This window comes from Phragmites australis, chromosome 11 (genome assembly GCF_958298935.1).
Source record: "Phragmites australis chromosome 11, lpPhrAust1.1, whole genome shotgun sequence".
NCBI classification, from domain to species: Eukaryota; Viridiplantae; Streptophyta; class Magnoliopsida; order Poales; family Poaceae; genus Phragmites; species Phragmites australis.
In genome coordinates this window covers 16,377,120-16,449,208 of record NC_084931.1, presented here as the reverse complement: position 1 = coordinate 16,449,208, position 72,089 = coordinate 16,377,120, and the positions used below count along the sequence as shown (strand labels likewise).

At 44.2% G+C, this 72,089-nt stretch overlaps 1 protein-coding gene and 1 pseudogene across 1 annotated transcript; one reads left to right on the top strand and one right to left on the bottom strand.

Annotated features, from left to right (window-relative positions):
- The first annotated feature begins 797 nt into the window (after positions 1 to 797).
- LOC133885413 (adenine/guanine permease AZG1) lies at positions 798 to 2,747 on the top strand. The gene has a single exon (XM_062325124.1). The coding sequence runs from the start codon at positions 846 to 848 to the stop codon at positions 2,547 to 2,549; it is 1,704 nt and encodes a 567-aa protein (XP_062181108.1). The 5' UTR covers positions 798 to 845; the 3' UTR covers positions 2,550 to 2,747.
- A 34,173-nt stretch (positions 2,748 to 36,920) lies between these two features.
- Positions 36,921 to 61,449, bottom strand: LOC133885721 (CBL-interacting protein kinase 18-like; annotated as a pseudogene).
- Between the last annotated feature and the right edge of the window lie 10,640 nt (positions 61,450 to 72,089).

Here is a 72,089-nt window from a genome sequence, read left to right as displayed (position 1 = left end):
TCTTATCGTACTTTTTTAGTTACTAACACACAGGATCATAGTAGCAGGAAGAAAATCTTATTATAATTATAGCTATGAACCAAACAAATGACTAAGCTAATCAAACTTAACTAACTTTAAACGTAGCAAACCGTGACAAGTTTTGGCTATCAACTTAACATACCTGGAACTAAGTATGAATGGCCTGTTTGATAGAGTGATTGCTCCTGGAACTTTCATGATTCAGTTCACAGGTGCAATTAAATCCTTAGAATTTTGAGCAAAACCCTGTCCGCTTGAATCTATGAACTGACAACATCCACAAAACAACTTGCTAGCAATCAACCACTTCACCAAACCCCACAAAAAAGGTCTCCCAAAATCCCTGCAGAAAACCCAAAAGGCCAAAAGTTCCCTCATGTCCTTATCGCAAAAAGCATTCCCCAATTCATGGTGATCCAAACTTCTTTGTTCTTTCTAAGTCTTCTTCTTGTATATAAGAAAGCAACTCTTGCAAAAACTCAGATTTGAGTGGTAAGTGACATCCACCTTGAGTTGCGAGTAAACGGAACCATTCCGTTTTTAACCGGTAGAAATTTGCCTATGATTTAGCAAGCAAAATAATCTTGCATGAAGTTTGAACTTTTGATCACCACCACATTCATTCACATATGAAAAGAAGAAAACAGTTAAATTAATAAAAATCCAAAACTCTATAGAGATAAATAAAAGCGTTTGATTGGAAAATTGCAATCTTTTCTCTCTCCACTGATTTTCTCAGCCTTTGACTCTCCCCTCCCCATCGCCTGTTTAAAAAGATCCAAACACACGCACTCGCATACAGCCACACACCACCACGCGTTGCCATGGCCGGCTCCATCATCCCGAGCACAAGCAACGGGGAAGATGCGTCGGCGGCGGCCACGACGAAGCTGGGCCGGCTCAACGCGGCGGTGGAGCGGTCGTGGGTCGGGTGGCGATTCCGACTCGCGGCGCGCGGGACCACGTTCACCACGGAGCTGCGCGCCGGCACGGCCACGTTCCTCACCATGGCCTACATCCTCGCCGTCAACGCCTCCATCCTCTCCGACTCCGGCGCGACCTGCACCGTGGACGACTGCGACGCGCCCTCGCCCGGATGCAAGTTCCCGCCCGTCGACCCCGGGTACGCCGCCTGCGTGGCGCGCGTCCGCCGGGACCTAATCGTGGCCACCGCGGCGTCGTCCGTGATCGGATCCTTCATTATGGGCGCGTTCGCTAACCTCCCGATCGCGCTCGCGCCCGGGATGGGCACCAACGCGTACTTCGCCTACACCGTCGTCGGGTTCCACGGCTCCGGCACGCTCTCCTACCGCACCGCGCTCGCTGCGGTATTCCTTGAGGGCCTCATCTTTCTCTTGATCTCCATCGTGGGCCTGCGGTCCAAAATCGCGCAATTCATCCCCAAGCCAGTCCGTATCTCGTCGTCCGCGGGGATCGGGCTGTTCTTGGCGTTCATCGGGCTGCAGAGCAACGAAGGCGTGGGGCTCGTGGGGTTTAGCTCGTCGACGCTGGTCACCCTTGGTGCGTGCCCGGCGTCGCAGCGCGCGTCCGTGGCGCCAGTGGTGACGTTCCCCAATGGTACGGTGGCGCTGATGCCGGGCGGCGTGGTCTCCGGTGGCATACTCTGTCTCTCCGGCCGTATGACCTCCCCAACATTCTGGCTCGCCGCCGTCGGCTTCCTCATCATCGCCTTCTGCCTGATCAAGAACGTCAAGGGCGCTTTGATCTACGGCATCCTGTTCGTGACCTTCGTGTCCTGGCCGCGCCACACCGCCGTCACCGCGTTCCCGGACACGCCCGCCGGCGACGACAGCTTCAACTACTTCAAGAAGGTGTTCGACGTGCACCGCATCCGGTCCACGGCCGGCGCGCTCGACTTCCGCGGCATCGGGCACGGCTACTTCTGGGAGGCGCTCTTCACCTTCCTCTACGTCGACATTCTCGACACCACCGGTGGACTCTACTCCATGGCGCGGTTCGCCGGGTTCGTAGACGACGCGACAGGGGAGTTCGAGGGGCAGTACTTCGCCTTCATGTCGGACGCGACGGCCATCGTGTTCGGGTCGCTACTGGGCACGTCCCCTGTGACGGCGTTCATCGAGTCGTCGACGGGGATCCGGGAGGGCGGGCGCACGGGACTGACGGCGCTGACTGCAGCGGCCTACTTTGTGGCGGCGCTGTTCATAACGCCACTGCTGGCATCGATCCCGTCCTCGGCGGTCGGCCCGCCGCTGGTGCTGGTGGGCGTCATGATGATGCGCGCGGTGGCGGAGGTGGACTGGAACGACATGCGGCAGGCCGTGCCGGCGTTCATGACGCTCGCGCTGATGCCTCTCACTTACTCCATCGCCTACGGCCTCATCGGCGGCATCGGCACCTACATGCTGCTGCACTCGTGGGACTGGGCGTGCGAGGCCGCCGCGAGACTCGGCTGCCCACGCAAGGTCGGAGGCGGCGGCGAGGGGGCGCGCGCGGAGAGGAGCGACGGCGGCGAGGCAGAGCAGGGGAAGGAGATAGAATCGGCATAGCATCTCCTTCCCCTTTTGTCTTGTCTCCATCTCCTTTTGGGTATAAATCATTTCTCTTTTTCTTAGGATTTTGTTGTAGGTGGCCAGGACTCAGGATTTTACTGTACCAGGTAAACATGGATCAGTTTCAATAGTAGAATGTTCATCTGTAATCTTAATTCGAAATGTATTACAACATCCGGTACAGAGCTCGCATTATCCTAGTTCCGAAGGCAGGTGAACAAATATATGCACACTATCGAATTCATACTCGGAAAATAATATATGCTAAAAGAAAAAAAAAACTCGACTTAAGAGGGAGACATCTTAAAGATATTGCATTAAGATCGAGAAAAAACCCTAAAAATCAGTTATAACTCTCACATTATTGCTGACCGACAGCATCACGACCATAGAAAACACACAACGATGAGTCTTTTTTTGCGAGAACCAAGGTTCGAACTAAGCCTTGGTTGTTAGCCTCATACCTTAATGTTTTACCACCATACTATTCGTACATTCTCAATATACGCTAAAGGAAATATTTGGGCCTACTCAAAACTGTTTTCAATTTTCACCTTTTTTATCGGAAAAGTTTGGACCAAATGGTTGCTGAGTAGGTAGGGGAAGGATTCTTTAGCGCCTGAAATGGGAAACCACAGCACCCTTTTTTATTTTGTTTATTTTTTATGTTTGAAGTGATTGTTCATTGGTTTAGAAAAATGTTTTTTTGAGACTTCTATTATATGGGAAAAGTGCATGTACAACAAATGGAAACCTCCAATGCTAATAATCAACCGGAAAGAGAATTTTTTGACAAGACAATGTCTAAACAGAAAAGAAACAGCTGAACCTAGGGAAGAAGATGTCCTGCTACCTGGTTGTCAGACTTTCTATGCTCTCAAAATTTTGAAAGCTGCAGCATCAGTAGGAATTGTACACTTAACCTGCTTGATCACTACTTCATGTGGTGTCCTGCTACCTGGTTGTCAGACTTTCTATGCTCTCAAAATTTTGAAAGCTGCAGCATCAGTAGGAATTGTACACTTAACCTGCTTGATCACTACTTCATGTGGGACTAGACTAGTGTTATAAACCTTCTGCTTCTCACCAGGAGTTTGCTTTGGTCTTTGTTCCCTTGACCTCTGGTTCACTGAAAATCATACTTATTATTATTTATCAGTTGTTATAGATTTATGTTCTGTCGAAATCTTGATCAACAATGCTGTCGGAATCTTCGTCAATGTTAGTCATATTCTTGCGCGTCTGTTTTCCTGCAGCCAGGTGGTCCTTATTCCAACAAGTTCCTGTTCTCACAATCTGTTATTGGCTCGAGATAATGAGATGCGCATCAAGTGCGTCTCAGTTTGATGTCAGTATCAGGTTCATTGTGATGTCAGTATCAATTTGATGCTATAAGTCAGGCATATGCTCATATATGTGATAATGTGAAGTAAGAACAGCACATATTGACATAGTTTACAATATGATTTTGTACTACATCGCAAATTTGTATCATTCCACGGCACACACTTGGATACAACTGATTAAGTGGATCATACCGCTCCACAATTCCATTCTGTTCCATAATGTTTTTTCTGTAAATGAAATACTGCTTCTAAAAAAAGTCTGCGGCATCTGAGGCTACACTGCTTCGTCAACTAGGCAGCACCGCACGAGGGATGGTCCATTGTTGAAAGACCATTTATCGTAAAATGTTAAGAAACTTATGAAATGGAACTCATTAGACAAATAGCATCCACTTTCGTGTATGGTAATAGAGGTATAAGCTTTTCTTAGTCATGAATTAATTCATATAAAAACTGGTAGATACCGATGTTGAAAGTAAAGTATTATGGATCAGGTCAAAGGTTATGACATAAGTAGGACAGATGATATCTGCTATGAAACATTGCGTGTTCATGCCGGCTTTTAGTCACTATCGATCATGACATTTTGACTTACTGAGTAATTACGTCCTTCTTTTTGTTCATATTTGTTTATGCATTTGGAATATACTTCTGTAAATATACCCAAGGGTTATATCGACTGTGGCTATCACTCTCTGAAACTTCATAAATTTTGTTCTCTGATTCTGCCATTGTGTTCACGAGCTCCATTGATCATTTCGAGGATTGTTAAAAAAGAAGCATCCACCATTCCTATCTGAATGAGTTCTTTCTATTCCCAAATAGAGTAACTTTATGCTCAGCTAAACTTATTTATGCAAAATAGTAGAAATTAACATGATACCTTTACTATGCATGTTGACTGTATGTTCTGATAGGCTCAGAATATAAGGGAGTGTCTAATTTTATGAGATTGAAAATATAGAAGTTCTCAGTCACTTTTTTTAACCACAGCTCATATAGTATTGCAATTCTAAGCTGTATAGTTGTAGTTTTAGGTGATTGAGAGGTAAAAAGGTTCCAGGCAATTGAAAATTAGCAAAACTGATAATATAATCCTTTTTAGTTATTTATCTCTTGTCAATTGTTGGTTGGCGTATTGATTAAGGGCAAGATTTCGCCCTCACTGGACCAATATCCAGTGTGTTATTAGTAGTTGATTTATCCGTGACCCCATCCCTTCAAATGACCTATTTCTCTCAATCTCAACAAAGTTTAAATACTCCTAATTTCCTTTTTCTTTCGGCGTACTTATTTGCTAAATTTCTTGACAGTATACACGTTGGACAAAAGTTGCAATAACAACTAGTCTCTGTCGTCAAACAGAAGTTTTCTGTCCCTCAAAAGATCTTAATAAAGTGCACGTTAGATAAAAATAAAATTGCATGTCCCCCAATATCCATATCCATAACAGAAAAGTATGAATATATGCTTTTTGTGCGATGTTTTGGAAGTGGCGTACCATCTTTGCACAACTAATCGATTATGAGCCCTGAGGTCCATCCATACCACTGCACCAGGATGTTGGACTTTTTGCCAGAAGTTGACCTGCCAGAAGGTGACTTATAAAGGACCTTTGATCTTCTTTCTCTTCACTCCGAGTAGTGTGCGCTTTCTGCTCTCTCCAAGTGCATATAGGGGTTACATTCTGGTGGCAATAATTGGTTATAGAATTGCATAGATTCGGAATGACTTGCACTACGATTACCAAATTTATAAAAAGAAGATTGTTCTCATTAAATAGATACGAGTAACTAGCTTCATTACACCCCTGTTTTAGTACTTAAGCTTGGGCAGACACACACTATATGCATCTTTCTTTCTTTCTTTTCATTTTTTTTTTTTTTTGCGGGGACACTATCTACATCTAGTAACACCAAAAGACCAAAAGGAACACGTCCGAGCTCAGGTCTCCTATGGCTAACCAACCAACCGCAGTGGTGAATCCACCACCAGTATATACGGCTTATTTTTGCGATGGATCATTTCGATGAACAGGCAAATCGTGAATGAGTAAAAAAATTAACATATTCCGAATCTCCCTAATTTCTTTCTTTCTACACTATCTGATTGTTGAACTGACAATTGCTACTTTTCTGTGCTCTCTTTTCACTACTTTATTCAGATATGGTATAATTTTGAAGGGATAATGGGACTCTCTCCAGTTGATCCAAAAATATAGTGCTTTTCAGTTAGAAATATGAATAGTTAGAATATTCTAACTTGATCCTCATGTATTTGCCTGGAGATGGCCTTTAGATATTTTGTTCTGCAAGGACCGCACTTTTGTACAACATAACTGATAAAATCCATCACATAAAACGGCGAAATAAAAAACCAGAGAAAAAAATGGCGAAAAGAACCATGAATCCAAGAATCTCAAAAGCTGTAGACAAAAAAAGCAGGAATGATCTGGGGTGGCTTAAAGGGTATGTAAGATTTGTATCTTTGAAGACCTTTTCCCCCCTTTGAGAACATGCATCTTTGATGTTATCAGCCTCTGATTTAACTATTCAATCGTGATAACTCCACTAGCTAGGTAGTGTGAGCAATACAATACACTCTTCAGGGTTAGTGCAAGCTCAAAGTCAAAAGTAACAGTGCATAATGTTGCTGCTCAAACAATGGGGGTAAAAGAATCATCAAAAGCATGAAATTTTTAGCCTTGTATTTCTAACTTTAACTATGCCGATTATTATGGAGAGTATCTTCGGTTAGAGATAGAGTTTGTTAGTTTAGTTAGATCGGTTAGATTCATTAGTTGGAGATAAGATTGCTAGTTGGTTTAATTGGAGATAAGATTTGTTAGTCGGTTTAGATTAGATTATTTGTTAGCTTGGGGTCTATTTAATGGAGGAGGATGTACCGAACAAATCAAACAATGAATTAATAAGTTTACTCTATGTAAATTAGCTACTTAGAGCCTCTTTGAGAGGGCGAGTACGCTTCGCCAGTTATCCCTACCGATCCAATCAACCAGTCAATATCATCTTTGGTATCAAAGCCCTCCTCTGGCATCTCCTTCGTAACAAATCCGACAGCGTCCGCCTTAGCCTAACACAGCCGTCTGGCTTCTCACCGTCGCTCAACTCCTTCGCGTTGTTGTTCTGTGCCGGCCTACGCTCCTCTCGCGGCTGTCGTGCCTGCGCATCGTTGAAGCTCCTTAGTCTATGCGGTTGCCTATCTACACGGCCCGCTCCTCGCCGGATCTGCGTCACCCGGCACTCGGCTTCCATCACTGATACAGCCGCTGCATCCTTCCGCTTTGTCTAGCTGCCGCTGGGTTCCACCCAAACCGGTCATCGTGTGCCCTCACAGTTAGCATTCTCCACCGCCCACCACAAGACGTTGCGCACTCGACCGCCCGTGTTGTGCCACTCGAGAGGTAGGACGACGACTTGGGGTGGAGCAGGAAGCCGATGACCATGGCCGACCTCTCCTCCAAGCTAGATCGGATCTAGCTCGCTGTTGATCACAACACAGGGACATCGCACGCCTCCAAAAGTAGTTTTGCTCCCGTAGTGTGGTCGTCAACCAGTTGTTGAGCAAGCAGCTCGTGGTAGAGACCAATACAAGAGGCTTCGCTCCAGCACCATCGAAGACTGATGAGGTGCTGCGACAGTCTACTATGGCGAAGGCATTGATGACCTTTGCCAAAGGAGCGAGCAGTGAGATTGAGACGACTGAAGTTCACGCCAAGGAGGAGCAATGAATCCATCTCTTGCACACGGATATTAGCATCTGCGACAACCACTAGAAGATCCCATTCATTATCATCAACCAGGTTGTGCTTCCCCATGTTGGCGCCAACATCCACATCAATAGCTCACCACCGAGGACATGTGCACATTCGTTAGGACAATTTTGGTGTTCACCTCACCGTCAGCCGACGCCATGCCTTCAACAGTCACTCAATCTCCTAATGACAGCTGCAGCCAACACCACCACCATCATGGTTGTGACACTCCAATGCTTGCTTGCCAACATCGCATCCATTCGAATTCAACACGGTCTTCAGGCTTCGCCTTCGCCAATCATCTTGAGGACGAGCTACCTAGTAGCTCGAGGACGAGCTGCAAGTCAGGGGATGCTTTGTTATGGAGAGTATCTTCAGTTAGAGATAGAGTTTGTTAGTTTAGTTAGATCGGTTAGATTCATTAGTTGGAGATAAGATTGCTAGTTGGTTTAATAGGAGATAAGATTTGTTAGTCTGTTTAGATTAGATTATTTATTAGCTTGGGATCTATTTAAAGGAGGGTGATGTACCGAACAAATCTATCAATGAATTAATAAGTTTAGTCCATATAAATTTAGCTACTCAGAGCCTCCTTGAGAGGGCAAGTATGCTTCACAAGTTATCCCTACTAATCCAATCAACCAATCCATATCATCTTCGGTAGAAGGAGAACCAACTAGATAGAAATAGAGTTTGTTAGTTCAGTTGGATTAATTAGTTGGAGATAGGATTTGACAGTTTGTTAGTAGTTTAGCTTAGAGATAAGATCAAGTGTTATCTTGGGTTCTATTTAACGGGGTGATGTTGTACCAATCAGATCAAGCAATGAATTAATAAGTTTAGTCCACGCAAATTAGCTGCTCAGGGCCTCCTTGAGAGGGTGAGTACGCTTCACTAGTTATCCCTACCGATCCAATCAACCAGTCCATATCACGACAAATCTAACCTTTAAACAGAATGAACTAAACATTAAAACAGATTCTTAACCTTGTTTTCATTTGCATATAGTCTAAAGCAGATGGATTTTTTTTCTTTTTTAAATGATAGGTAGGAGGATGTTTGCCTTTTTTCTATTCTCAATTGTACTTTTTGAGGTCAATTCAAGGAAGATATGTTTTTGGGAGCACCTTAACGTTAAGTGTTGGAATAGTCCTATATTGATTGTGAGAGAGCAATATACCCAACTTAAAAGTGAGGAGGCCCTCAACTAATAGGCTAGATTTTGGGTTGTCGAAAGGCCCTTTTGATCATACAATTGGTATTAGAGCCCAGTTCACAAGATATGGGCCAAAACCTTTGGCCCGATGGATACAAGTGCATGTGAAGGCCTGATGCACCGTGTGTGTGCCAGTGGGGTATGACTTGAGGGACCGTCCATGTATGGTAAAGAGGTGGTGAAGGGCTGAGGAAAACCAATGTGTGGAGGGAGGAGATTGTTGGAATAGTCCTACATTGGTTGTAGAAGGGTAATGCACCCAACTTAAAAGTGAGCAGCCACTCACCTCATAGACTAGATTTCGGGGTGTAGAATGGCCCTTTCGATTCTACATCAAGCTTGATTTTTAGTAAGATGATCAACATTAGAGAAAGTATGGTGAATGCTGTCGAGTATTTGCAATGTGATAAAGATGGTTAATCAAGTTGATCTGATGTTCTTTGGGGGAAATATACACGAAAAGTCTTTACCTTTAAAATTGTTTGTCAGGGAAGAATTTATTCTAGTTGTTGATGTAAAGAATAGGGGGGTCCCCTGTTCTTTAAGCCCACACCAGCAAAGGTCCACTGGCAGTAATATTATCAAAAACTAACTCTGGCACGCATATCTCACAAGGCTTGCACGACTAGTCCCCTGATCGCTGAAGGAAACCTCACGACTAGCCCTTACTGGTCGTGGAGTAGGTATTCACCTAACTAGTCTAATTTCATTTAATGCTACCAACTCAAATATTTTCCTTCCCTAGGTACATCCTTTTGGCAAACGAAGTCGTGGCCAGCGTAGTGGTGCAGTGGCCCGTCCCGTAGCAATTAATGCTATGGGACAACCTTGTAGGCGGTGCGATGGTCTCACAAGTGGGTGTGATGACATGTGGTTGTTGAGACAGGACGCACAAGACGACTAGGCAGACCGAGCATGCCCACTCTTCTTGGTCAGCAGTCTTGGACCTACAAAGCCCCTTGGCCAGCAGCAGTCTGGTCGCCCCCATCTTGGTCGGGGCGACTCTGGTCAGGGAAGACTGGGTTGGTACGAGCCTGGTCAGAGAAACTCTGGTCGGGGCAGGTCTGGTCGGTGCGGACCTGGTTAGTACAGACCTGGTCAAAGAAAGTCTAGTCGAGGCAAGGTTGGTCAACCCTTTGCTGGTCGGTATCGCACGCAGGACCTCCACCCGTGGTCGATATCTGGCTCCGGGCAGCTTGATCATCATCGTGACCAGGTTGATTGTTGACCAAAGTGGTACTAGGCAACAGAGGAGTCAGGTGGGCATCGGAGTTGATTTCCCGGAGGACCCCCATGACGTCGTCAATCACTGGACGTAGGACATTGACCTCAGGGAGACCTTGCAGCAATGCGGACCATGAAACCCTCACCCATGAGAAAGCATGGAGGTAAAAATTTCAAGAAAATGCTAAATGTACCAGTCTGATCTGAACCCTCTCTAACGAAGGGAGATCACACAGCAGAGGAACATCATGCGGAGGGCCACCCTTCCTCGGGGTAACCACCATTAGTAATTTAACCCGTGAATCGATGGCCTCATCAGGGAGATCTGGGTAAGAGAGGGATACTTAAGATTCTGCACAGCTAAAACAAAAAATGCTCAGGATGCGGCTACAGTATTACCTGCGAAGCTCTCTAGGGTGGCATCATCGCTTCCGATGTGTTTGTATGCTGGTTGTGCTCTCCTCTGCAAAGGGCACAACTGGCGTTTGATGTAGTCGTAGACAACATTCGACCCTAACAGCCCGACATCCACAAGTCTCTTAACCCGTGCCGCGAGAACCAGCAACTTTGAAGTTTTTGCGGGAGCGCTCCCCTAGTGATCGGTGATTTACATCGATCAGCTCGGAATGCGAATGTTATCCAAGGAATCTTCTATTGCAAGATAAAACCATTCCTCTCTCCAGGCCAACCACGATGACTTAAGGCCCATCTTGAGGTAGGATCCCATGACGCCGTCGTGGAGGCAAAATCCATAGCTCTCGGTGTTCGGCCCGATCTATAACCAGACCATATAGAAGAACCTGAAGGGTCAAGGCACGGCTCGACCCCAATAAAATTCTCGCACATATGAGCAAAGACGCTCAACATGATGATGGAATTTGGGTTAAGATAGAGGTGGTAGATATCGTAGAAGAAAATCATCGTGGTAAAGAACTCAAAAAAGGAAGGAATGAGGCTGGCAAAGAAGAAGGAGATGAACATCACGATTTCCCCCTCACAGGGAGCAGAGACATCCTCCCCAGGGTGGTACCCCGAAGACAGGCGATGAGGGAGCTGATGGTTGTCACATATCTGCTTCATCCTCACTGTGTTACACTTGGACTTAGGAAAGTTTGGCTCTTTGCCTGTGCGAGGCGCCATTAGAATATGGTGGAGGAGGCAACAAAAGCACGAACGGCGACGAAAACAAGGGGCTCTGGGTGCGAAGGCGTGGAGACTGGGAGAGCTTGGAGAAAGGACATGGGAAACTTTTGGCTTTCCAATTTGTAGGGCCAGCGTGATATCCCAACTATCGCGGAATCCACCCGTTTCAAAATTCGAAGGGTCACGCATGGGGAACCAAAATTCTCTCGGGTCTGGTGGCAGTTAATGTTTCTCTCCTCCACGTACATCTTTTCTCTCTCTCTGGACGTTTAACCTCCCCTCAGTAAGCGATTTCTTAAGCTAACCGCGTGAGGGGACAGCATCTATGGCCACCCCCTGGGCTAAAACTTATGTTCACCTAGGGCCCAAGTGGTATGATCAGACCATGACGATGTGGCAAAAGTACTTAGTCTCCTGTATCCCCAGGGGAGTTTAGGGGCTACGATTGATGTAAAGAATAGGGGTCCCCTGTTCTTTGAGCTCACACCAGCAAAGGTCCGCTAGTAGGAGATATTATTAAAAGCTGACTCCGACATGCATGTCTAGTAGGGCTTGCATGATCAGTCCTTTGATAACAGAAGGAAACCCCACGACCAATCTAGGCTGGTCATGAAGCAGGTATTCACCTAACTAGTCTAATCTCATTTAATGCTATTTATTTAAGTGTTTTCCTTCCCTATGTACCTCCTTTCGACGAGTGAAGTCATGGCCGGCGTAGTGGTGCAGTGGCCCGTCTAGTAGCAATTAATGCTACGGGATGGCCCTATAGGTGAGTGCGATGATCTCGCAAGTGGGCATGACGACGTGTAACTAATGTGATAGGACGCACAAGACGACAAGGCAGACCAAGCATGCATACTCTCCGTAATGATGGTCTCGTAGTAGGGTTTTCAACAGGTATGGGATTGTCATAGTTCTGGCATGTATTGCTTGTATATACACCTCTCCTTTTACTATATAAAGGAGGGAGGACTACGTTTCTAAAGTAGGGAACTCTTTTTGTGCCCAGTGGATCCCCATCATAAGAAAATACACAGGACATACGGTTGTTCCTAATCAATACTCCCTCTGATTGCAAATGTAGGTCGTTTTAGACTTGTGCATAAGGATTAAGAAAGTAGATCAAATGACCTTGTTACCCTTTATTTATTCTGCATTGAAAAACATAACTCATTCATTTGTGAGAGTGATAGTATTTATTAAACAAGGGCAAGACGGGAACAAAAGAGAAAAAATGCATAGAAGTTCGAGAATAACTTATATTTAGAGAATAGTTGAGGAGGCTAAAACGACCTACATTTGCAACCAGATAGAGTATTCAATTAAATCCTAAAATCAGTTCAAGATAGACTATTATCACGTCACTAAAAATGATGTCCAGAAAGATCTAACTATTGTATTGCCTTCAAATTTTTACTATAGAAACTAGACAATTATGCAAAACTATTTCAATAAAAATCACATCAATTGGATCTCTAGATCTAAAGATATGACATTTATCAGCAAACCGTGACAAAATGTAAAAAAAGAGATCAAGCCTAAATATTGCAAGAATTACAATAATTTGATCAACCAAAATTTTCAGAAAATTACCTTGATGCACTAAGATGATTTTTGATGGATCAAAACAACACAAATCGTAATGATCAAACGATCCACCAAAAATCATCGCAAAACATCGAACATGGAAAGAACGGAGAAAAACTTACGAAATGTACTCTTCGTTGTATGAATGGGATAAAAGATACATCTCCAAAACATCCTAAAAAGTTCTCCATAAAACTCAAACTAGATCTATTTTTCTCTCTAATAGATATCATCTTTTCTCTCTCTGTTTTTTTACTCGGTTCAAATCGCTACAGTGGCTCACCAGACACATATTGATGGCATAGTTGCAGTCCAAATCGAACACACCAGCGCTCGGTCTCCTGTGCCACTAGGTCTCGCATGGGCCAAGATGCCAGCACACTGGTCCAACAGCTGCAACCGCCGCCTGGTCCAACAAACTGGGCCGAACTAACACTCGCCCACCTGGCCGCCACCCAGTGCGCCTTGGGCCGTCCGCCCATGCCTGGGCCCATGCTCGCGCCTCGGCCTGCTGCTGTACTAAGCCTTGCCCAACTGTTCCAATATGCTGCCACGTAGCCCATAGGCCACTAACGCGTGCACGACAGCTGCTGAGCCTTACGGTCGCTAGCTGCCCTGCACTGCTGAACCGTGCCACGACGCAGTGATAACCACCACCAGGCCAACAAAAAACAAGACGCACACATTGTCATCTGCACAGTACAAACGCCACAATACCATACTAACTTTTCCATAGCACGCACACACACAGGCATACCTATAGAATAATCTTTTCAGGCCAAACTTCATGTAACGCTCTGATATATCCATCGTGTACGTTTTCTAAAGCAACTCATCACCATAAAACACCATAACACATACATCTCTTGTGTATGTCTCTCGGTTTGATCAACTTTACATGCACCACTTCCTAGCCCGAACATCCCGTGTGATTTCTTGATCACCTTTACCTCAGTTCGTCTTTGAACCTAATTCTAGTCCTATCACCAATCACGTCCGTCCTTAAGATAACAAATGCATATGAGCAAAACCAACAACCGATTTCGAGCACAAGTTTCACAAACTTAACTCATGTCAATCCGCGTAACACCACTCATACAAGTGTATCGCCCAAAATAAAACTACAAATACTATTATGCTACCATTAGCATCATCATCACATGCATATTATCATATCATCACCTTGATCATCACACATACATTGTCGGCGTAAAGAATAAGGAGGTGCCCTATCAAGGGGTCCACACCGGCAAATGTCAGTTGACAGTTGATATTACCAAGACCGTGGCCTCATCATGCAGTCAGGCGGGGCTCACACGACCAATCCCCTAATCGCAGAAGGAAACCCCGCAACCAACCCTTATTGGTCGCGGGACATGTACTCACCTAACATGTCTAATCTCATTTAATGCATCCACTCAAGTATTTTTTTTTTCTCTAGGCATCTCCTCTCGGTGAGAAAAATTGTGGCCGGTGTAGAGGTGTAGTGCCCCGTCCCGTAGCATTAAATACTATGGGATGACCTTGCAGATAGATGTGGCATCGTTGGACGGATGGCGCAGGGCCTGCAGGATGGCCAGGCAAGTAGGATCATCTCCCAAGCAAGCGTGCAGTGCATGGTGACGAGACAAGGTGTACTGGTCGACTAGAGTAGGGTGAACCTGCCTACCCTTCGTCATCATAGGCTAGGAGTAGTTGACTCCGTCAGTGTTTGGCCGATCATAGGTTTTGGCACAGTCTGTTTGTATATACCCCTCTTCTCCTACTATATAAAAGGAGGAGGATCAAGCTTGTAAGGGACAGAACTCATTATGTAACAAATTCATCTAAGCCATAAGAAAATGCACAGGACATAGGGTTGTTATTCTATGAGAGGCCAAAACCTGGTTAATTCTTTGTGCTCTTGATTTTCCTTTGACAAACACACATCCACCAGAAACATTGATCAAGCGCCCATCGTCCAGTATACCATGGAACATTGTTAGGGATTAACCCACGACAGTTGGTGCGCCAGGTAGAAAGCATATTTTCGTGTTTTGGTAAGTATTGATAACTTAATTAGGCTACCCATGGACGAATCCACAGCAATTATTGAGTCCCGTTCCAAAGACCCCGATCGTCATGAGGTGTTCGTCATAGGGCATGACCCAGATGAGTCTGGTGTGCTCCAGGTGTGGGCTACCAAATCGAAGTCCGAGGGCTCTAAGACTCAACATAAAGTCTGCATAGCAGACCATGCAATAGGGAGCAGTGGAGGCCCTCGTATCCTGAGCACCATCGGTGAGCCCTAGGCCTTGCGCCCTGAGGGAAACTGGCCTGGCACCGAACTGGAAGGTGCTCTGATACAGCCTCATCAACTACAACACAACCTAGAGGAGCTCCTGCATAGGCATAGTCCTTAGCAGCATCGTCATCTAGGCTGTCACACCGCACAAACGTCATGGGCTCCCCCCTCGAGATATGTCGCCGCTCTACACCTAGTAGCTTGACTATGAGGCCATGACGCCAGCACAGAATCTGTAGACCGTGCGAATGCTTTTTAGCCACCAACTGTTAGTAGTACTGAAGGGTTTGCCAGTAGCGCCATGGCTGTGCGACCTCTAGAAGGCAAACCGTGGTGGCAAAAATTGAGGCCGTCACTAGGTTTGGTGAAGGTCACGATCGCCAAGAATCGCAGTGGTGCAGACCGCTGGAAGCCACATGAAAGTGATGGCCAACTATTTCCCGGCCGCCTTGGCCAGTTCAGTCTAGTCCTGGCTTATGAACCTCCACCGTGGGTCGATTCATTCTTGGGAGGACTTGTGAGACCAGTTTGTCGCCAACTTCTAGGGGACGTACGTCGAACTAGGGGTCGAGGACGAATGTACTATGTCAGGCAGCGACAGCACGAGTCAATGCAAGACTACATCTGGCGTTTCACCAAACGTTGAAATACCATCCCAAGGATCACAGGTGTTTCTGTGGTCATAGCGTTTCGGAGGGGGGGTTATAGACCAGAAGATGGTAAAAAAGCTAACCATCAAGGAAGTTCGGAGTACTACCGAGCTCTTCGAGCTCGCGGACAAGTGTGCACAAGCCGCAAAGGCTTGGGAGTGCCAGAGTAGCCCAAAGTCGTAGCCAACCTCTGACCAGCCCACTTCTTTCAAAGGGGTTGCCCGAAAGGAGAAAAATAACAAACACAAGGCACAACTGCTCGATGTCATGACGGTCGAGTAGATTGGCAAACCGTGCCGGCGCTTCAAGAAAAAGGACGAAAAGAAGGACTGAGGCTACTATTCGATCCATTGTACAGATGCCTACGACCTGATCGAGTGCAAGGTCATGCGGGGCATCATCGATAAGGAGCTTGGGGAGTGTAAATCAGGGGCGACGATGATAGGGGAGAACGGGGCTGACCTTGACCAGTCAGTGCTAGATTTCTAGCATGCCGATCACATGGTCCACCATATCTTTAGAGGCACTGCAACAAATTCCTTGAACAAGTAATACAAGTTGGTGGTCTGTGAGGTATGGGCGACCACGCTGGGCCCGAGCTTGCGTCTAAAGTGGTCGAAAGTACCCCTCACCTTTAGCTAGGCAGACCACCTCACGTGTGTCAGACGCCTTGGTCGCTACCCTATAGTGGTCGAACCCACGGTACAGAACATCCAATTGGGTCGTGTACTAGTCGATGTAGGGAGCTCCACCAACTTCCTCTTTGCTGACGTATTGGACGCCTTGCAGATTCTGAGGAATGCGTTGAAACCATCTCATTCCATCTTTGGAATTACCCCTAGCTCCTGTAACACCCTGATTTTTAGATTTCTCAAATTTCTTAAATTTTCCAAGATTATTGAATAGCTTCACCAGTAGTATAGGTTTAAAACCTATTTTCTTAATCAATCAATCAATATAGGTTATTATTTTGTGTGCATTGCATGCTGAGTTTTGTTAGGAGCCAGGTAAATGCATTAGAGTTCTTTTTTTTTCTTTCTCTTTGGTGTTTTGAGTGAAAAAGATTTTGAAAAGGTTTTTACAAAACTCAGTAGTGAATAAGTTAATGATCTTAATGATTGGAATGCAAAGTCTTGAATTCATCATCTATTCAATCCTTGATCATACCTGATCCTTCTCCACTTCAATTCAAATCTTATCCAAATCCTTGTTTAAAGTCAATCTCTCCTCTTTCTCAATTTCTACCCAAATCCAAATTCAAATTCCTTTTCTACTCCTATTCTTGTTCAACCTCATCTTTTGCGTTTCTCTTAAATTCACTCCAAGCTCAGTTTAAATTCAAACCCTATTCAAATTTCTCTGCAACTTTTCTAAACCCTAGATATACCTAAAGTGTCTTTGGGCTCAATCTTGCTCAAGTCCAAACCCTTAGCCAAGTCTTCTAGATAGCCCAACAAAGGATCCACGAAATCTGCAAATTTTCGCAGAGTCCTGGACAACCTCATTTTCTCATGAAGTTTCAGAGTTCAAAATAGCCACAAATGCAAATCTTGACAATACCAAAGTTGTATGTCTCATCGATAGCTTCGATTTGAACCTATGTAAGTCCTCTTTTAGATAATAAAGCTAGGAGTTATGGCCCCCAAAATTAGTGCTACACAGATAAGTTCGATTTCAAATAGTTTATCTTGTGGTGCATTTTGGGAAATCAAGATGGAATTTTAAGAAGTTCCAATGACTACCAAAGTTGTAGACTTTTCGAGTACTACAATTTAGAATCAAGAAATGTCCAATTTGGAGTCTGGACGATGGAGATATCATCCTCGGAATAGAGAGCTGCGAAAAAGGAAAACGTAACCGACTCGAACTCGAATCCGATCCGTGTTCGGTTTGGACTCTACCTCAACCAGCCGCCCCTAGCCCTATAAATATGAGTTGCACACCCTCTCCTACCCATATTCCACACTCCCAAGCCCTAGAAGTCGCTGCTTCCATGTCCGTACGTCGTCGGAGCGCCGCCGTTCGCCGGAACCGCCACCCCGCCTCCCGTGATGCGCTACGTCGTCTTCTCCGCGAATTCTCCTTTCTCGACCATCAAAGTAAGGTGAGGACCCCTTCTTCTCCTCCCTTAATACTGTTTTATCATCATACTAAGTCCCTAGCCAAGCTCTAGCCCCAGCCAAAGCCCGATCTACGCCGCCACGATCGTCGCTGTCGCGGACAGCCGCGTTGTAGCCGATTGGCATTGACGTTCCCAACCGACCAGAGGTCAAATCACCAAGCCTTTTCGCCGGTGCATGTCACACGATGTTACACATGCCCTCACCAACCAGGTCGGCCAGTAGAGCAGCCAAACCACCGCAATCAAGGTCGACATACCCGCTGTCCGGTTTCTAGACGCGTTCTACGCGCGCACCGGATTTGCATTTGCGTTCCCCGTCAATACGAAAGCCGTATGGATGCACCAACCACGTCACGTCATATCCCATCAAGTCTTCTACGTGACCCTAGGAGCCCATCCCTGTTTGTGCAGCGACACGACCAGGACGGCATTGCCAACCACAGCACATCGCAGCCATCACCCGTCTGATCTCTACTGATTGTTCTTTCTCTCAGTGGATGATCTACCAAAACCCATGTCATAGCATCGTGTTCCTGGGATATATGAACATCTTTGTTCAAATGGTTTCTCAAACTTCCTAGCCAATCTCCTGGAACGCGAGTATCTTCGTTCCTGAATCTGTTCGTGGTCACCACCAAACCTAGCAGTAGTTATCGCTGTTTTGCCACTACCTCGGATGACCGCTTCCAAAACCAACCATACCGCTGAGTTAGTCTTTCCGCGTTCTATGGCATGCTTCCCTCGTTTCACTGAAACACCACCGAAGCCGATATCGATGTTTGTGGCTACGTGCCTGATCGCCATCTCCAATGAAACCTGAACCACCACCGCTACATAGAGTCACCACTAGTATTCTTAACCTAGAAGCGCAACCTTCAGCCTTTTTGATCCATCATAGGTGGTCGATACTAGATCTCAGCGTATCCCTTCTTTAATCCAAGATGGTACTTGCATAGCATGTCAAGTTAGCGCCACATCATTCTCCTTAGCCTAGTCAGCGAAATCTAGTCAGCCCTACACTTCTTGAATCTTGCACAATAATGCTATCAAGTTTGACACAGTGATTGTGCAATAAAGCCTTTTCCATAGGGAGATAGTTTCCTTTTCAGTCTAATCCATCTCTCGAAAGCTGTTCTCTTTTCATCTTAACTTCGATTTAGGCGATTCTTGCGTCTAAATGTTTCTAAAATCATCCCTATCCAACCATAGTATTTTTAAAGTGTTTTGATGATATTTGGTATGTTGTTCTTAGTGTTTTCCTTTGTGTTGTTTGTCGGTAATTCTCACGATTAGTCGATAACTTTCCGAAGCAGTTCGAGGGACTTCAAGACCAAGATTTCGACAACACTAAGCAACATTGGGTAAAAGGCAAGTGTCCTTGATCATCTTGAACCTATGTTTTTAAATGTTTTCTTTTACAAAATTGCATGCAATGTCAATATGATGGGTAGTCACCTATGTTAGGGTTTTCCCTAGATTTTCCCTTATCATCCCTTGGAACCTAGATGGTTTATGGTTAGGTGTCTTTTATGGGTAGATTGCTTAGCCATGCTTTTGGAATGTTGAGAAGTGTCATAATCTTGACTAATGATCATATGCAACAATGGTCGTTAATGTTTTAATGGTCTAGCAACATGGAACCTTAGGCCTTGAGTAAAGTGGTTTTGATGGTTATGATATTGGTTTAGTGTTTGCTCAAGTAACCTAAGTAAGGACCGGTTCGTGAAGCGACAACCAAAGAAGTAACGTATCAACCATGAGGTTGATATGGGTAAGGCGTGACATACTGATTAGAGTCTATCCAGTGTGTGTTGTGTCAGTGCAAAAGGGGGCTTCTGGGTAGGAGTTGAACTCGCGTAAAGCCTGGTGGTGAAACCTAGTGGGCAGACACATATTGAATTAGTCTCTGGTTTGTGGCAAATGTCATGCAGTGATTCTTGGCGGCACACCACTGACGTTTGTTAAGTGTTTGTGCAACACGGTAACATAGAATTCACTGACTCGTGGGGAAAGCTGGACAACATCTGCAGAGTGTAAAACTGTTATAACAGTCGTGCTCGCGGTTATGAGAGACTTGGATCCCTACATGATTAGTGGGTTGTGGTTATGGGTTGTGGTTATGGTTATGGTTCTGGTACAGGGAGTACTAGATGGTTGTGGTTATGGTTCTGGTACAATAAGTACTAGATAGTTGTGATTTTGGTTATAGTACAGGGAGTACTAGACGGTTATGGGGAGCCTTGTATGCTGGGTGTTAGACTGTATGGGTTACATTCACTTAATAATTGTTTAATTATTTTTGAGTCCAAATATGTTTTCTTTACTCGTATTTACGCAAATATACCATGTGTTAGACTATTCTTGGTATAAGGCTGCATATCATTATTTTTCCCACACTTGCTGATCGTATCATGTGTTCACACTTGCTATTTTCACTATACCATGCGACATGTGTGCTGCTGCTCAGTGAGTGAAGATGTTGAAGACTATCAAGACAAGGTTATGACGTTCTAGACGCGTGTTTCCCGGTCGGTTGCCTGGGGTGTTGTTGGGCACTAGTGCTTCTGTTCCGCTGCAGATATCTTCATAGAAGACAATATATGTCAATTGCTGTAAAATTTTAACATTTATTCTATAAAAGTATTACTTTTGTTACTTCATCTGTGACGTCCTTATGTGTGTTGAACATCCTGGGCACACATAAGTCGCATCTGGTTTTGGCCGTTAAAACCGGGTGTGACAGCTCATTAGCAGAACCATTGGGGCAAATCGAGTCGCATGTCACCTTTGGCTCGTCGTGAAACTTCAGGAATAAATGGGTCATGTTTGATGTGGAGGGCTTCAGGACCACTTATAATGTGATCCTAGGGCAGCCAGTGATGGACCAATTCATGGTCGTCGCCCATTACGCATACCAGGATATCAAGATCCCTAGTCCGATGGGGGCCATCATTGTCTTTGGCAATGCAAAGATGGCCCTGCACTGCGATAGGAGAAGCCTAGACAAGGTTGAACTGACTCCCAAGTCGCAACCCGAGAACACCAGGCTCAGTGATCACCTGGTTAGGGTCTACGTCGTCACCAGTCCAGATGATCGGCTCAAGGCAGTTTGCCTAGATGACTCTGGCCCATCTAGGACAGTCCTGATAGAGGCCAGCCTGGACCCTAAATAGGAACTCACGCTCATCACTTTCCTCTGAGATCCCTAGGGACATGATCGAGCACAAGTGGTTGGTACGACCTGATGTGTGACCAGTAAAGCAAAAGGCGTGTTGGTTCACACTCGACCGAAAAGAAGCACTTCGAGAAGAGATCAACAAGCTCTTAAAAGCAGGATTCATCTGAAAGGTGCAGTATCTGGAGTGGCTGGCTAACTCAATCATGGTCCGAAAAATCCAATGGTAAGTGGAGGATGTGCGTCAACTTCACCGACCTCAACAAAGCATGTCCGAAAGATCTCTTCCCTCTACCGCAATCGACCAGCTTATTGACTCAACCGCCGGCAGTGGTCTGTTAAGCTTTTTAGATGCCCATTCAGGGTACAATAAGATTAGCATGTATACGAAAGAGGAGGAGAAGACAACTTTTATGACACTCTTCGGGGTCTTTTGCTATGTGAAAATGCCTTTTAGCTTGAAAAGCGTCGGTGCCACTTACCTATGTTGTATTCAGCTCGTTCTACGACCATAACTCGGTAGAAATGTCGAGGCATATGTTAATGATGTGGTCATGAAAAGTAGGATCAAGGATGACCTGGTTGCGGATCTCAAGGAAACATTCGACAACCTTCAGAAATACCGCATGAAGATGAACCCGGAGAAATGCACATTTAGAGTCTCATTAGGGAAGTTGCTCAGTTTTGTCATATCTAACTAAGGAATAGAGGCAAACCCTGACAAGATTAGAGCCATTAACTAGATCAAATCCCTAACTAGGTTAAAGGAAATCCAAAAACTAACAGGGTGTGTGGTGGCTTTGAGCAGGTTCATCTCAAGGTTGGGAGGGAAGGGGCTAGCGCTCTTCAAGCTCCTGAAGTAAAGGAACAACTTGTTATGGATGGCAGAAGAAGAAAAGACATTCCAGGATCTCAAAATATATCTCTCTTCCCCTCCTGTACTGATCACTTCTCTACTAGACGAGGAGCTCTTGCTCTATGTTGCACCTACCCCACAGGTCATGAGCGCAGTCCTAGTCGTCGAATGAGAAGGTCTTCAGTGACCAGTGTACTATGTTAGTGAGATTTTAAACGACGCAAAGGCTTAGTATCCATAGGCTCAAAAGCTACTATACGCCATGTTGATGGTCTCTCGCAAGCTCAAACACTACTTCCAGGCCCACAAAATCAAGGTAATCTCTCCCCCCCCCCCCTAGAGAAATCCTCCATAATAGGGATGTGGCAGGAAGAATAGCAAAGTGAGCAGTAGAGCTCAGGGAGTTCGATATTCTTTTTGTCCCCATAACGGCTATCGAGTCCTAGGTGCTGGTCGATTTTGTGGTCGAATGGTCGTCCTTTGAGCCCGAGCAGTAACAATGACCAGAGGCGGACGAGCACTAGACCATGCACTTTGATGGGTCATTCACGCTAAAGGGAGCGGAGGATGGAGTGGTCCTGACCACACCAACTAGCGACATCCTCAGGTACGTAGTTCAATTATGTTTTCCAACCACTACCAATATCACGGGATATGAGGGTCTCTTGTCCGGAATGCGAGCTGCCTCCACGCTTGGGATAAAATGCCTGCTAGCGATAGGGGACTCGATACTGATCGTAAACCAACTGCAAAAAAAGTTTCAGTGCTCTGATCCGGTAATGGCGGCATACCTCACTGAAGTGACATAAACATGATCGAAGAATTCCACAATCCTGCTCTAATTCAAGCAGCCCGATATCAGCAAAGCTTCAGACGCTACATGACTGCAAGGTGCGAGAGCGGACACTGGTCGTAGGCAACCTCGCCCTTAAACAAATCCAAAATAAGGCATGATGGAATAAGCTCTCTCCTAAGTGGGAGGGGCAAGTTGTCAATGTTACCTGATCTGGTGTGGTCAAGCTAGCCATGGAGGATGGTTGTGAATTGCATAACTCCTGCAACATAGCTCAGTTGTGCAGCTTCTATGTGTAGGGTTGCTCAAAGATGAGCCTGTTTCTCTATTTTGCAGGATCTTCCAAATGAGCGTGGAACATAGCTTGTAAGTTTTTTTGATTCAAAAACCAGAACTCTATTTTGCAGGATTTCCCAGATAAGAATAGTCTCCTGACGGATTGTAAGTTTTTCCGATTCAAAAACCAAACTCTCTATTTTGCAAGATTTCCCAGATAATAACGGCCTCCCAACGGATTGTTAGGTTTTCTGATTCAAAAGCTTGACCACCTGGTCAGTAGCTTTTCTCCCGATCCAAAAGCTTTTCTACCGCATGGGCTAGTACAACTTAGGATTCCTTTTTACAAAAGCTTTCAGTATTTGCGACCTGTTCGCTCATATGGTAAGCAATAAATCATTTGGGGGATTTAGGCAGCCACTCGTGCAATTTCAAGGATATGGGTGGCTGAGGGAAAATGACCGCGAAGCTACAAGTCCTAGCTCGGGTTGAGGCTGGTCACCACCGAAGGGATCGTCATGCTAAGGGTTATCCTAGTCACCATGAACCTAACTAGCGTGCTGCACGGAAAGTCATGGTACCCCCTAAATGTAGTGAGGACTCAGAACCCACTTGGCACATGAACATAGGCAAGATTTACTTAAAGGTAGTTCCTTTTATTACAAAATAACCACCCGAGTTATTCCCGGGGGATGATTCTTACTATTTTGATCCAAGTGTCTCTAGGATCCAAAAAATACCCCTCAGCGGGTCAAACCAGGCGGACCAAAGCAGAGACTAAGCTGGAAAATGAAAGGAGCATGCAAGGTCATGAAGCTCCTCTATGGTCTTCCAAATGTCGAAAAAGCCTTTGGAGATCGTTGAAGCGAGGTCAGGTTGGGGAAGTGCTCGCTGACACAAGCAAAGGCAAGACAGGCGCCATGGGCTATGGCCGCATGAAGGTGGTCACCGATGTTACCACAAAGCTTCTGCTCGAGCACACCCACCTCCAAGGAAGCCGCCAAGAGCCATTCAACATGATCAGTCACGGTGTCTCCAAGAGTATGGTAGATCTGAACGCCTGCAGCCTAGAGCAGTGGATCGAATGAGGTAAACGTCTAGCTTAGGCGATGGTAGAAATACAATCCCACCGCTGATCATCCTCCCTTATCATTTGCTCTAGGCCTCTTTGCGCCATGAGCAGCTCCTCCCAACAAGCTGGTCAAAGAATCAGGTCGCAAACCACGCAAGGGTGAGATGGTCGAATCTCACTTGGCTAGGCTAAGACCACACATGACTAAGTTGTGGTAGGGCCAGCGCACCTCAAAGGTTAATCTACAGAATCTCTCGCTCGACCGCGAACCTAATTTCACACTCGACCACCGCTTCCTAAATGTGCTGGTCAGTGAATCATCGATAGGCATGGTCGGAGGCTCGAAGCGAGAAGGAGGGGTGATCATTTCAAGGATGTAGGGATCGATGACGTCCTATGAGGGGGTGAATTAGGACACTTAAAAATATAAATGGCTCCAAAAACTTCACAAGATAAACCTATATCAATTTCTATCTTAATGTGCTCTAGGTTTATCTAGTGTGTCTACTCTACCATTTAAAAGGCTTACAACATACTCTAGGAAGGTAAATTGCAAGTATGTAACTGTAGAAACGTAAATAAGGAAGAGAGAGCAAATTTGACACAAGGGATTTTTATCTCGTGGTATTGATGCCATTAATGCCACCCTAGTCCACATTGGAGCTCCACCAAGAATATGCTCCTAGTCATCAAGACTCTTCCGGTCATGGCTCTTGAGCCACCAAGCCACAAAAGCAAGGATCACACCAAAACTCTCTTCTGGCCACTTGTCTCTATTTTTACTTCAAAACTTGAGCCACCAAGGAAAGGGTCTGCGCATCCCTGTACAAGCGTCTTGCCACCACTCCACACCAAATCGAAGGGTCAACAAGCTTGAGCCACCAAGGCCCAAGGCACCGACGAGTCACCAAGACTCAAAGGTGGCGATATACTACTTGGTACAATGTAGGATCACTCCTTGATCCTCTCTCTAGGTAGCAACACCTAGCAACAACACTCTCTAGGCCTACTAGCACTAATCACTTCCTAATCATGTGCTTAAATACCTTGGATGATCACTTTTAGCACTTTAGTGGCTTGGATGTCTTCACTATTGTATATGAGATTGTTTTTGACTCCAGCACCTTCAAATAACTAAGTGGGTTAATATTTATAGCCTTAAATCCACCAACTAGCCTTTGCCCCAATGACTCGCAGAAACTATGAACACCAGATGATCCGACGTCAACAGAGGTACAAGCATTGGACCATTCGGTGTGTACATTCTAAGAAACTAGCTGTTGGAACTCCACTCAGAACCATCTGGCCTATTGTCTTGAGCCTGACCGAACCACTGAAGTCTTCTCTGCAAGAATTGCTCCAGCGTGTTGAACTTCTGAGCGCTGGACCATCCAGTGCGTTGACCTTCAATCTTCAACACTTGGAACCTTCTCTGCAACAAATACTCCGGCATGTACCATCCGATGAGTACAACTCAGTGCGTCAGATCTTTCAATGAGTTCATCTCCTTCTGCTCTGATGCAAAATGCTCTGGTGTTGCTCAGTGACGAGCACCGAACCATCTGGTGAGGTATTTCTCACCCTCTGTTAGAAATACTCCGGTGTGTACATCCTGAGCATCACCGGACCTTCCGATGAGTGTAATCTTCTCTGATCCCTTTTCATAGAAATACTCTGGCGTGTATAAATGACCCAGTGCCAAACATTCCGGTATAGTCAATTTTCCTAGGACTCCTCCAATTCACCTAATCTTTGTCCCGACTACGGTGGCTTCTTCATGTATTTCATCTATGAGACCTACTAGAGCATATACTTGACAAATATGTTAGTCACATAGACTATCTTGTCATTAATCACCAAAATCATATGGCATGCCCTCAGAGGGCCATGTTCGCTATAAGAGAATCTACGACCACAGTGGCGACACAAGCTCTCAGAGAAATCAAAAACTTCATTCAGGTATAATACAAGCCTAATTTACAATTCAGGGTTTACTCTTCTTCGATGGTCTCCACCTGGAAGAGAGACCCTACGTAATCCACTGACCCTTAGCACTCCACCTCCAGCCTCTCTATGGCTACAGGACCGTCAGTCACAACCCCCTCTCGGACGAGTTTGAGGTTGAAGTTGAGGTCACGACAGTGGTAGCACTGGAGAATGTACACCACTGCGGTTTTCGCCACCTTCACCACGTCCTCTGATGCCTTTGAGGACAGGATGCTCTGGAGCTGGGAAACTTCTCTGTCAAGAAGAGGATGGCATAGGCCTAGCCTAGTGCAGTTATTTCATCCTTCGGGTCGGTGGCGTCCAGCCCGACGCTCCTCAGGGGCCTCCAAATTGCCTTAAAGGCTTCCACAAGAGTATCACGGGTCCTTCGCTCATTCTTCTGGAGCTTGAACATTGAACGATGAGCGCCAGTCTCTCCAATTTGGCGCACCTACTGTCTGATGCCTCCTTCTTGGTGATCAGTTTACGGATCGGGGAGGGGAGGCTGGCGACCAGGGAAAGTAGGTCGGCAACCAGAATGGGCTCCACGACCATCTCTGTAGGCCTGGGAGTCACAACCAGGGCTCCCGGCGTCATAGCTACTATTGGTTGGGGGCTAAAGCACTTTGTTGAGGTGTCAAGGGAGTTACGACCAGGGCTGTTGGTGGGGTTGAGGACCTGCAGTAGTAACAAATTGAGGAGTAAAGAAAGAGCTCAAAGTACCAGCACCTAGCCAGAGAGCTTACCACATTGGTGGAGGGGTGAGCATAAGTCTTATCCTCGTAAAGCCACTAGGTTGGCTGGGTGGGGAGGTTAGGGCTGTCGTAACGCTGCCAGTGGTCGATGTCCCACTAGCGTGTTTTGGACATTTTCGTGGAAGCAGAGTCCTCTGCCAGTCTCTTCCCCCTTGCGTGGACGCTTGGCCAATAGTTGCCTGATCACCACTGATCTGATCAGGACGAGGCTGGTCGGGTAAGGTTGGTTGACCCTCTGCTGACCAGTGCTACTCACAGAACTTCCACCCATGGTCAATACCTAGCTCCGAGCAATCTGGTCATTGCCACAACCAGCTAGGTTAGTACCGCGACCAGATTGGCAGCTGATCAGGATGGTATTAGGAAGACCCTGTAGCAACACAAACAATGAAACCCTAACCCAGGAGAAAGCCTAGAGGTGGAAATTATGAGGAAATACCAAACATACCAGTCTAATCTGATCCCTCTTCGACAAAGGGAGATCACACAATGGAGGAGCACCGCGTGGAGGGCCATCTTTCCTCGGGGCGACCATCATTAAGAATTTGACCCGCGACTTGATGCCTCATTAGGAAGATATGGATAGTAGGGATACTTAAGATGTTGCATGATTAAGAACGAACGCAAAGGAAACGACTACGATATTACCTGCTGAGCTCTTTCGGGTGACATTGTCACTCCTAGTGTACTTGTATGTCGAATGTGCTCTACTCTACAAGGGGCACAGATGGCACTTGATAAAGTCGTGGACAACATCTGATCCCAAAAGCCTAGCGTCCGCAAGCATCTTGACCCATGCAACGAGGGTCAGCAGCTCCGGTGGTGTTGTGGGGGTGCTCCCCCAGTTCGTGTTGACATGCACCGGTGTACCCAACACGTGGAGGTCATCCAAGGAATCTTCTATCATGAGGTAGAACCAGTCCTCCCTCCAGCTCGATCACGATGAATTAAGGCCCATCTCGAGGTAGGCGCTCGCAATGCCATCACGGAGATGAAATCCATAGCTTCTAGTGGCCGGCTCGGTCTGTAACCTAGCCATGTAGAAAAACCTGAAGAGGTACAGGCACGGCTCGATCCTGATGAAATTCTCGCACATGTGAGCAAAGACACTTAACATGATAATGGAATAGGGTTGAGGTGGAGGTGGCAGATGTCGTAGAAGAAGATAACGGTGGTGAAGAATTCAGAGAAGGATGGCATGAGGCCAACCAAGAAAAAGGAGATGAACACCTCGATCTCCCCTTGGCACGGAGCAGGAACGCTCTCCCTAGGGTGGTACCCCGAAGACAGGCGATGAGGGACCAGGTGGTTCTCACATATCTACCTCGGCTTCACCACATTGCACTTAGATTTGGGGAAGCCTGGCTCGTTGCTAGTGCGTGGCGCCATTGGAATATGGTAGAGGTTGCGACGGATGGCAAAGGCATGGAGGCTAAGGGAGATGATGAAAGGATCTACGGGGAGCCATCAACGTTCCATTTATAGGACTATTGCGGTATCTCAACAGCCGTGGCGACTGGTCCGTTTGAAATTCGAAAGGCAACGCATGGGGAACTAAGATTTCCTCGGGTCCAACAAGAATCAATGTTTCTCTCTCCCACATCCTCCTTTCTCTCTCCCACCTCCTCCTTTTTTGTCTCCCACGTTCTCTCTCTCTCTCTCTCTCTCTGGATGTTTAACCTCCACTCGGGATGCGGTTTCTTGAGCTGACCATGAAAGTGGGTTACGTTGAGGACCACTCCGTAGGTGAACTTATGTCCCCCTGGGGCCCAAGTGGTGCGACTAGGCCCGACCATGACCACGTGGCAAACCACTCAATCTCCCACATCCATGAAGGAGCTTGAGGGCTACCGTCAGTGTAAAGAATAAGGGGGTGCCCTATTAGAGGGGCTCACACCAATAAATGCCAGATGGCAATTGATATTACCAAGACCGTAGCCCCACTGCATGGCCAAGCGGGGCTCGCACGACCAGTCCTCTGATTGTAGAAGGAAACCCCGTGAGTAGCCATTGCTAGTCGCAAGGAGGGTACTCACCTAACCCATCTAATTTAATGTCATCCACTCAAGTATTTTCCTTCCCTAGGAATCTCCTCTCGGCAAACAAAGTCATGGCCAGCGCAAAGGTGCAGTGCCTAACCCCATAGCATTAAATGCTATGAGATGGCCTTGCAGACAGACGTGACACCATTGGGTGGATGGGACATGGCCTACAAGATGGCCAGGCAAGTGGGATGGTCTCACAGGCAAGTGTGCGGCACAGTGACGGGACAAGGTGTATCGGTCGACCAGAGTAGGGAGAACCTGCCTACCCTTTGTCATCATAGGCTAGGAGTAGTTGGCTCCGTCAGTGTTGGCCAGTCTCAGGTTTTGGTATGGTCTGTTTGTGTGTACCCCTCTCCTCCTACTATATAAAGGGATGAGAACTGGACTTGTAAGGGATGGAACTCATTATGTAACAAGTTCATCCAAGTCATAAGAAAATGCACTGGACGTAGGGTTGTTATCCTATAGGCGGCCTGAACTTGGATAATTTCTTATGTTCTTGATTTTCCTTTGACAAACACACACATCCACCGAAAATGTTGATCACGTGCTTGTCGTCTGGTATACCTCGGAAATATTGTCAAGGATTAACCCTCGATACACATCATCCCATGCAATGTAAAATCATTTTGTGCTTTTACCAATTTCACAATAAAGCTAATTATGCCTTTGCCAATTTTTCAGCACATGTTCTCATAACCTCTCCCTTGATGAAATCATTAGTAACACCTTTTCAGACATGTTTGTTTTGTAAAATCATGAAGCAAAGTGAAAAACCAAAAGATCAATTAATTCCAAAAATTCTCTCCCTTTCTTCAAAATAAAAAATCTCCCCTTGACAGAAATAAAAAAGAAGAACAAAAGAAATATTCCCCTTTGACAAAACAGAAGGAATAAAAATCATAAATCTCTCCCCCTTTGATAGTGGATCCATCCAGAATGCAAAAGACATATTTTTTTGTTATCTTATTTTTTATAACGAGCATCATAAATCATACACATATGTAACAAACATTCGACCAAGCCACGCTATGAAAAATAATTGCACCAACTCGTCTACACATGTAAAAATGTAGTGTAAGCATAACCCATCAAGTATAATTAACGATTTATTTGCAAGGCATGATCTTCCAATCTCAACTACTTCAATCTCATAAAATATTGAAACTTTACATGTTTTGGTGTTTGAAAAACTGAATGACTACTTGAAAGCATATAAGAAAAAAAATTCATTGCAGGAAATTATATGCACCATCAGCCTTACTTTTCAACCAAGCCAAACTAATGTCAAAAAGACAACCAGAAGCTTAAGATCAATGGTTTTGGTCTTACACAACTTCTTTCAAGTTCATATAAAAGTGCACTGATAAGCAGTCTCATAAAGAAGTGTGACAATCCATATTTCCTTGATCTTTTACCTGTCAACTATTACCCAGCACTTTAGCACCTAACTTTGATACTTTATATTTAGCACTTTTAGAAAAGATCAAGGCAATCAAGAAAGTTTAACGATGACAAGATTTAGTTCATGTTTTCATTCGATTTAGAAAGCCATGATAAAAACTACATAAGTACACAAATAGATATGAAAGTGCAAAAATCATGTAGCATTAACATGGCTTCAAATGTCATACATATGTAAAACATAATGCTCATTATATTTTTTATATTTTTCAAAATTCAAGAACTCCCCCTCAAACCAATCCTCTCAAAAACTCCTTTTTCAAAATAGTTAAGCGAAAGAAAAATCTTACCTATAAGTAAAAGAAAGAAATTTTCAAAAATTGACCCCCCTTAACAGAATAACTAATGAAATCAAGGGAATCACGTGTACATGTGTTTGAGATATCATGGTATGTTATTTTAAGCACAAGTATGGATCATGAAAAGCACATCTTAAATTTGAAAAGTCATGATGCAACATCTAACATGATCAAACATATGGAGATATACAAATGAGCATATGAACAAGCATATCACTCATACCATAAGTAGAAATCTATGAATAAAAAAAGTATGACTGTATGGAATAGCTAACAAAATTGATGAAGATGCTATCGTGTCCAACAAGTCTCTTGAAAGCCATCACAAGGTTATGGAAAACCATCTATGTTAGAATCGAGGTCAATCAAACTTTTGTTCTCCATCCCTCGTTCAAAAAACCTACATAGCACTAGAGAATATCAAGGCCTTGGTATTGGGGTAGTGATAAAATATTTAGGACTCCAGTGCTGAGACACCCAACCAAAAGTAGGTACAACACGAGTATTCTTACGATAAAAATCATTTTTAATCTTGTGTTTCTAGCAACGAAAGGTTATAATTGTTTCATCTGAGACACAAAATGAGGTGCTACAACCTCACATGAAATAGAACATGCCTTTCTCAAATTAAACCTAGCATTATACCTTTCTTTCCTTTGTTATTTACCTAGTCTAAAACAAAAATCCAGTAAATGTCAATCTCTACCACAATAAGTGCAAGTGTAAATGTTTAGATTTAGAAGAAGAAGCAACATTTATATCCATTATAGAAGATAAAAATTCAGCATGCATAAAAACAACCTTTTTAGGCTCAACAAATGTTTTAAATTTTTCACTACCAAGATGTCTAACAACAATGGGTGCATTTTTCTTGGAACAAGCATAAGAATCAAAATCTAAACTTTTTTACATGTGCTTATCCTAGATGAATCTAAAATCAGATTTAGATTTTTCCTTCCCTTAGAAAAGCATTCTAAATTTTCTTTTAAGTAGTCAATTTGTTTAGAAAGACCTAGGCATTTTTCACAAGAAGTATTCATAGATTTCTTTTGATTACGACAATTAGATCATGAAAGAACCTCCTGAGTAACCATGTCACTAGCTATATGAGAAATTCTAGCATTAACATCATGCAACTCTAATTGAAGAATTGAGGAATTAGAACAAGAAGTTGAATCAGACAAATCATAAGTTGAACAACTAGCATTTTTAACTTGTTTGCTATTCAACACAACAAGTCTCTTATTGTTCATAATTTTATCTTTAAGTTTCTCAAGTCACATGATTGGCAGGCATCATCCTGTAATTTCATTGGGAATTAAAGTTTTAAGTCTTGTAACTTTAGAATTAATCAATTCAATCAAAATATCATATTTCTTAATTTCTTGTTTCTCTTCTCTAATAGTGTACCAAGACGAACAACATTATTAGATAAATAATAATAAGTAGATAGTACACCATTACTGTCACTATCAGATTTATCATCGGTAGTGCGTTCCTTTTTGCTTGCCATAAGATACGACCCCGTCAAATCACGTATAGTTCTACCCTTGGATATTGTGTCATCATTGCTGCTTTCTGAATCAACATCACTCAAATTGACTTACTCAAGCACTGCTAAAATTCAATGCACAACTTTGCTATTGAGAAAGGTCTTCTTGAAAATACACTTCCTTTTCTCGTTTTCCTCACTTAATGCTACACTTGCAAGCTTTGGACAAATCATTTTTCTATAATTAAGTTTACCGCACTCAAAGCATCTCAGAGATTCTCTTCTCCCTTTCTTTCTCATTCTCACTTTCTACAAAGCTTTATTAAAATGAATAGAGAGCAATGCTAAATCTCTCTTAGAAATTTCTTCAACTTGATAATCTGTTAGTGAAAATAAAAATGATAAAACAATACTTGATGAAGAAGATTTAGAGTTAGACATGTTATGTTGGGAATTCGAAGCAATTGATTTATTAGGATTCTTTCTAGCAAAGACATCTAGCTCATGAGTTTTCAATTTAGAATAAAGAACATCTAATTTAAGTATACCCATGATAGTAGATTCTCTAATAGATGTCACTTTTATCTATCATATTGACATATCTAAAGCTCATAGTAATTAACGTGCATTCTCAGTATCCGTATATGTGACATTAACAGAATACAAATTGCTAAGTATTTTATTAAAGCGAGCAAAGAAATCATCAAGTGACTCACCAGGTTTTATCTCAAAACACATGCAATCTTTCTTATATAAATCTTGATATATCTCTTATTAGTAGATGGTAGTCGCAAAGTACTTTCCATACCTCGTGCCCCGACTTAAGATGTACAACTTGATCAAAGTTGCCCCTTCCTAAGTCTTGTATGATCAAGTTCCTCATCTTGCTGTTTGTCTCGATGTGTGCCCTATTATGCGTCGTCACTTCATTATTCTTCAGACGGCTTGTAGTCCTTCTCACAAATTGCAAAGCCATGGGCTTGAATATAAGCCTCCATTTTTGCCTTCCAGAACTGAAAATCAACACCATCGAAAACACAAGTTTTTTTTCAAATACCAATCTGATGTCATATTGCTAATTATCGGTTCAGATTAATTAGATAGGTTTCTGGCTCTGATACAACTTTTAGGATCGGTTATGTGCAAAACATACTATTAGAGGGGGTAAATGATCGTGGAAGATAATTTAAAATTTTAAATCACCTAGATCAAATATTCAATTAAATCTCGAAATCAGTTCAGGATAGACTACTATCACTCACTAAAAGCAATGTCCAAAAAGATCCAACCATTGGATTACCCTTAAATACTGTAGAAATTAGACAACCATGCAAAATTATTCCAGTAAAAACAAAGTCAATCGGATCTCTGGATCTAAAGATATAAAAATTGCAAGTAGATTGTAATACACTGTAACGAAAATAGATAAAACCTAAATATTGTAAGAATTACGAAAATTTGATCTACCAAAATTGTTATAGAATTACCTTGATGTCTAGGATGATTTTGGATGGATCAAAACAATACAAATCACCGCGAAACATCGAGCATGAAAAGTATAGGGAAAAACTTACAAAATTTACTCTTTTATTGCATGAATGAATTACAAAATGCATCTCGAAAGCATCCTAAGAAGTTCTCAAAACTCTCAAAGTACATCTATTTCTCTCTCTCTAATAGATCTCATCTATTCTGTATCTCTCTTTTTCGGCTCCGTTCAAATCGCTACTGTGGCTCACCAGACACATATATGGACGGCACAATAACACTAAAAAAAAAAAAACAGGACACACATAATATCATCTGTACAGTACAAATGCCAGTGGTAGATCAGAGTCAAATTTTATGAGGGCTCAAATTCTTCTCTTTTTTTCCTCCTCTTTTTTCTCTTCTTCTTCTTCTTCCATACCAAAAAATTGTAGGAAATGCTTAGGGCTCTCAAATATTTCCGGGGTCAGGGGAGGCTCAAGCCCCACCACCCCCCAGCGTTGAATCCACCCCTGTGCATGGCTATGTAATAATCTTTTTGTGTCAAACTCCACCTGATGCTCGATCCTCCGCACATCCACCGTGTATATTTTCAGATGCAATTCATGGCTACTACATCATAGCCCATACATCTCCCATATACGACTCATAGTGTAATCATCTTCATGTGTATTATTCTTTAGCTTGAACGTCTCGCATGACATCGTGACTGTTTGGACCTTAGTTCCTCCTTGAGCTTAGTCCCGATCATGTCGGCCCTCAAGACGACACCTACACATGAACAAAACTAACAACCGATTCCGAGCACAAGTTTCATAAACTTAACTCATGTCAATCTGCACAAAACCACTTGCATAAGTCTATTGCGCACAAAACAAAACCACAAATACTATTATGCTACTACGAGCATCATCATCACATGCAATGTTAAATCACTTTGTGTTTTTGGCAATGTCACAATAAAACCAATTATACCTTTGCAATTTTTCAGCACATAATCTCAAGTTCTTTCTTTCTGAAGGACAAGTAGGAAGATGTTTGTCATTTGTCGATTCCCAATGGTCCTTTTTAGGTGAAATCAGGGAAGGTTGTGAAGATGTGAGGTGGTACGCTGACCTAATGTTATTTGGAGAAGGAAAAAATGACCCGGAAAACATTAAAATCGTTTGTCAGGGAAGAAGTTATTCTAGTGATCATAGTTCTCACTTTGCGATGTACACAACAAAAGAAAAAAGAGTTTTCCAAAAAGCAAAACAGGAAATGAATATATAGTACCATCCTATATTTTTTTTTAAATTATTGCTTACATTCAAGTCCGGAACATAGCTGTGCTGAAATGTTCTAATAGCATACTGTGCTGATCGTGATCCATCCTTTATTGGCAGTGTCAACATGATAATTAGAGCAAATTAAAAAAGAGCTCCCCTCCTAAGCTACCCGCGTTCGAGTTACGAAGGCTGCATGAGATACATGTCCCGTCAAAGCTCCAAAGAAGCCTCCTGAAAGGGGACCCGGCGTTCTTAAAAAAAAACTAGAGCAAATTAAAACCAGATGATTCGAGCAGGACGTTCGTATTTGTATCAAGCTGTTGTATAGAGGAAAAGGCTTCACAAAATGTGAACCGGGGATATTCTAAACTCTAAAGTGCACAGGCATCGAAACACTTGTGTTTCAATGTTTCAGAGTTTCAGATCTCAAGCAAGAGACACCTGTACACCTCCATCCTCGAAGGTCAAGATTACAGGCTGCCATGAAGGTGACATCTCGCGCACATAATATCACTGGTACAGACAGTAACTTAGAAGAAACTCGGACTCGTGAAAAGGAACTCGGAGGGTGCCCGCCTGCACCAATCAGTACTCTCAGCAACACGAACTGCTCACCTTTGAAAGCGAGAGAGAAGCAGCCGGCTCACGGCATTAGCTGAACTGATGTGATGCACTCACTAAGCTCCGTTCGTATGTTGTGTTTCGTCAATCTTGGCTGCCTCACCAAAGGACGATCGGGCAAGCCATCGGCCGGAGGATGACTGCGTCTCTTTTGGCCTGTCCCGACTGCCCAGTAGAGACGATGGTGACAGCGGCGGCGGCGGCGGCGGCGGCGGCGGCGACGGCGACGTGCCACTTTGGTGGAGGTAGAACCATGTGAGGCTCAACATCAATTCGCTAGCTGTCAATTACAGTATCTTTTGTGGAGGCCGGAGAAAGTGACTTCCATTCCACCTCCCGGCTCTAGTGATCCTTAGAACAAAGGTTTTTGGTCACACGAGACTAGTATCCGGAGAGCAAAAGTTTGACAAACGACAAAACTCATTAAGTATTTAATTATCATTCAGTACAACCTCATTCAGTACAACCAAGTAGTTAAACACAAGATAAAATTCTAACATATATTAAGCTACTTTTAGGCCAATTCTGAGACACACCAAGCAACTCTTGTAGGCCACGAACTCAAGTTCAAGTCCCAGCATGGAAATTGGAAACTATGCTGACACCAAAAAGTAAGATTAAAGCATGAGTAGGCTCAGTTGTCCCTTTGTTTCCCCACATTCCTGAAGATATACATCTGCACTTCTATTGTCATATGTCGTAGATATCTGATCGCAGAACATATCACAGATTCCATGCATGAGCATAAAACTTTGGCCACTCTTTCTGGATGATCATCCTGTCTTATCAGTCTATCAGGGTACAGTTTGTCTGTTCAATCCGCCCGGTGATACTCTGAATGTTACAAGATTCCTGGCTAAAGCAACTGGATAAACTTTGCCAGATCATATCTTGTAAAGCATAAAAGTGTCCTTGCTACTCTTGCACTTTAGTGCTGAAATCAAAGAGGAAAAGGCCCGCACCATACTAGTGCTTCCTGATTTGCTGTTCCTTTGACAATTCATATTTTAACTGAAATTTGACAGTAATCTGATGAGACCGTCAAACAAACGAACATTTTTCATTGTTTTTTCAGAACTGGTAGTGGCGCACGAACGGTGAAGAAAGTCAACTAACAATAGCATCTACCACTGCCGAAACTTCCTTTGCCAATATTTTTTTCTCGAACATCTCTTGCCAATATTTGCCTCGGTGTGTACCATCTACAGCCCACAGAAAACTTCATCGTTCCCTTTCTTCCATAAGCACCACGGCATATCTAAATCCAACAGTCTGCCTTGTTTTAACCCTTTTGCCGTACTGCAACCACATGTAGAAACCTACTGACAACAATATCTTAAGAATTCCAAACGCTAGGTTCAAGAGTCATTTATGAACCAAAATGTCTAGACATGACGCATTAAAATATAAAAATAGTAGGACCATGTAGCATACTGTTGGAACTGATTCGATTAAACAGTTCTACATTCACTAATTACGCGGTGGATTGAACAACGAGAATCAAGCTCAATAATACATGGAGCTTAACAACATGGTGCTGCACAATAAGTTCAGAATCCAACCACAGGTTCATGCCAATTTCAGTATGCTACTAATTCACAAACGCAAGAAGCTAAAACGAATGCAAACAAGGTACAGGTAGATACAACCTTGGAGCACGTGAAAATGATGTGACTTACTATGGAAACCAATCAATTGAACTTAAAGAAAAATCTATGGTTTGCCGATCCTGACGTTCACCTTGCCATGTCCAAAAACAATGTCCTTGAGGGCTGCTTTCTTCCATAAGTTTTCATATTCCAGTGTATCCCCACTGTTCTTCTTGATCTTTACCAAATGGAAGGAAGGAGTAACTTCAAAGATCTCTGCATCGATAGCCAACACACCTTTCCTTCCTTCACTTGCACCTTCCATTTTCAGGACACCACCTTCTTTCTTCTTTACAGTCAGCTTGGAACTTGCGGCAACATCCTCTAGTTTTGAGATAATATTTGAAGCTGATTGACTAGATGTGAACCTTGCCTCTTTTCTTTTTTCAGTCTCCTCAAACAAACCTGTAAGATCGAAGCCTTCTGAAAGGGAAATAATATCAAAAGCATTAAGATTGGTGACCTTCGCTGCATCCTGATTCTCATCAACCATCTTGCTGCAGCCGCAACCTGTGGATGAGAAAGCCATATTAACATCAGTGAGAGCTGTTACTTTCCCCTTCATCTCCATATTCTTTCGCATTAGTTTGCTGTCAAGACCTTTCTTGAACCAAAAGCATTCCACTATTTTTGTAATTGGCATTCTAGTCCTGGGGTTTGGGTCAAGAATTCTTGACACTAGCTTCCGTACGTCAGACGGAAACCAAGGTGGGCATTTGAAGTTTGCTTTCCCAATCTTTCTGTACATCTCCATCAAATTTGAATCTTGGAAAGGCAGATGACCAGCCATGAGAACGAACAGGATCACCCCACATGACCACGTGTCAACCTTGGCACCATCATATCCTTTTTGGCTGATAACCTCAAGCGCCACATATGCTGGAATGCCGCAAGTTGTGTGTAGAAGGCCATCTTGGCATCTTGACTCAGCCAGAGTGCTCAATCCAAAATCTGATATTTTTAGGTTCCCATTCTCATCAACAAGTAGGTTTTCTGGCTTCAGATCACGATGATACACACCCCTACTGTGGCAGAAATCAACAGCACTTCTCAATTGTTGGAAGTATTTCCTTGCAGCATCTTCCCTTAATTTACCTTTAGCTATTTTGTTAAACAATTCACCACCCTTGACATATTCAAGCACAAAATATATCTTCGATTTGGTAGCCATTACCTCATAAAGCTGTACAATGTTAGGGTGTCTCACCAACTTCATCACTGGTATCTCCCGTTTGATCTGCTTCATAAGGCCAACCTTGAAAATTTTGTCCTTGTCAATCACCTTGATAGCGACACTTTGTGATGTCACTATGTTCCTAGCATGGTAGACCTTGGCAAAGTTCCCAGCCCAAGTAATTTGCCAACCTCATACCTTTGCATCAGAATGTTTCCATTCTTCTCTATTTCCATCATAGAGATCCTAGCAGACACCTTTTATTGGAATTCTAGCAAGACGAATTGGTAACACAAAATTTTTTAACCGTCTTCAGAAATTACACGATCTAGTAGAGCAATATTTCTGACATTGGTGGCATCATAAGTACTTTTTGATGTGCACCAGAAATCCTCGCTCATCATGAATCAGTGATTTCAAGTCAATTGGAGAGATGCCCTCCTCTTCACAAGAGAAATCCTTGGCATGCAAGCACATCTTTCTACATTCCCTAGAATGGCCTTTCAACTCAATTTCCAATGCTGCTAATACAAACAAGAAACAACCAAATAGAAAGTTTATAACATATCCAGAAGTAATAATAAAAATTGCAGATACAGAAGTCATGGGCAAAGAAACAAACAGAAAGTATGAAACTAAAAGGAAATAATGGAGCAGGCTTCAAAGCGTTAGGGTCTTTTTTTTTTCCGGCTGAGGTAGGACAAGTTAGGCCCAGCACTTTGAGGCCTGCTTTAAAGCATATGAAACATATATCAGTTGGTTTAGGCATTACCACTGGATTGATAGGGCTGGAGCAATATTGGATTGTGCCAAAGCATGGCCAATCCACGGTGTGAATAAGTCCATCCACGGATGCAGATAGATAGGTGTGAGGTCAATTACGCAATCTAAACTCCAGGCGATCCTAATCCAATTTTGGGGTCAAACCTGCCTCAACGCAGGATGGGAACAAGTGCACCTAATTACCTAAAGGTTAGGGAAGCTGCATGAAGATAAATTTCAGTAAAATTGGACTCGCACATTCATCGTAAAAGAAAAAAATAACAGGAGCACTTGTTCCCATCCTGGAACGCAAAGAAAATAATAAAGGAGTAAAAATATAATAAAAATAACAAAGCTATTGATATATGCACACATTTCATTGACTGGATAAATGTGTGTATCCTTTAATTTATCGGGTCACTGTTTCAAAAATCGGCTGCCTAGCCCGCTTAGGTGGTAACGCTTTTTAAACACTGGATTGGCTACACTGTATAGGTGTCCCAACCCATGGTCTGATTTTTAAGCAGAAGCTTGATGAAAAAGGGCATGGAGAGTGAAGTAGATCACGTAAACCTTGAATGGACATGCACGACAAAGGGAACAGGGAGACATGACATGTTTAAAAGGCAGCGATAAATGCGGACCACTTGTTGATAACTTGATATGCAGATATTATCTCGTGGTATAATAAAGAAGATACGTGGATTGTCTAAGAGACTGCAAAAGAGTCACGGCCTTATTCTATATATATAGATATCATGACAGTTTTCCAAATTACTAAATAGCTCGGTGAAATCCACAGAAGTGACTAATGGGAGTTAAACTGTGCCACAGCATCGACAAAGATGGAAAATATTTGCACTCCATTAAAATAGGGTTGCAACAGATGTGAGGCAATGTGAGCTGCCACATAAGGTTGCAAGAGAAAAATGTTGGCATGGGGAAGCACAATGTTCTGGATTAAAGCTGGATATAGTATTCATTCCTATAATGGTGAAATTTCTAAAAAGGCCATTTTCGGTAAATAGGTTTACTCAATCCTAGAAAAAAAAATGGAAGTTTATGCCCATAGACTTGTATTGGCTGAATTTAGTTCTAGAGACAGACAACGTCTTTCTCTGAATTACATATGAGAGAAAATAAGTCTAGCTGTGAACTGCACACTGCCTAGTGTGATTTGAGAAAGTAGACGACTATTCGTTTTCACTGGAAGACGGTGGTAATACCTCTTGAGTTAATTAAAAATGTACGTCTATTACTCAAGGCTCAAGCGATTGAAAGTTTCCTATTCTTCAGTCAACTATCTCAATCCTTAGATCTAGATCTAATCATTCTAGTCCATCCGTTAGCTATCATATACAAACCCAAACCCACCATGTCTCCGACCGCTTCATGCTGCCACCTCCACTCACCACCAGATTCGGTGCCACCGCCACCTCCCACCCATTTTCCTCTTGGGTGCCGCCGGTGAATCCCGAAACCCAACTCCAACGAACCTGTTGGGGAATGGTCTCACGTGCCCCTTCGAATGGTAAGTCGAAGTCCACTGGTGGTCGTACACTGATAAATAATGCAGTTGTGTTTCAGTAAATGCAGGCAAAGCCTCTGGCGGGCCTTCGGACGAAGATCCAAGGTCGACCCGCGGCCCCAAGTATTAGCGCAGGCGAAGCCTCTGGTGGGCCTTCGGATGGAGACCGAAGGGTGACTCGGAATGCAGTGTCAAAGCTGGTCAAAGGTGCTCTGAAGGCCCGTCTGCAGCTGGCCTTATGAGGGCTCGAGCGAGGGCGCGACGTCTGTCGAAGCCCATGTAACGGTCTAGGGTATAATTGTAAATGTGCAAATGTACTTAATGGTACCAAAATACCCCCGAATATGCTGAGAATGTGACAGTTAGGGGGTAATATTGTAAGTTATGGCGTGGCGTGGTTGAGTACGGGCTATAAATAGGCCGACACTATAACTGATGTGACACATGAATGAGACTACACATCTCCCCATAAACGCATGTCGCATCTCGCTGCCTTCGGCTCTCTCTCTCTCTCTCTCTCTCTCTCTCTCTCTCTCTTGGCTGAAGACTTCCCCTAGTTTGGTGACTTAGCCACCAACAGTTGACGCCGTCCGTGGGAATCGAACAATCCGAAGCTATGCAACCTAAAAAGAAGACAAAGCCACTCGGTACATCGACAACATTGCCGGAGCAGCTGATTCCAGCAGGGGCTTCTGTCGAAATACTCCCTTCGGTGGTGTTGGAGCCGGTCAACACTTCGACCGGTGGAGCTGGCGGCAGCCAGCAAGGACATGATGATGTGAATGTGGTGCCCCCAGAGGATGACGGAGATAGTCACGAAGAAGCTCTCCAGGAAGACGCAGCGGCAGCAGTGCGAAGGGTAGAAGCTAACCTTTGCGCCCACTTCGAGGCTTCGGTAGGAGAAAGTGGAAAATCACATGTTGTCGAAGAGTTGGGCGACCTTGGTAACTTTGAAGAATATGAAGACAAAGATGAGACAGAAGAGGAAAGAGTAGCCAAGCTAGAAGACAAAGAATTGGAGAGGCAGATTGCGTAGAAAAAGTGCACGCTGGATAGCTTGGTAGCGAGTCAGAAGGCCACGGAGTATCGTCGGCGAGCCGACGAGGCCACAAGAACACTGGATAAAATGTAAGAACAGATTGACATGTTGCAACGTGCAGATGAAACGACTCGCCACATGACTCCTCCATCAGCAGTTGCAGCACGACCGACGCAGGACCTTCGGCATAGGTCATGCGCGGGTGATCCAGAATCACCGCTCTCTGTTGGCTTGCAGAACCGACCATGGCCTTTAGGTTTCAAGATGCCTAGGGTGGTAATGTTTGACGGAGAGTCAGATCCGAAGGAGTTCGTTATGAGTTTCAAGGCGGCAGTTGAATCCACTGAAGGAGACGACACAACACTGGCGAAGGCCTTTGTGTTAGCGATCAAAGGGATAGCGAGGTCGTGGAACTCCGTGTTGCCTCCAGGATCCATTTGCTCATGGTAGCAGTTGCGCAATGCCCTATATAGTAATTTTCAACAAAATCGAGCAGAGAAGGTTACCGTCAGCGACCTCTTGGCACTCAAGTAACAACCAATGAAGACACTGCAGAGCTATATGTGTCGCTTCGTACATGTTCGCTCCCAGGCGAAGGGCTTGAGTGAAGACAACATCTATGCCGCTATCCAGGGCATCAGAGGAGGGCTTTTGGCGGGAAAGCTTACACGCAAGAGGCCAGAGAGTGTGCAGGAGCTCTTCAATAAAATGGAAGAGTATGCAAGGTCTGAGTTGGACCACCTTCGGAGGAAGAGTGAGATGGCAGCATCAAAAACGCTAAAGACAAATGCATCAACCAGAGACACAAACGCTGGGTAGTCCAGAGACTGACCGAAGCATGTCAAAAAAGCCGAAACATTTTAATACACATCGAAGCAAAAAGAAATCTACTAGATAGACTCCGGACCAATCGAGGTTGCTCAAGAGTTCACCGAAGCACAAGGCGGGGGTACTCGAGGAGGCCGGAGTGGTAGAGGCCGTGGAGGCCGAGAGGGTCGAGGAGGATGGGCTTCGCGGGACCCGACCACATTGTACTGTGAGTTGCATGGTGAAGGTGCTGGTCATAGGACTAAGTAGTATCTATATGTTATGGTCATGAAGGAAAGCTTAGCGAAACAACTCTTCGATCCTGCAAAAATTGTGCATCATGCCACACATTTCAGACACGACGAAGCGTGGAAATCCAATCAGACTCGTGGCCCAAGCACAACGTTTGCTAACTAGTGGCGACCAATGGTTGCGTTGACACAGCAATATATTCCTGTGCCTTCGGCTTTGTCGAACCAGACCTTTGGTCAGCTGACGACTTTCCACGGAGAACTCCCACCGCCTCCGCCAAGACCAGCAATTGAAGCCCCTCCAGAAGCCAGCAGATCGGTGGGCACAATAAACCGTGGATACAATCTTGTGTTAGTAATCACTAGAGGATCTAATCAGGAAACTGAATCTAAGAGGCAACGAAAAGAATATGTACGAAGGGTTAACCATGTTGGTGTTAGGCCTTATGTCCATTCGAAATGGTCCGATGTGCCCATTACCTTCTGATAGGAAGACATGAGGATTCTAAATTACCCGCATACGGACGCCTTCATCGTTACTGCAAATATTTCAGGAAATAAAGTGCACAGAATCCTCATAGATGGCGGAAGCTCAGCAAATATCATCTTCGCCGATGCTTTAGACAGGATGGGCTTGCAACAAAGTGACCTTCAGCAGGCTGGGTCCCCGCTGCTAGGCTTTGAGAGAAAAGCAATCAATGCTTTGGGAAAGATAGCAATCATGGTGTCATTTGACGAAGGGTCAAACTTTCGAACGGATGACACCACCTTCGATATGGTTGATATCAACTATCCTTATAATGTAATTTTTGAACAGGGAGTCCTGAATACATTCGGAGCAATACCGTACCATGTATATTTGTGAATGAAGATGCCTGGTCCCAGAGGAATAATTAACATGAGAGACCTCCCCAGAGCGGGAAACAAGCATAGGGCCTAGCAGGGAGATTGGCAGCTCTAAACCGGTTCATCGCAAAATCAGTCGAGCGAAGCCTACCTTTCCTCAAAACACTAAAAGGCTCCGACCCTTTCAAATGGGGCACGGAGCAGCAGGAAGCCTTCGACGAGTTGAAGAAATATCTGACGAAGCTCACGGCCCTATCCAACCCCGATCCCGAGGCTGAGTTGTTGCTGTACATAGCAGCATCCCCTTCAGCAGTAAGTGTGGTACTTGTGCAAGAAAGGCAAGAAAATGATAAATTGCAGCAATTTCCATTATACTATGTATCGGAGGCTTTGGCAAGGCCGAAGAGGTTCTACTCTAAAATGGAGAAGATGGCTTATGCGCTAATAATGCCATCGCGAAAGCTTCACCGTTATTTTACAGCTCAAAAGATAACAGTGCCCACCTCCTTACCCCTTCGTGACATGTTTGAAAATCGTGAAGCTATAAGAAGTATTGCAAAATGGGCTGCAAAGATTGCACCATTCATGTTAGCTTTCGTCGCAAGAATAGCGATAAAGTCTCGGGCATTAACGGAGTTCGTGGCGGACTGGACGCCGTAGGCCTAAGCTCCAGAAGAAGTACCGTTAGACAAAGTTTGGATCGTGTATCGTGACGAAGCCTAGGGGCCTTCGGGTGCTGGCATGGCGGCAATAGTATCTTCGCCTTCGGGAGTGAAGTTGCGATACACCGCCAAGCTCGAGTTTTGATCGACAAACAATGTTGAAGAGTACAAAGCAGTTCTCCTCGGGCTTTGTAAGGCACGGGCGTTGGGCGCCCGAAGGGTCCTAGTCAAGACAGACTCCAAGGTGGTCGCAAGCCAAATTGAAAAAACATTTCATGTAAAAGAGCCAGAACTGGTCAGTATATGGCAGCGGTGCGAAGCATGGAAAAACATTTCCTAGGGTTTACAGTCAAGAGCATATCAAGGAATGACAAATTCAAAGCCAATGACCTCGCAAAGGCCACGGCGCAAAATCTCCCAATACCGCCAGATGTGTTTTATCAGAGGTTGAAGGTACTAGCCGTTAAGGCCCCTTTGCAGGCGGCACGCTCGATAAGCAAAGATTGGCACTCCCCTATAATGGCATACCTTCGTGATTACTACGAGCCCGAAGATAGTTGAGGCGAAGCACATTGTGCAAAGAGTCAGAAACTACAAAATTATGGGAGACGAATTGTACAAGATGGGAGTTTATGCACCGATGCTTTGATGCATATCCCAAGCAAAGGGGCAAAACTTGCTCAGAGAAATACACGAAGGACTGTGTGGCTCGCATATCGGCACGCGAGCACTCATCGGGAAAGTATTCAGGCAAGGATTCTTTTGACCGAAGGCTATCTCTGATGCGGAGTACATAGTCCGAAGCAGCATGAAGTGCCAATACTTGGCCAAGGGTTCAAACAGGCCTTCGACAAAGACGCAACTCATACCGCTAGTCTGGCCATTAATACAGTCGGGAATTGACATTATCGGGTAGTTACCAGTCGCCTTGGGAAACTTGCGTTATGCCGTTGTTGCAGTCGAGTACTTCTCGAAATGGGTGGAAGGATACTGCTGGTGAACATAACATCAAAAAATGTCCAAAAGTTCTTGTGGCAAAATATTTGCTGCCACTTCGGCGTTCCTCGCGAGGTGACCGTTGATAACAATACGCAATTTGACAGTAAAGGGTTCAGAAAATTCTGCGAAGACCTGAGAATTAAAGTCCATTTTGCATCGGTGTATCACCCACAGTCAAATTGAGCTGTGTAGAGGGCAAACGACATTGTCTTAACCGGTGTCGCAAGACGTCTGCAAGGTCTGCCAAAAGGAAAGTGGGTGAAAGAGTTACCGAAGGTCTTGTGGTCCGTAAGAACAATGGTAACAAGATCGATAGGGTTCACGCCATTTCATTTGCACTTCGGCAAAGAGGCAATGACTCTGGAGGAATGTAAAAATAAATCATTTCGAGTCACGGCTGAATCAGACCAAAATGAAGAATGAGTATCAAAAGATGCACTGGAGGAGGTGAGAATGTAGGCCGTCGAAAACCTGACCAGATATCAGGAGGAAACTAGAAGATAGAGAGACAAGAAAGTGTCCCCAAAGGAGTTTGCTCCTGGAGACTTGGTACTGCGGAGGCTCACCAATACTTCAGCCGTGGGAAAATTGCAAAGTAGGTGGGACAAACCTTTCTTGGCGAAGAGGTCGTTAAGGCCTGGGTCTTATCACCTAGCTACTGTCGAAGGGGAAGAGCTTCCGCACACTTGGAATGCCGACAACCTTCGCAAGTTTTATGTGTAGTAACCATAGAAGATGTCTTCGCATTGGTGGGCGAAGTACACGAATCAATGCAACATTTATGTAATTTTCTTTCTACAATTCAAAATAATGTACGGGTGTTGTACTCTTTTCCTCACAGGAGGAACCCTTCGTCAGGGCTTGAGGTTTTTAACGAGGCAGCGACCTTTGTAAACCCTCTAATATATATGGAATTACCCCTAAGAAAGCGTGTACTTTTTTTGAATTTATGCATAACTCATCGTCGAAGTGTTGCAAGCCTTCGAAAAAAGGTAGCACACCAATCGACAAGAGGCGGGCCAAGAACTCGCCATAAAAGTCAAGGTATGGAATGTCAAAGAAAGACATCTTACCTTCCGACTTTAGACAGGCGTATACCCGCAGCAAAAGTTCGAAGCTTATTAGTCGCTTCGAAGTTGTCTATATTTTAAAGCATCTATCTTTCTGCAGCATCTTTGCCCTTATGGCAAAGTAATTATGATTCAGTTACACATGAATATCTGTGTAATGCTAAAAAAAAGTCAAAGTGCTGCTTAACCTCAAAAAAGGCAGCGCACCTATCGGAGAGTGAACTCCTCAAGCAGGGATTCGGAGGGACCCCCCTTTGAGATTCGTCTGGGAGGATGATTCTGAATCTGTTTTGCGGGTGGAATAAATGGGCGTAAATGCGATGGCAGGTGGAATGGAATGATCCGATCGTATGCAGAATGCAGTAAATACACTGGAGGTTTTTTTAGACAGGTTCGGACCGCACTGAGCGTAATACCCTACTCCTGTGTGTATGCTATAAATGCTCTGAGAATGTCTCTCAGAGATGTTTGCTGGTTACAAGAATATTTGTCTATCCTAGAGCTTCGGGCTCCTTGTTCTTCGGTGATATCAGCCTCTGTGCTTGTACTGGACCTCTGTCTTCTTCCTCGGCTTCCTCCTTCTCTGAGAATCCCCTTTTCTGTGTTGACCGGCCCTTCCTTAAATACTCACCGGCGGTAGCGTGCCCAGAAAGAGAGGGCACGAGTTCCAAGGCGCCATAAATAGAAAGCAACCATCATGCGCTGCTGCGAAGTGACGAGGTGGAGGGGGGGTTGAAAATGCGCCCCCGTCCGATCTTGTTCGTCATGATGTCGTTCTGCAACGGGCGCCGCGGAGAGGGCCCACCGGGCAGCCACTGAACAGCCCGGCGTGCTCGCTCGGTCTTGTACACCTGACACAGCAGGGCGGCAGGCTGAGCACCTTGGGCTTCGCGATGTTATCTTGAGGCGCACCGGATGATGCGGGATGGGACCCGTGCATTAAATGTCCCCACACCTCCCTGCCAAGCCGTGGCAGGGATTAACACCGAGCGTGGCAGGAGCAGTTGGAAGTGACAGGCCACGTGCCCTCTTAAATGCGCCATCGAGCCTTTCACTGGTTGACACCTCACCGCTGGACCTCCGTGGGGGCCACCGGCGAAGGACTTCTGAGGCCGTCAAGGAACCGAGTGCTTGGGGATCACTGTTCATAGCCCTGAGCACTCTCTCCCGAATATGCCCCTTCTTGGTCCTCGGGGAACCAAGTGCTCGGGGGCCACTGTTCACGGCCCCGAGCACTCTCTCTCGGAATTGGTTGTTCGGGTCCTCGGGGAACCGAGTGCTCGGGGGCCACTATTCATGGCCTCGAGCACTCTCTCCCGGAACTAACTTCCTTGGGTCCTCGGGGTACTCAAGTGCTCGGGAGCCACTGTTCGCAGCCCGAGCACACCCTTCCCGGTACTCGGCTTTCCTGGTCGTCGGGGGACTTGAGTGCTCGGGGGCCGCTGTTCACGGCCCCGAGCACTCTCATCCCAGCACTTGGTCTTCTCGGGTCATCGGAGAACTCGGGTACTCGGGGACCACTGTTCATAGCCCCGAGCACCCTCTCCCGGGACTTAGTCTTCTTGTACCTCGCGGAGATAATCCCCGCGTGAGGACGCCACGTGGCAAACTGCTGATCTGACCTCGGGACTCGGGGACCCCTGATTCCTGTGTCACCGACAACACCTCTCCACTAAAAGTCGGGGGCTAAGAGTGCCTGCCCCCGCAGCGAAGGCAAAACATACCTTCGGGAGAAAAAGCCGAAGTGCTGCTTGACCTCAAAGAAGGGGGCACACCTCTCGACTAAAGATCGGGGGCTAAGAGTGCCTGCCCTCGCACTAAAGGCAAAACATGCCTTCAGGAAAAAAAAAGTCGATGTGCTGCTTAACCTAAAAAGGCGGCGCACCTCTCGACTAAAAGTCAGGGGTTAAAAGTGCATGCCCCCGTACCGAAGGCAAAACATACCTTCGGGAGAAAAATCCGAAGTTCTACTTGACCTCAAAGAAGGCGGCGCACCTCTCGCCTAAAAGTCGAGGGCTAAGAGTGTCTGCCCCCGCACCGAAGGCAAAACATACCTTCGTGAAAAAAAATTCGAAGTGCTGCTTAACCAAAGAAGGCGGCACACATCTCGACTAAAAGTCAGGGGTTAAGAGTGCCTGCCCCCGCATCGAAGGCTAAACATATCTTTGGGAGAAAAAACCGAAGTGCTGCTTGACCTCAAAGAAAGCAGCGCACCTCTCGACTAAAAGTCAGGGGCTAAGAGTGCTTGCCCCCGCACCGAAGACAAAATATACCTTCGGGAGCAAAAGCCGAAGTGTTGCTCGACCTCTAAGAAGGCGGTGCACCTATTGACTCAAAGTCAGGGGTTAAGAGTGCCTGCCCCGCGACGAAGGCGCAAAATACCTTCGAAAACAAAAAAAAAGGGTAGCGAACAAAGAAGCCTAATGTTAATCCCGAAACATGGACAATGTCTACAAAATAAAATGAAAATTTGGCGAAATAAAAGTCGAAGCCTGGACAACCATCACCACAAAATGTGCAATTGCATTTATGATTAATAGCAATTACGAAGCGAAACCAAGAAGGGAGATACATTGCCCTTGAGGAATCGGCCATAGATACTAGGCCTTCGAGCGCGAGTAAGCGATTAGACGAAAGGTAAATTTGTCGAGGCAACTTCAGAAGTAGTCGTCAACAAATGACGCTTTGCGCGCGGTGCTGCCGAAGGTCCCTACGGCTTCAAAGTCGGGGGGATGGCATTTTCCAAATGACGCTTCGCGCGTGGTTCTACCGAAGGTCCCTACGGCTTCAAAGTCGGGGGAGGCGGCGTTTTCCATATCACGATTCGGACACGATGCGGTCGAAGGTCCAAATCGATGAAAGACCGAGTCAATAAGCTCAATATATAATGGCCAAAAATAATAATCGTTTCAACGTTAACGACTTTATTCCGCAAATTGATCAACGTCAAGATCTACATAATCTTTATACCACGGGCTAAAGCCAAATTGAAAGGCTATGCCTTGACTGCCATGAAAAGTCAGTGTTAGATCCAATGGAGATCCAATATAATTAGATGAAGAAGTTGTGGATGAAGATGTAGGCGAAGCGCTCCTGCCTTCGACATGTCGCACTATTTACGAAGAATAAGGCCTTTGGCGGTAGCAAAATTGAAACAAACAAGGCAGGAATCCATGATTATCATCTTCCGGCTCAGGCTTCGGGTAGACGAACATATGCGGAGGCTCGAAATCTCTGGGTGCAATCCTGCGGGCCTCACGCTCAGCCTTACGGGTCTCTAAAACCGAAGGACTAAACGACTTCCAGAACACTTCGCTCTCCGGTACCTCTCAAAATCAATAGCTGGGTGGTGACGGTGGAAAGAATCCCAGCAAGACCAAGATATAAAAAAATTATCTCACATCACAGTGATGAGTACATCTTCGGCTACCTGCGCAATGTCTGAAGGGAGGACCTACACAGGGAGCGAAGATAGTCAAAACATTTAACAATAAATAAAAGTGTATATATTACAATATATTTTAGTTGGTAACCAAATGTTCAAAACCCAAAACAACGCTTTGCGCACTCTTCACACCTTCTCATTTTCTTCGGCCGCCTTGGTCGTCGCTCTGGTGGAAGGGTCATCCTTCGCTGTTGCCTACAGAACAAAGGGTCCATGAATACACCGGTAGTAGGTGGCAAAAGTCTCGAAAGCACAGCTTAAAAAAATGTACTCGTTGGCGGTTGATTTCCGCCTCCCAGAGGGCGAGCTCGCGGCCATGTTTACACCAATAGTTGGTGGTGAACGATCGCGCGGTGGCCTTCGATGCCCTCGACACAACCGAAGTTGACATGTCCGAAGGATAGCAGAAGGTTGGTTTTTTAAGCTCAATATGATGGTCACAGTCAGTCATCTCAATTGACTGGACTAAACTCCTTGCTGAGACCATAGCGCAGAAGTCACCGTACAGCTAGGCCGCTGGCAAAAGGCTACTGCTGGTTTCGCAGATCCATCCAAGAAGGCCACCCAGCCTGATAAGGTTAAGCGTTGGAGGCGTGGCCGAAGCACCGATTCCATCGAAAGTATTGCTAATTGCTTTGCAAGCTGCAACGACCTTCGGCTCCAGTTCTTCTAGCATAATGAGGGCATCGTCAGATAGTGCCTTCACCTCATCTAGTTCTTTACGCAGCCGCTGCGCTTTAACTTTTTCAGTGTTGTAGAGGGCTTGCAGCTCCAAGACTTGAGCTTCGGACACCGTTAGATTCTAGCGAAGGTAGGTGACTTTTTCTTCTGCATTCTGTGGTCTGTGGCCTTCGGATGAACTATCCTTAGAGGAAGAACTCGAAGATGAAGAGGTAGAGGCCGATTCAGCTCCAGCTTCTTCGATATTTTTTGCTCCTTTGGCTTCCACAGCTCCCCCCCCCCCCCGGTTGGCTCGGCGGTAACACGTGGATCTGAAGGTTCGTCCTCTTCGTAGAGGAGAATTAGCGTGGCAAGGTCCACGTGCGCAGAAAATGCGGGCTTCGACAAGGAGGAGGGAAGATCATGTGTGCCCTTCGGAGGCTCCTGTCGAAGGGGCACAACTCGAATGACTAATGAGCCTTCGGGGGTCACTTCCTCGCCCAGGTTGTCGAAGACCACTTCGCGAGGTCTCTTCTTAAGGGCAAGTACCTTCTTCTTTTTGCCCCTTCGTGGTGAAGGGTTTGCGATTTTCCGCTTCTTTTGGCTGCCTGCAGTAGATTCTCCGCCAGCCTCGGCGTTCGGGGAGTCCTCTCCTTCACCCTAGCCTTATGAGAGCATGGTCACCTTTGGTTGTCTTTATAGGCAAGGCCTCTTAACTCAAAAATCTGGTTAAGTCTCCGACCGAGCCCTTGCCCGGCGCAGAGCTAGGCTTCGCCCTGGGTAAATTAGAAGCATGGCTTTAGTCTCCACTTCGGCCACCGTCAAGTCTACCACAAAGCAAACTATGTAAGGAAATGATAGAGCTGAAGTGCAATTAAGAACATGATAAAAAATAATACCTGTGAAACCTCAAAAGTCAGGCTAGGGATGGCAGAGTCCCTCCGGCCCTTTGTCATCGAATTTCGGGATGGTCCAGCCCCGATTAAGGGGCCATACCCCGGACGCCACGAACTCTTCTACGAGATCATGCGTGGTCAGACGCTTCGCGCACCTGATGAAGGCCTCAAATGCCGCCCTCTGAGAAGCCTTCAGCTGTACATTGAGGCGCGTTTCCCCTTCACCTCTCCGCACTTGGACATGAGAAACTCCTCTCGGCTCAACCTTAGATTTTCCAATCCAATAGGTCTTCGGGCGGTTTGTCTTACCTCTCGGAGCCATTCTCACTGGGCTTCGGAAAGAAAGTGATGAGCCCATGACCCCTTCAGATACAATCAATACCACCAATAATCCTCAAATCATACAAGGTCCAATTACAAGAGCACGTGCACGACAATTAGACCACCAGGTGAACTCGTTCCTTGCTGTTCATGTTTCCTTGGATGGATTACTACTAAATTTTTGTGATGTTTTATTGCATAGGAATGTGAGAGAAGCACCACAACCTTACTCGAAACGTCACTCCTCGAAGGCCAAGTCTACTCGGACTCAAGGCTGAGCTCTAGTCGTGGTTGTGGTCGTGGTCAAAGTCATGATCGTGATCGAAGTCGTGGTCGTGGTCGAAGTCGAGTTCCAGGATAGCTATCTGTAAAATGAGCATAACTCTCTCATACGAAGTTCGTTTTAGGTAATTTTGGACATTCTGGAAAGCATACGATGAGCCCTTTCCAATGGATATGAGCTCGACCAAATATTTCTTATAGTTTAGTCAGAGTCAAAGGAATAAGGTGTTGTGTCACCGTTTTGAACCCTGCCGGGTTTTGTAATCTTGTCGGAGTCGAAGTCCAGGTTGTGCACGCCTCTCTCCACAGTTGCACAACCCTAGTTCAACCTCCTCACGTCGCCCTATATATACACAGTAGTCATCGTAGTTTAGGCTTGGGTTTAGCTTAGATTATTCTGTTTAATACAGTTTCGTTGTTTATCAGGTTGTTGAACCCCAAACTCGAGTGCTTCATTGGTAATTAGCAATATTTAGATTGCATCTACCTGTTCTGCTTGTGTTCTCGATTCGCTTGCAGGAAAAGCCTTCTTGACGAGATCAACCGCGTCTTGGCACGGTTAATAACCACAGAGTAGTGGTGTAGTGGTTGCGAGGTTTTTGATCTGTTCTAATCGGAGCCTTTAGATCATCAACGTCGAAACTCCATTAATCGACTTATCATATTACCTTCGGAAGATCGAGCAAATGCGCATCAAGTGGTATTAGAGCCTCGGTTGCCCGTTAGGTAATCTCAGTTATCCCTTTTGTTTCGTTGAGTTCCTTTACCCGGAGTCCAGAAAATTACCAAAAAAAGGATTTAGGTCTTAGTTTTCCGCTGTCCAAACCACTTTGTGCCTTTTCGCAATTTTGTTTTCAGTTTTCGCGTTGTTGAGTTCGAGTCCATCGTCGGTGTTTTGTTGCTGGTCGAGTCATCGTGTTCTAGTTTCTAGCGTCGAGTCTTTGCTAATTTAGTCCTCGAGTTACTCGACTTGTCTGGTCTGCTATAGCCAAATTTGTGTCCCACTCGGGTCCGACCAGTCACTTTGACCACCCCTCGGGTCCCAACCACTCACTCCGACCACTCCTTGGGTCCCGACCAGTCACTTCGACCACCGACCGATCACTCCGACCACCCACTCGGGCACCGACCGATCACTCCGACCACCCACTCGGGGACCGACTAGTCACTCCGACCAACAGCTCGATGTTCGACCAGTCACTCCGACCATCCACTTATTGTCCGACCAGTCACTCCGCCCACCTTCTCGGATCTGACCACTTGGTCAGAGTTGTCCACCTTCTCAGATCCGACCACCATAACCGAAACAAAGGTAGCCAGAGTTTAGAGAGAAAGAGTATCTTCTTTTTATTACCTTTATACCCCTACTGTCCGAAAAAAGTTTGTGACCCGCATACCTCACTGGTCTTAGAAAAGGCAGTAGAAGAGTTTTGAGTTTGTGAAACATTCGCAAAAAAAGAAAGAAATGAAAGTAAGAAGCAAAGAAAAAAAAGGAGAAGAAGCAAAGAGTGCCAAAAAAAAGAGAATAAAAAAATCAGTTTGCATTGCGAATTTTTGTTCCATTATGCTGGTGTCTGTTATAGTTTTCAGCTTGCTTAAGCTAGTTCTATGAACGTATTCGGGCCAACAATTGTGACGAGTACTGTGGACATTTATTCAGTTTTGCTAATTTGATTTCAATTATTGATATTCCTTGCTACTAAATATTGCCTGTCCAACCTACACCTTCTCTCGATCAGAATGGTTTCTCCCCTTGCAACTACCTCATCCGCACCCGATAAAGGTATCACGAACCAGCCACCGGTTGTGCCAACTACTGTGTATGCTAAGAATACTTGCAAGAGCATGGTAAGACGCTTGAGAGTGTGTGACTCCACCTCCACCACCTAGTAGTCGATAGGGATAATATATTTTATTATCTTCTGTCTACTACTAACCATGGCAGGTGAAATATCGGATGCGAAAGAGTGTGTTTCGAGAGAAGAACTCACAATATTGTTGGATGATCATCGGCAAACTATTAGTAACGACATTGACAAGAAGCTTGCGGGAACCAACACCGCATTGCAATGACTCAATGAAAGCATTGCAATACTCAATACACGCTTTGATCGATTGTTAATCTTCCACAGAACAATGGTCGATTGGATACTCATGTTATAGCTCATGAACAAGAGGAGTCCGTCGCGGATGAAGAAAATTTGAGGTAAGAACGTGACGCCTTTGATGCACGACAACGGAATCAATTGAACTTCAACCGTCAAGGTACGGGAGGTAATAATTTTCAGCAACATAACCTACATGTTAATGATGATTCATTTGCTAAGGTTAAGTTTACTATAACATCTTTTGCGGGTACTTATGATGCTAAAAAGTATTTAGATTGAGAGATGACGGTCGAACAAAAGTTTAATGCTCATTTGGTTCCTAAAGTGCATAGAGTTAGGCAAGCCACTAGTAAATTTAATGATTTTGCAATCATCTGATGGAATAGAATTTGCATGGATGGATTAGCGTCTATGATATGAAATGCTTTAAAGATTGCTATGCGTAACAGATTTGTTCCACCATCTTTTAAACGTGATTTGCGTAAGAAATTGCAGTGCTTAAACCAAGGTGATAGATCTATAGAAGAATATTATCAGGAGCTACAAATTAGTATGTTTCTTTGTGATATTATTGAGGATGAAGAGGCTATAATGACACGCTTTTATGGAGGGTTAAGGCGTGAAATTCAGGACATAGTTGATTAGAAAGAATACGATAGTATTCCTAGATTGTTCCAACTTGCATGTTTGGCAGGAAAAGAATCGCAGGGACAACTACAGAGGCCAAGGAACAATTTTGAAAGCTCGACTTCTTCAAAATCAACACCGGGTCAAGACAAAACAGCCCCAAGTTCAGCTTCATGGTCTGCTGCCCCCTTCTCGAGTAGGACGCGTTCAGTAGTACTCTCAACACTGTCACACGCTCCTGAGGTAAGCAAATCCGTAAGTGTGCAGAGTCCAGCCAAGAGCTCTTCTTCGGTTACCTCTACAGGCCGATCGATCGGGATTGTATGCCACCGATGCAAGGGGATAGGTCACATCATGAAGGATTACCTAAGTTAGCGAGCATACAGTACAACAGAGGATGGTGGATATGTAAGTGCTAGTGATGTTGAGGATGAATATGCTCTTGCAGGTAAAGAGGACGAACTCTAGACAAATATCGACCATGAGGAAGAATTGAGTGCAGCTGCTATGGAGAATTATAGAACAATCATTGTGCAGCGAATGTTGAATACTCAAATGGAGCAAGCGGGACAATTACAACACCATAATCTATTTCAGATGTTCCTCATAGTCAAGGACTTTCGTGTTCAAGTCATTATTGATGGAGGAAGCTGGAACAATTTGGTAAGTTCAGATTTGATTAAGAAACTTTCCTTGCCGACAAGAACACATCCTCATCCATACCACATTCAGTGGTTCAACAATAGCGGTAAGGTGAAGGTAATGCAAACAGCTAGGGTGTTTTCTAGCGGTTCATACCATGATTGTGCTGATTTCGATGTAGTTCCCATGCAAGAATGCTCTCTTTTGCTAGGACGACCATGAGAGTTTGATACTGATGCAATACATCATGATAGAAATAATAAGTACACTCTTATGCATAAAGGAAAGAAAATAATTTTTCTACCGTTAACCCCTACTAAAATTGTGAAATATGAATAAGAAATAGCTAAAAATAAGATAAAAGAGCTTGAGAATGAATATGAAAATCAGCAAGTAGCGGAAAAAGATTTTCCACCCAAAAAGGAGAAAGCAACAACAACATCTAAGTTTGATGAAATTAAACTGAAAGAGTATGTTATGCTTGCCACTAAATCTGACCTTGCTGAAATTTGTGATAATGAGTTACCATGCTATGCTTGATATGCAAAGATGCTTTAGTTTCACTTGAGGATATATCTACCTTATTGCCTCCTACTGTTTCTAACCTTTTGCAGGAGTTTGTGGATGTATTTCCAGCTAAGGTACCCCGGGATTACCACCTATTCGAGGGATTGAGCATCAAATTGATTTGATTACGGAAGCAACTTTGCCAAATCATGCTGCATATAGGACCAATCCGGAAGAGACTAAGGAAATTCAACGGCAAGTTCAAGACCTTTTAGACCGCGAGTATGTACGAGAAAGTCTTAGCCCTTATGTTGTTCCTGTTCTTTTGGTTCCTAAGAAAGATGGTAGTTGGTGTATGTGTGTTGATTGTAGAGCCATCAATAATATTACTATCAGATATCGTCACCCTATCCCTAGGTTAAATGACATGCCTGATGACGAGTAGTTCTATAATTTTCACTAAAATTGACTTGCGAAGCGGATACCACCAGATTAGAATGAAACTTGGAGATAAATGGAAGACTACATTTAAAACTAAGTTTGGTTTGTATGAATGGTTAGTAATGCCTTTTTGGTTAACTAATACACCTAGTACTTTCACGCGATTAATTAATGAAGTTTTACATACTTTCATTAGAAGATTTGTGGTGGTTTATTTTGATGATATCTTAATTTACATAAAGTCACAAGAACAACACTTTGATCATTTACGTGCTGTTTTTAATGTTTTGAGAGATGCACGTTTGTTCGATAACCTCAAAAAGTGCACCTTTTGCACAGATCGAGTTTCTTTTCTTGGCTATGTTGTTACTCCATAGGGAATAGAAGTAGATGAAGCAAAAATCGAACCCATAAAGAGCTGGCCAACCCCTGAGACTGTTACTCAAGTAAGAAGCTTTCATGGTCTTGTGAGTTTCTATCGATGATTTATACGGATTCAGCACTATTGCTGCTCCATTAAACGAGTTGACAAAGGAATGAATAATTTTCAAATGGAGACCTGCACAAGAAAAAACATTCAAGTTGTTGAAAGAAAAACTTACCCATGCTCCATTGCTCCAACTCCCTGATTTTAGTAAGACATTTAAAGTAGAATGTGATGCTAGTGGGATTGAAATTGGAGGTGTGCTAATTCAAGAAGGTAAACCTGTTGCTTATTTTAGCAAGAAATTAAGTGGACCAAGTCTGAATTATTCCACTTATGATAAAGAATTGTATGTTTTAGTTCGTGTTCTTTAAACTTAGCAACATTATCTATGGCACAAAGAATTTGTTATACATTCTGATCATGAATCGCTAAAACATATTAGAAGTCAAGCTAAACTGAATAAACGATATGCTAAATAGATAGAATTTATTGAGTCATTTCTATATGTTATAAAACATAAGAAATGAAAAGACAATATAATTACTGATGCGTTTTCTAGGCGTTATACCATGTTATCTCAACTTGATCATAAATTTTTTTGTTTAGAGACAATTAAGGACTTATATGCTGCTGATTTAGACTTTAAGAAAGTGTTTGAACATTGTACATAAGGGAAAGCATGGAATAAATATGTGCTGAATGACGGATTGCTCTATCGTGCTAACAAGCTATGCATTCCAACTAGCTCTGTTCGTCTTTTGTTGTTGTTGCAGGAGGCACGTGGAGGAGGATTGATGACACATTTTGGAGAAAAAAGACTAAAAATGTGTTGGCCGCTCATTTCTTTTAACCAAAGATGAGACGTGACGTCAAGCGCTACGTGTCATATTGCACCACTTGCAATGAAGCTAAGTCTCGCTTAAATCCACATAGCCTTTACATGCCTCTTCCTGTTTATAGTGTACCTTGGAGGATATTTCTATGGATTTTATTTTAGGATTGCTTAAGACAATGAAGGGAAGGATAGCATATTTGTAGTTGTGGATCGATTATCTAAAATGGCACATTTTATACATTGTCACAAGAGCGGTGATGCTACAAATATAGCTGATTTGTTTTTTATGGAAATCGTTCGACTACATGGAGTAACTAATACTATCATCTCGGATCGTGATACAAAGTTTTTGAGTCACTTTTGGAGATCACTTTGAAATAAATTGGAGACAAAGTTGTTGTTTTTTACTACGTGTCATCCCCAAACTGATGGTCAAACAAAGGTCGTCAACCGCACATTATCAATCATGTTGCGGGCAGTTCTGAAGAAGAATTTGAGGATATGGGAAGAGTGTTTACCACATATTGAATTTGCTTACAATAGATCGGTACACTCCACCACCAAGGTAAGTCTGTTCCAAGTAGTGTATGGATTTAATCCTCGTGCTCCTATTGATTTACTACCTTTGCCTACTTGTGAAAGACTTAATTTAGATGCTAAGAAATATGCTGAGTTTATTCTTAAGTTACATGACAACTAAAAATAATATAAAGAGCAAGACTGAAAAGTATAAGATTGCTAGAAGTAAAGGTAGGAAAAAAATAAAATTTGAACCGGGTGATTAAGTTTGGTTGCATTTGAGGAAGGATAGGTTTCTAAAACTAAGAAAATCAAAGTACATATCTAAAGTTGATGGACCATTTAAGATAATTGAGAAAATCAACGATAATGAATATAAATTGGACCTATCTGCAGATTTTGGGGTTAGTTCCACGTTTAACATTTCAGATTTGAAACCATATTTGGGAGAAAAAGATGAACTTAAGTCGAGGACGACTCCAATTCAAGAGGGGAAGGATGATAAACCCATGGCTTCTTCGGATACGATCAATAACACCAATAATCCTCAAATTATATAAGGTCCAATTACAAGTGCACGTGCACGACAATTAGACCACCAGGTGAACTCGTTCCTTGTTGTTCGTATTTCCTTGGATGAATTACCACTAAATTCTTGTGATGTTTTATTGCATAGGAACGTTGGAGAAGCACCACAACCTTACTCGGACGTCACTCCTCGAAAGCCAAGTCTACTCAGACTCAAGGCTGAGCTCTAGTCATGGTTGTGCTCGTGGTCGTGGTCGAATTCCAGGACAACACGTCAGTAAAACGGGCATAACTCTCTCATACAAAGTCCGTTTTAGGCAATCTTGGACATTCTAGAAAGCTTACGACGAGCCATTTCCAATGGATATGAGCTCGACCAAATACTTCTTATAGTTTAGTCAAAATCAAAGGAATAAGGTGTTGCGTCACCTTTTTGAACCCTGCCGGGTTTTATAATCGTGTTGCAGTCGGAGTCCAGGTTGTGCACGCCTCTCTCCACGGTTGCACAACCCTAGGTCGACCTCCTCACGCCTCCCTATATACATAGTAGTCATCGTAGTTTAGGTTTGGATTTAGCTTAGATTATTCTGTTTAATAGAGTTTCGTCATTTATCGGTTTGTTGAACCCCAAACTCGAATACTTCATTGGCAATTAGCAATATTCAGATTGCATCTACCTGTTCTTACTTGTGTTCTTGATTCGCTTGCAGGAAAAGCCTTATTAGCGAGGTCAACCGCGTCTTGACACGGTTGATAACCACAGAGTAGTAGTATAGTGATTACGAGGGTTCTTGATCTATTTTAATAGGAGCCTTTGGATCATCAACGTCGAAACTTTACTAATTGACTTATCGTATTACCTTCGGAAGATCGGGCAAATGCGCATCAGAAAGGTGACTGCGAGAGTCTTCGTACGAGAGCTATAGCTTCGACAGATTCAAGCGGCAAAAGTTGAGGTGCCGGGTGGAGCATATTTATAGTGGTGAAAAACAAGGTCAACGGCGGTTGAAACGAGGCGCGTCAGAAATTGAACCGTTGCCATAAAAGAAGGTTCAGCATGAGGCGACGACATTTAGCGTCATCGAGCCCTGGCCGTTGTGTGGCGGTAGAATGGTCATATCCCCATAAAAAAATGATGATGAACAACATGAGGGGGCTATCTACTAAAAGGTAAAATAAGTCCCTTGGGGTCTTCGATGGGCCGAAGGGGACGTCGTTCAGCTATATCATTTGATTCACAGGTTCGATCCATCGAAGATGAGCCTTACCTATAGGGGGCTACTGCTTGGCAATGGTCTCACGTGCCCCTTCGAATTGTGAGTCAAAATCCACTGGTGGCCGTACACTGACGAATAATACAGTTGTGTTTCAGGAAGCGCAGGCAAAACCTCTGGCGGGCCTTTGGACGAAGACCGAAGGTCAACCTGCGACGCCGAGTAACAGCATAGGCAAAGTCTCTGGCGCTCTTTCGAATGAAGACGGAATGGTGACTCGGGATGCAGCGTCAAGGCTGGTCAAAGGTGCCCTGAAGGCCCGTCTGCGACAAGCCTTATGGGGGCTCAGGCAAGAACGTGACGTCCGTCGAAGCCCATATAGTAGTCTAGAGTATAATTATAAATGTGCAAATATACTTAATGGTTCAAAATACCCCCGAATATACCAGGAATGTGGCAGTTAGAGGGTAATGCTGTAAATTATAGCATGGAGTGGTTGAGTACAGACTATAAATAGGTTGGCACTGTAACTGATGTAACACATGAATGAGACTAGACATCTCCCTATAAACACATATCGCATCTCGCTACCTTTGGCTCTCTCTCTTAGCCGAAGACTTCCCCTGACCAAGACTTAGCCACCAACAGAACCCAAGCCCTAACCTTGCCAAAGGGCCACCAAAGATGATGATGATTCAGTGAGTAAAATTCAACTGAAGGATTGCTAGCTTTCCAGCAATTAAAAGATATCATATCCGTTCAACCAATAGATACAGTGAGTAAAATTCAACTGAATAATCGCTAATTTTCCACAGTTAAAGGACAGCATATCCGTAATTAAACCAACAGTTTACAGTCTCTTTTAATCTTGGTACAGTCTACTGCAACCATCAAGAAGACTTGCCAATTATCACTCTGCAATTTATGATAATTTTGCTCATCGTGGAAAAAATCTCCTTTATTACTATATGGGCCAGAGGTAGATACATACGGCCAAGGAAAGATAATTCTCATCACCGTTGTAGGGTAAATTCAGAAAGAAGCAAATGAATTCTACTCTGGTTCTGAAGTAGACAAGGAACAAAAGTACCTACACACAACGTTAAATGTATGCTCGTTTCCCTCGTATGTGTTTAAATAGTGTTTAGGGGGAAATGATTTGTTTAGCAAGTATACAAATCCACAATGATAACAAATCTAAGCAGTGGCGGACTTAATTCTTTCGAAAAGAAACCGGTATTATTACTCCACCACGGAGCAAACAAATCAGCAGCGAAATGGGTTCTATCCCAGAAAGAAACATTTGGATTTGAAAGAACAGAAAAAATTCTGCAGCACAAAATGAACAAACCGTCCAGGCGAGATAGGCTTCTCTTACCAAGAGAAGCAGAAATCGGCCCAAGCCCGGATGAATCTCCACTCCACGGCGGTGAACGTCCAAGGGGAATGAGATGACGACGGTGCCCGCTAACGGAAGAACGAAGAGGGGCGCAGCAGACCGGAGGAATGGAAGGATATGCCTGGATCCGGATCGAGGCGCGGAGGCAGGTGGCGAGAGCCTGGGGAGGAACGAATATGGTGGTTCTAGACTCGGGCTAGGCTGGCGAGGGGTGAACCGAATATGCGAGGTGCCAAGAAACAAAATCCGTGGCCTCCGGAATCCGCCTAGAACAGCAATGCAGCGGCAGGGTTCTTCCGATGAGTCGCAAGGTGGAATTGGTCCAAACAATTGTCATGTGTCAGAGTTAAGTGAGGTAGAAGATAAATTAGAAAGGAAATGAATTAGAATTAGAAGTCAAGTTTAGATTTAGATTAGTTAAGATTAGAAAGATTTATATTCAGTTTAGAATTAAGAAGGAGGTAAGTAGAGTTGAATTCAGATAGTGACTCTATTAGTTAGAGCTATATATATATATATATATATAATTGACAATAGTTGTGTATTAGAAAATAAGCAATGAGAATCAATCTATTTCTCCTTTAACATTTTAAGTCTTCCTCATTTATAGTTTAAATCTCCCATCCTTAACAGCTGACGTTGTTTGACTATCCTCCCAACAAATGTTTATCTTTGTTAAGATCTCGGATCATAACAACTTGGTATTAGAGCACATAGCTTCTGATGCTGAGAACAAGTAGTTCAAGGTACTTCTCGCCGCGTAGGAAGAGCGATTGCGGGAGGAGATAAGGAGAGTTTCACCACCATCAACGGTAACCTAACCGACTCAAGCAACAATTAGACGAGGTGGTTCAACACCTGGCCATCGTGTCCTCACAACTTTCGATGGTGGAACAGCGCTCGTTGGATGCTACTAACTTGCCACAGATGCTACACAACCGCATGACCTCCGGTGTGTCTGCGCCTTTATAGATGACAACCATCAACATGTCCGGCATCCTGCAAAGCGGTACGTCATCCAGTGCAACGTCTCCTTCACCGAAGGGAACCCTACTAGCATTCACCGCCATGCCATGCCCACCTCCATTGTTGTCCGCCACAAACATCCACCAGCTCCAACGCCATCTTCCATGGGATGGCAAAGATATGCATCAGACACGTCAAGGAGGCTCAGATTTCAGTGTCTATCAACAGCTGTCACGTGAACGTCCTCATCTATTCAGGAGGCGGATGTCATGTATGCACTGGCCTACACCTTTCATTGTGTCATACCCAAACATGTCATGCTGGCGCTACAAAAAATCGTCAATGTGGGGATTTTAAGAACTGCAACTATGGCCCATCACCCTGCAGCTCGAGGATGAGTGGCTCAAAAGGAGTGGTATAATGTCATGTGCGATAGTTAAGTTAGGTAGGAGATAAATCGGTTTAGATAAACTAGGAATGTTATAAATTAGAGTTAGAAGTTAAGTTTAGATTGAGATAAGCTAGGGAGTCCGGATTAGTTATGATTGGAAAGAGTTATATTCAATTCAGAACTAGGAAGGAGATAACTAGAGTTAGATTCGAATTGGGACTATGTTAATTGGTCAGCTATATATAATTAGCAATAGCTTTGTATTAGGAAGGAAGCAATGATAATTAATCTATATCTTTCTAATATTCTAAGTCTTCATCATCTATAGTTTAATTTTTTCATCCCTAGCAGCTGATAATGTCCGGTTATTCTCTCGACGAATATTTATCCCCGTTATGATCTTAGATCATAACAACAATTTTCAGTTTTTGTCCTCGAATAGCAGTCATCAATTTATTCATTCATGGGAAGGCGGCGGCAGCCTAAACTTGGAAGAGGTGGATGAGGTCACGGCTATATGGTGGTCCGACACGCTTTATGTTTTTATTTCTCTAGTTCGGACTTTGAACACCGCTAAGGGCATATCAAGTGCAAAAGCTGAGTGCCTGAGTACTGAATAGAGCAACTTCATGAAACATCCATATAAAGTATCTCTCCAATGCAAGCATCTTTCTGTAGATGTTTAATCGGGTGTTCGGTGCACTTATGGATGGTAGTTACATAGGTTAGCACTTGCCAAGTATTGATACTTGACAAAACACCGATGCTATAAAATAAGCACCCTACTCATCCTGAGTGGCAGTAAAACCCTATTTTCTTCTGGTAAGCACCTCTCGAAGTAAAATCCACAAGAGATGGCCTAACACAGTAGGACTTTAAAATGGGAAGAAAATAATTATTGTTGGCCTCTCTGATCATTGTTGCCTGGAAATGAACACAAATTAGCCAATTCTAGAGCATTCTATGTTTTCGGTGTGGTTATTCTTTTCCTGTACAATTTAATAGCTTTGTGTACACACAAATATTTAACTATTTATCATGAAATTTTATCGATATTAACTCTGCATAAAAAGAATAAAGGAGCAATTACTTCCATACCACTGTAAACTGCCCGTATCCTGGATATGCCATTGGAAACTGGCTAATCCCGTAGATGCCATGATTTTTAAACTTGATGACTGAAAATGCCACTGCCGTCAGATCTGTTAGGTTGGACCGTTAGTCAAACTTAAAAATACCGATCCAACCCCTGACTATTCTTCTTATTCCTCATTCTAAACCAGCCCGACACCAATAGAGAGAGAGAGAGAGAGAGAGAGAGAGAGAGAGAGAGAGAGAGAGAGAGAGGGAGGGAGGGCTCAGCCACCGTCGAGCTCGACCTCTTCGCGATGACGAGCGGCGCTGACACGTTTGAGAAGGCAGTGCGCTACTGTTATGGTGCCAATATCGAGATAACCACGCAAGTTCCTCGACATGCAGCAGCCGGCGGACCGCCCTGGTGCGATGTGTGGAGGAGTTTCTCATGCAAGTAGGGATCCGCATGCTACCGAGTGTTGTGATCGTACTGGTTTGTGACTGTATGTGGGGTTCGCGACGACGATCGAGGAGTGGGCACGGGCATTGCAGTTGGGGAGGGCGACGAATGTGGGTGCGTTCATGAGGCACATGGCGCGGCGGGTGCTGAGCACGCTACCGCTGCGGGAGATCATGTACGAGAACATGCCGCTATTGTCCACGGCACTGGCCGTGTTGCCAATCTGAGTAGCACACGACACTTGGCTGATCATCTCCCTCCCCTCCATTTTCCCCACGCCTGAGCTCCCCTTCCTCCTCCACTGCAACCGAGAGCCACCACCAGATCCACCATGTGTAGCAAACATAGCCTATTTATGGCATGTATGTGATTTTGATAATTAATGACAATATAGTCAATAGAACTAAGATGTTTTTCAAGTATATACCTTAGTAGGTCTCATAGATGCAACACATGAAGAAGCCACCGAAGCGGGACAAAAATTGGATTGAATTGGACAAGTCCTATAAAAATTATACACGTTGGATGGTCCATCGCAGAGGCGTTGGTCCACACCGGAGCATTCTTCTTGGTTGTTTTGTACACATCGGATGGTCCGACGCTATGGAGGTTGTACACACTGGAGCATTCTTGGAAGATGGTTCAAAGGTTATCGCCGGATGGTTCGGCGATGAAGATACGCGGGAGCATTTTTCAGAAGTTGTTGCAATGACAAGTTTTGGCATGATTGTAGATGCGGGATGGTCTGATGATTAAGAAGATCTACACGCCGGACAAATGCACAAGAGAAGTGGCTTGGTTGGTTGTCTACACACCGGATAGTTCGATGATGGAGTTAAAGGTAGCACCGGAACATCTAGTGTTCTCAATGAGTTTGAGAGGAGTTTCAATGGCTAGCTTCTGCTACTATACACACCAGATGGTCTAGCGTTTGTACTGCTATTAACACCAGATCATCCGGTATTCACAGTCTTTTTGACCGTTGGAGCAATGACTAGTTCATGGGTTTGAGGTTATAAATACCCCCCACTCGATAATTTGAGTATGTTGGAGTCCAGAGAAGTTCATATGTACTTGAGAAGGCATTCAAGCCATCAAAGTACTAAAAGTAATCATTTAAGATAATTAGCACAAGATTAGAGAGTGATTAGTGTTATTAGGCCTAGAGAGAGTTGTTGTTAGGTATTGCTGCCTAAAGAGGGGATCAAGGAATGATCCTACCTTGGTGGCTCAAGCTCCGAAGTGAAGATAATGCTAAGTGACCAGAATAGAGTCTTTGGGTGAGCCTTGTCTTTGTGGTTTGGTGGCTCAATATACTTGAGGCCTAGGTGGCTAAAGGGTTGTGACCGGTGCTGTCCAAGAGCAATAAGTTAAATGGTTGTTCCAAAGTAGACTAGGGGCGGCGTTTATACTATTGATACAACGGAATAAAAATCTCTCGTGCCGAGTTTACTCTCTCTATATTTTTTTTTTACGTTTCCGTATTTATATACTTACAACTTACTTTTACGTGTTTATCTTCATAGAGTAGTTTAGTAGGATTGGCTACAAGTTATAAACCCTTTTGAGTGATAGAGTAGACACACTGAATAAATATAAGCATATTTAGATAAAAATTGATATATGTTTATATTATGAAGTTTTTGGAGCTGATTAATTTTAGGTGTCCTAATTTACCCCCCTCTTAGGATGTTACCAATCCCTACATCGTTCCTAAGCCTAAATCCATCAAGCCAAGCATAGATCCGCCTGAGCCGAACCTGAAGGAGAATGAAGGGAGTTCATTTGAAGCATCTCTGAGCGATTCTCATCGTTTCCCCTACTGAATCAAGTCGTGTGCCACCTTCGTCCTCGGTGCCGACAAGCCTTCTCTACCACTCACTGTCGACCCGATATTACGAAGCTTCCCCAGGCTAACCAAACCCACGGCGAGCTTCGCAGGGGCGCCCTCCACCTTTCCCACATGTCATCTTGGCTTTGGCCCGATGCCGGCGCAACCATCCACGTGGGTCAAGCACTGCCGCACCAGTCCTTTCACCACGGGCCGTGCTCTGGGCAGGCCCGTTGGTCGAGACCTGCCCATAATATATTTGCCATCACATGCTGACGCTAATGGTACCCCCAGTCAATCGAACTGCGATGTCGTTCGCTGCCAGTGAGGTCACCGGTGCCAAGCGCAGGTGCGCGGGTGCGTACGAGCATGTAGGGGTGGTCGGTGTAGATGCCGATGTCGTGCATGAAGCTGGAGGCATCGTGGGGCTTGCCAGAGATTTTGGGGCGGAGGTAGCAGTTGATGAGGCTATCGACGGCGGCAGCGACCCATCGATGGGGCAGCGCTTGACCTCGATGGACCAGACCGTCGGGAACCGCATGATCGCGTCCCACTACGCGGCAACATAGCAGTTGGCGACGATAAGGCGGTGGCGTGGAACGGCAGGTGCTCGTAGCGGCGCCCCAGTCAGAGGCAGCGCGGGAGAAGGAGAATGCATGTCGAGGCTGTTGGATGCAGGGGAGCATCTGGCTGCTGAAGCTAGAATGGAGAGGGGCATATTGGTCTTTTTCAATGCACTTCACGGCTTGACTAGCAGTAGTTAGTCAAAAATGGTATTTTCAGGGATAAAATTTAAGAATGGTGGCAGAATAACTGATTTTCATCGGCATATCTGGTATTAGGCAACTTTCTAATGGTATAAAAAAATTGGCCCAAGAATAAAAAATGATTGGAATATTGGTCTCACGGTATTACATTGTTTGCAGTTGTCAAACATATCACTCGACCTTTCGGACCAGCTCTTATAGAACATAATTTCCTCCATTAGCTCTGTGTAGCACTCCATCAATATTTTATTATTTTGGAGTTGGAGGGTATTTTAAGTACTAGTTGCATTTTGTTAAATATGATATAAACTCACACTCTTCTTCAAATCTGCAACATTACCTCAGCTTTGGATCTCACAACCTTTCAACTCTCCAAGTATGGCAACTAAAGAGAGTTACAAGAGTGAGTAAATTATCCGTAGATATCTAGCAAATCTGTTTTATAGGGTCATGTGTGGACAAGAAGCTCCAAAGCCATAATTCCAGGTAGGCCTGCTAATGGGGTCAAACCCACACAGCACCCAACCTGACCCAAACCAAATTGCTTACTCAACACAACCCAACCCCACCCAAAAAATTGCTTACACCAATGAGTTTAACCCATGAGTTTGCCATGGATTCAACCTGTGGGTCTGTGCCTGCTGCCTATCGTTGCATGCTGCCAGCGCTGCTGCGTTGCCTGCTCCCATTAACAGCCCTATTGCTGACTGCTGCAAATTATGCATTACAAACACAGATGACGGAGATATCTTTGCAAGTGAAATTATGCATTACAATTCAAGAAACAGTGAAACACATAAGTCCACACGATGAAAACAGAGAAAATGCAACACGGTTGTTTTAACCACAACTTTATTTCAAATTTCAGAGGTTCCAAGTGCCTAATGCTATGTAGCAGTGCATCCAAATTTACTGGCTCGAGCTAAGGTTCAGAACTCCCAAAAACTTGGAGAAATTCCATTTGATGCTAACGCCAAAGAGACCACTTTTGCTACACTTCAGAAACTTGTGGATCTGCGTAACATCATCGCCGTTGACATCAACCTTACATACAAACGGAAATGAGAATTAGGTGGGCTTTCTAACTTAGTAAACATTCTTGGTATTTGGAAACAGAAACGCTAGCCAAAGGAAAACCATTAACTGATGCAAGTGGAGCCTATGCCCTATCCAATATGTCAAAAAGACATTGTAATGGGCTTCCAGAACTAACCCTTCAGCAAAAGCTAAACTTCTCAAGACTTTGTTATGTCACTTTGTTTTCGTATCAGAACTTCAAAAGATTGAACCTGAATGGATTCCACCTGCTGTACTATTTGTATACATGTTAAATCTCACAAAAAAAATGCAGCATATACTAATGCTACTTGCATGAACAACCGGTAAATGCAAAGGTTCTTCAACAATACCTCTGACGGTATAGCGAAAATAGCCATATTAGATTATAATTATAATTTTAGTGATTAATAACAACATAGTTAATGGGACTTACATATTTATCAAGAATATATGTTAGTAGATCTCATGGATGCCATACATGAAGAAGTCATCGCAATCGGGACAAAGTTGGACTGAATTGAAGAAGTCCAAAGAAGATTTGCCTCACCGGATGGTCCGGTACTTTGGGTATTTGAACTCATCGGAGTATATTTGTCAAATGGGAGAGAGGCCTGAAGACCTCACCGAAATATCCGGTGTTTGAGCATAGTGCTCACTGGTGCAATTCTTCCAGAGAAGGTGCTGTGCTGAAGAATGAAGGTTAAGCCTCACCGGATAGTCCGATGATCAGTTGGAGTTTCACCGAAGCATTTTCAAAAAAAAGAAGAGAAAGCTCAACACAATGGATGGCCTGGTGTTGAGAAGGATGAATGCATCAGAGTATTATTGCCAGATCAAAGGTTTAACCCATCAAATGGTCCGGTATGAATAGAATGAACACTGGACAATGAACAATGCAAAGAGGCAGAATGAAGTTTAACGCAACAGATGGTTCGGTGATGAAAGTTGTGCACACCGGAGCATTATTTTCGGAGAGGGTTGCATTGGCTCGGTTGGCTGAAATCAACTCACCGTATAGTCCAATGATGAAGTGATGTGCACCAAATGCATACACCAGAGTCATTTACACAGAGAAAAAGGAAAGGCTCGGATAGCTCAGGATAACTCACCGGATAGTCCAGTGATGGTGATGAAATATACATCGGTGTGTCCGGTGTTCACAGAGGCTTGAGTGAGGTTTCAACGGCTAGTTTGTGAGAGTGTACTCACCGGATGATTCGGTATTAATACTATTATTCTCATCGAATCATCCAATGTTAACAACTTTTTTGAGTCGTTGGGTTAACGGCTAGTGCGCGAGTTTGAGGCTATAAATACCTACCCACTAGGCCATTTGAAGGTGCTGGAGTTCAGAGAAGTTCATGTACACCTTAGAAGACATTCAATCCACCAAAGTGCTTAGTGATTATCTAAGATGATTAAGCACAAGATTAGAGAGTATTTAGTGCTTATAGACCTAGAGAGAGTGTTGCTAGGTGATTGCTATATAGAGAGTGGATCAAGGAGTGATCCAACCTTGTACCAAGTGTTATGTCGGTACCTTAGAGTCTTAGTGACTCACCGACAAGCTTGTTGACCCTCTGACTTGGTGTGGAGCAGCAACAAGGTGATTGTGCGGGGATGTGGAGACTCTTTCCTTGGTGGCTCAAGCTCTAAAGTGATCACAACGACAAGAAATCGGAAGAGAGGCTAGTGGTGAGACCTTGCCTTGGTGGCTTGGTGGCTCATCCGGGTGGAGGCCTTATCTTTGTAACTTGGTGGCTCAAGAGCTGTGACCGAGTACCGATCGGGAGCATATTCTTTATGGAGCTCCACGTGGACTAGGGGTGTCATTCGTGCCATCAATACCACGGGAAAAATTCTTGTGCCGAGTTTGCTCTCTCTACCTTATTTACGTTTTCGCATTTATATTTTTGCAATTTACCTTCTAGATAGGTTGCACATGCTTAATCGGTAGAGTAGACACACTAGATAAATGTAGAGCATACTTAGATAGAAATTGATATAGGTTTATCTTGAGTTATTTTGATACCAATTGAATGGATCGGTGACGTTCTAAGAGGGGGGTGAATTAGGTTTATCTTGAGTTATTTTTGGAGTGGAAATAGTTCTAAGTGTCCTAATTCACCCCCTCTTAGAACATCATCGATCCCTTCAATTGGTATCAGAGCTAGGCCTCACATCTAGCTCTTCAATTTGGGTTAAAACTTCACACCTTTTACAAGGTTTCACACATTCAAGTGGCATTTGAGCCTTACTCTCATTGTGATTGATTAGGCTTCACTGCCTAGTGAGTTGTGACATTCGAGGTTAGGATGGATTTTCATAGTGCTCCACTTTTCGAAGGTACAAACTTTTCCTGGTGAAAAATTCTAAAAACTTGTTATTTGCAAGCCCGGGGGTTGGATGTTTAGAGAGTCACCGAGGAAGGGATAAGACCTCGAATCACCAACAAGGAGAGACAATTAGATGCATTGGCCAAGAGTATCCTTTTATCATCTATATGTGTTAATGCATTTAATCGTGTTTATTCTCTCACCAATGCATATGATATTTGGATCAGTCTCATTGAAATACATGAAGGCACAAAGGATGTGCACAATGAGAAATATCATGTGCTTGTTACTAAGCTCAATGACATCAAGTAACTACCCCATGAAAGTGCTAATGATATGTATTCTCGTTTGAACATTCTTGTTAATGAGATCTAAGTTAGGTTTGACGTCAATTGAAGATGATCAAGTGGTGAGAAGAATACTTCAAGCTCTTCTCCTAAAGTACAAGTTGATAGTCTCCATCATCTACGACAACAATGACATCAAGAAGATGACTCCAAGTTAAGTGCTCGGCAAGATCACCGCCCATAAGATGATAATGAGCATGGGGCGGAAGCTTCTTCTTCATCCGACACCAAGAATCTTGCTCTCACAAACAATCAAGCTCAATGCCAACACATGAAGGTAAGGATGAGGAGATAAGAGCAAGAGTCAAGCTCAAGCGAAGATGATGGTGATCGAGATGAAGAGAGCTATGAAGAGAATGATCAAAGCATATCAAGTGATGAAGAAATTGATCCTAAGATGGCCAAGCTCTTCTCAAAGTTATAGAAGAATATGAAGAGGATCAATGCAAGGTTGATCATCCTATCTCCATTGAAGACTTGGTCAACATAATTGATCACATCAAGAAGGAGAAAAAGACCAAGATCAAGAAGAGGGAGGCTAGGGGAAGAGCCAAGGCACTTGCTTGCATAGGGAGATGGGTGAGCGACGATGAAGAGTCAAGCTCAAGTGATGAAAGCTTCACCATCCTCCCCTCCAAGAATAGCTCTTCCTCAAGATCGTCATCACACAAGTCGTCATCGCACAAGTTATCTCACAAATGCCTTATGGCCAAAGGTATAGATAGCGATGTAAGTGATGATGAATTTGATGAGGATTCTCCTTTCTATGATGAACTCCTTCATTTGATCAATGAGCAACAAATGACCCTTAAGAAACAACCAAAAGAGTTTAAGAAATTCAATGCACTTAGTGACATTCATGCTACCTTTGTTTCTAATTATGAACAATTATTGAGAAAATTCAATTTTCTAAACAAGGAGCATAAAGAGCTTAAAACTAAATTTGAGTACATTGAATATCGAACTAAGGTCCCTTTGAAACAATTTATCTCTCTATTTAATTACAATTATAAGGTAGATGCTTCCACTTCTTATGATGATTTAATCAATTTATCATGCTCACCCCTTTGTAATGAGATTTGTGTTGAGAATGTTATTGTACAATCATTTAATAACCTTATTGCACAAGAGAATGATGAGCTTAAGCAAGTGGAGAAGCTCAAGAAGGATTTAGCGAGTTTAAAGGTCAAATGACATGTCCAACCTCCTCAAGATAACCGTGCAACCATGATGAAGAAGCTTGCGAAGGGGTCCACTGTGACATACTTCAAATGCCATCAAGAAGGCCACAAGTCCTTCCAATGCAAGTAAGCCAAGAAGGAGACTGTCGGAGGGTTAACTCCTGTCGCAGGGATCCTGAGGGACCCCTTTTTAGAGATTCGGTCGGGGGGATGATCCTGAATATGTTCGCCGGAGAAATAAATGGGTATGAACGCGATGGCCGATGGGGTGGAATGATCTAGTGCGGAACGGAGTAAATGCGCTGGTGTTTAGACGGGTCGGGCCGCACGGAGGCGTAACACCCTACTCCTGTATGGATACTATAAATGCCTTAAGAATGTCCCTCAAGGATGTTGCTGGTTACAAGAATGTTTATCTATCTTAGAGCCTGGGGCTCCTTGTTCTTCGGCCTGCGTGTATCTGCTGGCTTTGGGTGCTCTCGATCTTCTCTTCTCTTCGCTACCTCGAAAAACTTCTCCAAAGCCTCCCAAAACTTGTCTTTGGAGATTG

Coding starts and splice junctions, on each gene's coding strand:
- LOC133885413 (XM_062325124.1), top strand. CDS start 846: ATGGCCGGCTCCATCATCCCGAGCACAAGCAACGGGGAAGATGCGTCG.